Below are 72,089 nucleotides of genomic sequence, written 5' to 3'. Positions count from 1 at the left end.
TATGTTGATTTCTATTATCAGTAAATCGATCCACATATCGGGGTCTATCCTGATTACCATATATCATGGTGTTGGGATCAAATCTGCTCTGTGTCCCCAATGACTGGTAGGGACCATCATTTCTTTGATCTTGATTTTGTCTCTGGTTATTGTTCATACCTGCCATATCAGGCCGATATCCTACCCGGGGTCTGTCCCCTAAATACCTAGGGCTGATGTAGCTCTCCCTATTACTAGGATCATGTGATTGGAACATTGGTACAGGAAATGGCAATCTTTGTTGATTCTAAACAGCTCCTGGTACTGCCTTGAGGACCCTGGCAGACCATCTTTTATGGGCCCCAGATAATGTATTAGCTTTTAGATGAGGCTAGGTCAAATAGTCTTTGACAGAGGGCGGAGGAAAGTACAGGATTGAGTTCTGGGATTAGCAGAAAGCTTGCCGGATATGGCCTTTGACTGTAAAATGTACTCACAATCTTGAGGCATACCATTTGGGTGTTTGTCTCCTCTAAAATGACATTTTCTACCCTCTTCTTTCCGTAATCCTTGAACATAATCCACCCATAACTTACTTTCTCTTTGAGGACACTATTCCTCCACTGTAAACTTTGGCAACTGTAGCCGTCAGGTCTGTCTCAACATCAATTCTCTAAAAAAGTGTCTTATGGCAGTCATAATCATATGACTACCAGATAAGTAGACACATGGATTGCAGCAGACCAGGTGACAGAGATGTTTAATGGTAAAAAGCAATTCATACCTGATAATATGGATAATGCAACTAAGGAACCTTTTGTTATTTGAAAGTGTATGAACAATCAACAATCTTTAGCACCCGTTATGATCCATGATCAGTCTCCCTGTCTATGACTGTTGAAATATCTAAATATTTCTCTGATAAAAAGAAAAAAAAAGCTTAATTAGCCTACATGATATTCCAACCAGTCAAACAGGCATGTCTATAAATCAAAAATTTAGAGGCAGCTTTGATAATGTTCAGCAGAAAACACTCAAGGAAGTGAACAGTCACTTAAAATCAGCCCGATGCTCAAGAAAACCATGGAACTTTTATCTCCTAACTGACTGACTTTAATAGTGCTTGATCATTTAAATGTTTACATTTTAAGATAAAACAAACAGGTCTTTGAGCAATCTCTCCCTTAGTGTTATCATTTTAATCAAATGAAAAAGTTGAGACCCTTTTGTGCGCTCTATTATGTACTGTGCTATTACTTTATGAATAATACACCCTCCAAAGGAATACAATCAACTGGTACGACAAATATGGCACACATTTGATGACTTCACAATAATTGATTAGCTACCATCAGGATTATGTAATCCACTAGCACCTGGGGGGGGCAATGAATAAGGTTGCTCAGATCACAGGCTGAATCACATGGTCCAAGCCTGTATTCCAAGCAAACTGATGGCTGTTTCTCCCATCCTGCAACCTACCCCCACCCTCTCATCCCTTCCCCTTGCGTCTCCAGTCCCGTCCCGACCCGTCTTACCTGATTTCTTTCAGCGGCGACTGTGCAAACGCTGCAGCTCCAGCCTCCTGTGTTGTCATGGAAATGGAAGAGGGGCTCTGTAGGGAGGCCAACCTTTCAGATCCATGGTGACCATCTTGAGTAAGTATTTTGTTTCAATGAATGACAAGGCCTCCTGTTTATTGTAACAAAATTCATTGCTCTTAGCACCACGTGGGACAGATTTAAAACCTGGGTGCTAATAGCATTAGAAGATCGGGTGTTATTGCTTAATTAGTTCACAAAATAGAGAAAGGTTCTGTAGCTTGGCAAGCACTCAATGATCAATTAAAATTAATACACAATATTGAATATTAGCATATAAAAAATCACTGACTTGCTATCATAGGCTGAATTACACAGCAACAAAATCACACGCCTGTTAATAAAATACATTGGGCCTCATTACGCGGTAGGAAGTAGCCATGGTGCTATTAGCACCATGGCTACCCCCTTACCACATTCCGGGTCCGGGTTCCCAAAATAGGGACTTACCGGGTCATTCCAGCCTTGAAGGACCCAGTAAGTCCCCATTCCGGGAACCATTCCCCATTCCCATTCGAGCCCCCATAGGGCTCAATGGGAATGGGGATGGAGCAAATAACTGTACCATTATTAGCTATGAAGTCCCTTAATGGGTCCCATCCATAACGCCTGGTAAAATAGGGTGGTAAGGGATTACCGGCAACAGTGACCTTACCAGTGCCGGTAATACCTTACCACATACCGCGTAATGAGGCCCATTGTGTTTCAAAGCCCCCACAGGCCAACAGGGAGGGAACATAGGAGATACAGGCAGACCTACTAGGGATTGTGAGCATTCAGAACGTGCAAGTGCAGAGAGAGAAGGTGTGGGGGAGTGGGGAGTAAGTGGTAGGTGTATCAAGTGGGAAGTGCTAGGGAGAGAACGCTGTAAGTGCCTAGTTGGAATGGCATACCACCAATGAAAAAGTAAGTGCACACCTGTGGTGGCACAGGCAAATGGGTGCCAAGTAAAAGTGCTGGGAAGGGCAGAAGCTGTAGGTGATTGGATTTGGGAGGTCAGGGACAAGGAGGACACAGAAGGGCCCTGGTCACCAATCTCAGCAGCTGTGAGGTTTAGCAGTGGAGGGAGGAACGGAAGGAGGAGTTGAAAAGGAAAGTCTTGAGGAACTTCCGGAACATGAGGAGGTCTGACTCAAGATGAAGAGGAAGGGGGAGGATGTTTCATAGGAGAGAGCTTGCTGAGGAAAGAGACTGGTCACCAGCTCGCTGTTTAGTGAAGCGTTTAACACACAAATGGGGTAATTCCAAGTTCGGAGGTAACCGTGCCTCCTAATTCGTCCAAATTTCAACCTGGTGAATGGAGTAATTACCGGTCCATCCTGATGTCAGAAATACTTGTAATTCCCCATTCACCAGGGCCATTCCCCATTCCTATTTGAGCCCCCATAGGGCACAATGATAAGGGGGAAGGCGGCAATAACGGTACCGTAAATTACGGTACCGTTATTGACCCGGAGTCCCTTGCGGGTCCCGTCCTTAACACCTGCTAAAAGCAGGCATTAAGGAAGGACCCGCAAAGGAACTCGTAGTAGGGCGGTAAGGGGTTAATGGCACCGGTCACGTTACCGGAAACAGTTAACCCTTACTGCCCTACTCGGAATGACCCCCAAAGAGTTGGTGCCGAAGGAACATAAGGATCTGGTGGGAGAGTATTTAGTGAGAGCAAGTTGCAGATAGTGTGGTGCCCGTCCCCAGACAGCCATGTGGATGATTCAGAGGGATTTGAATTTGATCCTTGCAGCAGCCGCAAAGCAGTGGAGAGTTTTTGCACTGGAGAGATGTGGTCCCTGGGCTTGACGGCAAGGGTAAGTCTTTCAGGCTCTTTCTCGATAAGCTGGAGGTGTTGTAGAGAGAAAGAGGGTAGACTAAGGAAAAGGCTATTGTAGTAGTCTAGCCTAGAGAACCAGAGCTCTAGAGACATTGAGCTTCTAGGGGAAAGTGAGAAAATTAAGAATTCCTTTGAGGAGGTCGAGTTGAAAGCAGAACTTTCTGGCGAGGTCCTGAATGTGAGGGATGAAGGAGAGAGAGGAGTTGAAGATGACTCCAAGGTTTCTGGCTTCAGATGAAGGAGAAGGGGATGGCCCGTGGAGGATGGCCAGCATGAGGGAGGGAAAGAGGGAGCTGGAGGGTCGATATGAAGGATGTCAGTCTTGCTGGCATTGAGGCAGAGATCATTGGAACTACACCAGGAATGGATGGCAGATAGACAGTCAGGAATGATAGATGAAGTGAGAAGAGATCCTGAAGGAAGTCTGAAGAAGAGTTGTGTCATCTGCATGACACTGGAAGTTTGAGGAGAAGGTGGAAATAATGTGTGCAAGCGGGGCGAAATAGTTATTAAAAAAAGGAGAAAAGTTGGAATCCTGGGAAACGCCACAGGTGGCGATAGAGGTGGGAGAGGAGAAAGATCCCAGATTGACCTGGGATGGACAGTCAGTGAGCGAGGAGGTCAGCTAATGCAGTGCCCGCTCTTAGATACGTAGGGTATTGTGGAGCCATTTTATGAGGATGGAGTGGTTGACCATATCAAACGCAGAAGAGAGACCAAGTAAAATGAGAAAAGCTGGAGAGTTTGAGTGAAGAGATGCAAGCAGTTCCTCACAAGTGTTCAGAATAACAGTTTCCATGCCTCTGGATGCCCGGGATCCAGATTGATGGTCGTGGAGGCAACCAACAAGTTCAGTGTGCTAGGTAAGTTGGGGCAAGAACAGTTTCTCCAACAGTTTCCCAAGGAAGGGGGTGATAGATATGGGGCAGACATAACACATAACTCATACTAAATTTTATTTATTTATTTATTTATTGCATTTGTTACTCGCCCAAACCCTTAGGTACCACGGCGATGTTACAGACAGCTTAGTTAAAACATTTCTTGGAAATTGCCAGTCGGGCGCAGTGCATGTGAATACAAAATAATCATACATGACAACTTTAAATGCAGGGCTTAAATACAGTGATATTTCCTGAAGCATGGAAGAGGCTTTTAGTCTTGGTTAAATAGCCACGTTTTCAGAGATTTCTTGAAGCCTGCGAACGTTTGCTCATTTTTGATGGGGAGGGGAAGAGTGTTCCAATATGTGGGTGCGAGATATTGGAAACTACTGCCTCCTGCCTTGGTAGTCTTGTATCGGGGGATGGCTAGGAGTAGTTGACTGTTAGATCTGAGGGTTCTCTTTGATACTTTTTTGGTGATGGCGTGGTTGAGGTAGATGGGGACACATGAGTGGATGCATTTGTATGTGACGCACAGGGCTTTGAATGTGACCCTGGCTTTGATGGGGAGCCAGTGATGGTTTCTTCTAATATTTGAGATATGATCTGACTTCCTTATTCCAAGGGCCGCCCGAAGGGCTTTATTCTGAATAAGCTGTAGTTTGTTTAGATTGGCTTTTGAGGTACCCAGGTAGAGTACGTTGCAGTAGTCGAGTCTGGATAAGATTAAAGCTCTTGCCAGCGTGATATAGTTAGTGGGTGTCAAGAATTGGCGACTGTGAGCAATAAGTTTAGCGGTGTAGGAAGTAGAGGAGGAAAGGGCGTTAATGTGCTTGGTCATGGTGAGGTTGGCATCAAGGTAGACACCTAGTGTTTTGACTTGTTTGAGTACTGATATGATTGTGCTATCAATGTTGATGGATGAGTAATCAGGATGTAAGGCTTCTATTTTGGATTGGGAGCCCACAATGAGAACCTCGGTCTTCTCATCATTGAGGCAGAGGCTATTTAGTGCCATCCAATTTTGGATTATGGCATATATTTTATTGATAGTGTCGGTGTCTTGAGTGTAATCTCCCGATAAAGGGATGAGGATCTGGGTGTCATCTGAAAAGTTGGTGTAGATGACACCCATGTTGTCTAGCGCTGAGAAGAGGAGTTTAGTGTATGCATTGTATAATGTTGGTGAGAGACAGGACCCTTGGGGGACACCAATGGGTACTATGATTGGGTTGGCGGCTTCTTTACCTATGGCGACCCTGGAGGTGCGGTCAGCAAGAAAAGATTTGATCCAGGTAGTAGCTTCGGTGGAGAAGTTAAAGTCTTTCGCTAGTGTGGCACACAGTTTATTATGGTCTACTAAATCAAACGCTGCGGAGAGATCGAGTAGGAGGAGGATGCAGAGTTTTCCTGAGTCTCTGATGGTATCCATCTGGATTTTTAAGTCAAGGAGCGCCGTTTCTGTGCTATGGTTGGGGCGGAAACCTGATTGCCTCGTGCCAAGGAGGTGGTTTTGTTCGAGGTGAGTTTGGACTTGGTTGTATGCTAGTTTGTCCAATATTTTGAGGAGAAATGGGACAGTTGTTATTGGCCTGTAATTTGTGGGCACCGTAGGGTCTAGGGTAGGTTTTTTCAGGAGAGGGGTGACCCAGGCTTCTTTGATGCTAGCTGGTACTAGGTTGGCATTGAAGGAAGCGTTCACGAAGTTGGTGATAATAGGGGTGAGGGTGTGGGCACAGGATTTGACTACTGATGCGGGGACAGAATCGCCTTTGCAATTGGAGGCTTTAAGTTTGGTGATGGTGTCAAACACTACGTTTTGGGATACTGGTGTGAACTGGAATGGGGAGCTGGTGAATTCCTGGTGTGGTCGATTTAGATTAAGGAGGGCAGGTTTATAGGCTAGTGATTGTTTTTTAGATGTGATTTTTATTTGGAGTAGTTCAATTTTGGCTGTTAGTGCGTCTTGAATAGTGGTGCACCATTCCTTGCTGGGGATGGTTGGGTTTATGGCTGGGGTGGGGTTTTCCAATTCTTTTAAAATGGCAAATAATTCCTTGGTGTCTGAGGTGGCATTGTTGATCCTATTATTGTACGCATTAGATTTATAAGTAATAGTAGCTGTTTTATAGGTTTTGTTTATTTCTTGGTAGGCTTTTTCTGCCTCTGCAGTAGGATGCTTTCTGTAGGTATGTTCACGCGCGCGTTTGGTTCTTCTGAGGGCGATAAGGTCCTCATTGAACCAGAAGCTAGATCGCTTGTCTGAGCGTTTTGCCTTGGTGGTGAGCGGTGCTATGGCATAAATGGTTTCAGTGAGGCAGTTGTGATATATGTCAGCTAGGAGACAGGGGTTGTCACTAGTGATCGAGGTGGAATCTAGGATTTTTGAAAGAGGAGGTGTGAGGTTTTCTGGCGTGAGTTTGCGGGCGTTTCTAGTTTCATAGGTAATCATGGTTTTAGGTTTCTTTTGTATGGGTTCGGAGGGATTGATAGTAAATACAATATTATGGTGATCGGACCAAGTGAGGGGGAGATGGCCTGAATGGTTATGGGTGTATTAAGGGAGAGGATCCAGTCAATGGGTCCTGCCTTTGATATGTGTGGGTGCATTAACTAGTTGGCTGAAACCCATGTCCTTCAGGGCGGAATGAAGTGATTCTGCTTTGGCATCTAGGCTATCATTGAAACCTAGGTTGAGGTCACCCAGGATGATGTATTTCGAGCTAGGTTTTATTAGTGGAGCTAATAGCAATGGAATTTCAGTCTCTGGGTGGTTGTTAGGGCTAGGTGCTCTATAAATTACTATTAAATTAATAGTAGTTTTAGCATTTATGGGAAATTTTACGAGTAGTGTTTCATACCCTTCTATACTTTCGATGGGACAAGATCTAAGCTGTAATTTAGTCTTGACTATAATAGCGACACCTCCTCCTTGTGAGTGGGTCCTATCTGTTCTAAATATGGTGTAGTCGGGTGGGATTGCCAGAGTTAGTAGGGGACCTGATGCTTGATGGAGCCATGACTCTGTGATTACTAGTATGTCGAGCTGTGATTCCATAATGAGGTTGTGCACTTTTATAGCATGTGCCCCTAAGGATCGGGCATTGATGAGCGCTCCATTGAAGGTGGATAGTGATTTGTTGGGGGTGTCTGGAGCTGGTTTGGAAGTAGTGTTGGGTTTCTGGCTAGGAGTATGGTTTTGATGAGGGGGAAGAGCTCTGGGCCTAGTTTGTTTGGGAGGTGTGTGTTCATATTTGACTGGGTTGGGGTGGTTGAAGGTACGAGACCTTAATCGGAAGTGTCTTGCTACACCTATCACGGGGTTCGAGAATTTTTCAGTATGGCTGTGGTGAGGTGACTCTGAAATGGGCAGTACGTGTGAGCTTGTATTCTGATAGGTCCTAGGGGTGAGACTTGCGTTATTTGGGAATGGGGGAGTAGAGGGAAGGAATGGTGTAGGACAAGGGATAGGGTGATGCCGGGGGCATGCCGGCTTGCTGAGACCGTTATTATGGGGCCGGTAGTAGTGGCCCAAGCAGGGTGTGAGGCTGGGGAGAATGCAAAACGGGAACATGATGAGGGGCAACCAAATTTGCATATTGGATTAGTGTCAGGGCGAGCTGCGATCATAAGGTGCCGCGCTAGCTCCTCAAAGTGGTCTGTAGGCGACCAAGGTGCACAATACAGCGGTCTAATGGTCTGTGGGCGACCAAAGGGCACAATACAGCAGTCTAATATGGTCTGTAGACGACCAAAGCACAATACAGCAGTCTAGATGGTCTGTAGACGACCAAAGGGCACAATATAGCAGTCTAAATGGTCTGTAGACGACCAAAGCACAATACAGCAGTCTAGATGGTCTGTAGGCGACCAAAGGGCACAATATAGCAGTCTAAATGGTCTGTAGACGACCAAAGCACAATACAGCAGTCTAGATGGTCTGTAGACGACCAAAGGGCACAATATAGCAGTCTAAATGGTCTGTAGACGACCAAAGCACAATACAGCAGTCTAGATGGTCTGTAGGCGACCAAAGGGCACAATACATCAATCTAGAAGGTCTGTAGACGACTAGTGTTAGAGACTGGGAGCACATTTCAATAGAATCGGTTAGGATTATAAGCATACAGTAGTGTCTCCGGTGCTGGCGTGTACTTACAGTACGTTTTCATTGTCCGGGTGGTAGTCTATCGGTTGGAGAGTGGAAAAATTGTGAAAGGGGGGTGGCCACGCCGCGCTTCCATGCGCGTAACAGGCGCAGGAACAGGCCTTAGTGCTGGCCACCGGCGGTTCCGCCTACCGGCGGATGGATGCAGGTTTAAACTGCATCAAGCGAGGATCAGCCTCGCTTTTGTGCCGCGCGGCGCCAGGCATGCGGGAGTCAGGCACCTTTAGAGACAGGGTCAGGCAGGCCCTTCGGCGATGGTGCTGCATGCACTCCGTGTGCGTGGGCAGCTTCAGGGATGGGAGGGGGGGCTCCTGCCCTCTACCCTCGGCGAGGCTTACAGGAATGGGGCACAGGCGCAGGAACAGGCCTTTGTGTGGCCTTAGTGCTGGCCACCGGCGGTTCCGCCTACCGGCGGATGGATGCAGGTTTAAACTGCATCAAGCGAGGATCAGCCTCGCTTTCGTGCCGCGCGGCGCCCGGCATGCGGGAGTCAGGCACCTTTAGAGACAGGGTCAGGCAGGCCCTTCGGCGATGGTGCTGCATGCACTCCGTGTGCGTGGGCAGCTTCAGGGATGGGAGGGGGGGCTCCTGCCCTCTACCCTCGGCGAGGCTTACAGGAATGCCATATAGTATGTGGTACAATGTGGTGACCCGGCCTTTAATGATAGCTGGTAAGCTAGCTAGTCAAGGTGTGTCCCATAGTAAGGGCTAACTCAGTGCTTCATCCAATGTCCATCAATGGAGGAACATTAAGTTCATTACCACATGTTCTATGTACGCCTAAATAAACACAACTTGGCATTGGATTATCATGCTCAATCGACATTATACAATGAAATGCAAGACCAAGATACTGATGGATCAGACTAAATGTACATGGAACCATTGGAGCAAGGTACTGACAATGAATGTGAGTGGCATGAGGTAGGTGGCTTTACCATTATATCAAGAATCGGGTTTCAGTGCACCCAGAAGCAAGGAGCAGAATATGGAACAATCATGTTTTACAGCACAACGTATAACACACCATGTGGGAAATTGCGGCAATAAAAGCAGACACACAATCATCTCCAAGAAGGATGGATCAAGGGCATATGATGCAGCCACCATGTGTAGAACAGGTGGCTCAGAAAGAGACATAGAAAAAGATGGCATGCCCTGTCCGCACAGGGGAGGCCGGTGGGTGTTTGCTGAGCACACAACAATGATCAAAGGCATGGTCAAGAGTGCTCATTGTAGTTCAACAATGTAATGGCAAATTCGATCAAGGGATTGACGAGACAGAGACGATGGGCCTCATTACGACCCTGGCGGAAGACCATGGTGCTATTAGCACCATGGTCCATGCCGGTAAATTACCGACTCCGCCATGGAGAAAGGGGGAATTACCACCCCATTACAAGGTTGACGGGCGGTAATTCCCCCTTCCTCCATGGCCCTTCCCCATTCCCATTTTTGCCCCATAGGGCTCAATGGGAATGGGGAAGGCGCTAAGTACGGTGCCGCAAATTGCGGCACCGTAATTAGCACTGAGGTCCCTTTGCAGGTCCCTACTTTCACGGCTGGTCTACACCAGCCGTTAAGGTCGGGTCCCACAAAGGGACCTCGTAATTAGGCGCTAAGTGTTTAACGGCGCCGAAGTCTTTTATGGCGCTGTTAAACACTTAGCGCCTGGGTCATAATGAGGCCCGATGAGTCAGTACAGGAATACATTTGCCAATATTGGTGCTACTTTGGGAGACAGCTGACGAGGCTGAGAGTAAGGGTCGTCAGGCCAGCAGTGTTGGGCCAGTTTTGTGCCGTTTTGTCTAGGCACTATGGGCCAGATTCACATAAAAATGCGCAAATGAAAGGTGCACTGAGAATATGCTAATTTGTGCTGCTTTCAGAAATTATCATACAAAGGTGGCCTGAGCATTTTTGGAAGAGTTGGACCAGGGGAGTTGCTAGGTCTGGAAAAGACCCGGGGCTAAGCTTATGTCGGAACTGTCGGGACTGGGGGCTAGCTAGTCTTTTGGCTGTAGCTCCTGAGATTCTATCCGGGGCTACAACCAAAAGATCAGGGGCTATAGCCCCCTTAGCCCCCCCCAGCAACGCCCCTGAGTTGGACTATAGCGCAAAGATATGCTGCCCATCCCCCTTGCATACATTATTGTTGGGAGCATGCTGACGACACTGCTCTATGAGAGACGGTTGCTGGGAGTGCATTTTACTGAGGCGGGTAGTTAAAGGGAAGTGAAAAGACTGAAAAAAAGGATTTCCATCCTCGTTTTAGCGATGTAAATGCTAGTGTGGCTGCCATGGTTTAACCGGCGGCTGTCACACTTAAGCAAATAAATCATGACTGGGTCAGAAATGACTCTCACATGATTTGCGCCTATTTCAAAAAGTGCTGGGAGATGACCCGTGTTTCTGGGCATTTTAAAGCACATCGCGTCAATTCAAGCACCAGGGAAAAATTGCCCTAGTGCAAAAAAGATGCATTTTCACTAAATGTGTGCACCAGCGCAAAGTTTGCACTATTGCTAATATGGAATGGTATTAGCACTAGGGCAAACTTTGCCCTGATGCAAAAATGCATCAAAAATCTATCTTTTTAGCGCTAGGGCAATTTTAGCCCTGGTGCTTTCAATATGTCAAACTGCACTTGTCGAGGTGCAGTGTTTTTTTTATGTGTCCCAGTGTTTTTAAAAATAGGGCAAAGTTTGCCCTAGTCCTAATACTGTGCAAACTTTGCACTTGCACCAGTGCAAAGTTTCTGTAATCTGGCCCCTGAAAGACTGCATCTAAGGAGTGCCTTAGCTGCACTTTGTGAATAGGGCTGCTACATTATTTGGCACAAGTGAGGAGATGCGCTAGCACATCTCACTTGCACCAAATATTTTTTGAGAATGTGGCACTCTATGTTTTTACTGACATTGAAGAGGCATGCAAGCCATCAAAGATGATTGTTGTAGAGCTCCCCACCCCCCGATGATCTTTTCCCATTGCACGTTTCATCTATCTCTATCCTGTTAATATCTAACATACTGGCACAACCCTCTGCCTCTGACACCCTACTAAATTGCCAAAAGTCTCCTTACTGACAATGCATTCACCCATTTGCCTAAATGCCGCAGCTGTGCCCACTGCTTTAAGTGGCATATGAAATCAAGGGTGGGGCTCTGTAAAGGGGCATGGTCTAATGAGGGCTAGGCCCAACGGAAGGTAAGTGCCACCTCTACCCTCCACCAGGCATCCTTTTTCAGAGATCATCACACTCTCACTGGGGTGTGAAGCTTATGATCCCTGCTATTCTCTTACATAAAGGGATGCCTGGAAGGGGTCAGTGCCACATCTTTTCTTCCATAATGGTGGCACCTTCCCGCACATCTCTTGGTTAAAGGGATGCCTAGCAGGTGCCGGACCCACCATTAAGGAAGAAAAGTCATTTATTTATAAAGCCTGGAGCTCTAGCAAATGAGCGAAAAAGTCCTTGGCCTCTAGTGGCCTCATTGGCTGGAGCTAACAAGCTAACAAGGGACTTTAGGGAGCCCCGGCAGCACCCTGCCTTAGAACTATTTTTCGGAAACTGACGGGGTTCTCACCCTGGAGAGCCCCAGCCCAATGTAAACCCTGGATGTGTCCCTACCAGAGTTTATTGCACATGATCCTTTGCTCTGCCTCCTTCATTTCCCTGCTATTTAAGATGAGATGCAAAGGTTCCAGCACCAACCCTTGGCACTCTTTAGTCCTGCACCTCTTAAAGTCTCTGTCCCCTGGAGCAACAACACCTCTCAACTCACTCGTCTAACTGTTGGTGTTCCACAAGGCTATGTCTTGGGTCTGCTCCTCTTTACCCTATACACCTCTGCTCTTGGGCAACTAATCTCCTCCTTTGGGTTCTCGTACCAACTGTTTCGTGGATGACACATGCATCTTCTTCTCCTTTTCTGAACTCTCCTCTGACCTCTATATCAAAATGTCCAGCTGTCTCTCTGCCATTAAATATTGGATGGCTCTGCATTCTCTGATGTTAAACTCTACTAAACAGTAGTGTTCTTTTTCCCTGCCAAAAGTTCTCATGCATCTCATCGTCTGCCTATTCAGTTTCCACCTGAAACGCTTGAAACCTTGGCATCATCTATGACCCTTCTCACACCTTCTCTACTTTCATCTCCAAAACTGGAATTGCAGCTCACTTCAGCCTCCTTAATATATTAAATTATTATTATGGAAATCAGGCATCTCGTTCCTTTCAACATTCCAAAGTATCTCTTAACCACCCCTTTCTTCTCTAAACTGGGCTCCTCTTTGGTCTTCCCAACTATACTTTCTGTTCTGTCGACAAGATCATTAACTTCACTAGCAGGACTTTCTTTGAACTCCCTCAATTTACACCTTCTTCCTTGTACCGCCACCAGGCTGAATGGCTGACAATGTAAAACAGTGCCAGACTTGCATTTCTTCTCCTGGTTCACAAATCTATCCACGGTAAGGCACTACTGTATTTATCCTCCTCCTTCCAATTCTACAATTTCTTCTCATAATCTGCACTCTGCCTTCTCAGCTACTGATGTGGCTCCTCACCCTCCCTGTGCTTCCTCTTGTTTCCGGTCTTTCTCTCTTCTTGCTCCACTTCCATGGAATTCTCTTCCCCCAGATATCTGAGAAACAGTCCACATGGATTTGTTCAAAACCAAGCTAAAAGCCTACCTTCTCCTCTCTGAGGTACCCTCTTAACCTACCTCTGATCTGCCTGCTAGATAATATTTTTCCCTTGCCTATAACCTGCCTTCGCCCCTCACTTCCTCTGATTCCACTGTAGCACTTCACCCATCATGGTCAGAGCACAGCTGCCCGTACCGCCTTTCTGGTCTGAAACATGTCCAGTGCTCCTTGTCCTTCATCTATGTATGTCCACTCATGTATTTTCCCCTTTCAATTTACTCCCCTCCACAACCTGGTCAGAATGTCCCTCAAGCTCACCCCATTGTAAGAAGCTCACAGCTACCCATCAAATCGATGTGTCATATTTTGTACATGTTTATGTTATCAAAAGAGCATTACTCCTCCTTTATATAAATAATTAAATAATTAAATAAATAAATAAATAAATACATAAATAAATAACATGTCTGCTGGCATCATGCCGTCCAGTAGATCAACCATAACCTTAGAATGTATGTGCTGTTAACTTTAGGCCAAGCATAAGAATATTGTATTTGGTTGTTTACACAATCTGCTGAAGTCTACCTAATTGCACACATGCACATTGGTACTAAACTTGCAGTAAGTCGTAAGGTACGGTGGCGCTATCTGTGTCTTCAAATACGCTTAGCGAAACTACTGTTCAGGATGACAACATCATGTCATGGAAAAGGAAACTGTTGGAGTACGTTCATACATTTAGATGGGCATTGCAGATCAGCTACATGTTGATTTCCACTCCCCGGTCTGACAGTAAGCGACTGTTTTGTAGGCTCTGACACAAGCATAACCAATTCTTTTGGTGAAATGATCAGGCCAGGAGCTTATCTATGGTGTGGTGCAGAGAGTCAATTCTCCAAATCATGAGGGGAAAAGCCAGTGATGGCATTGTATTATCTCGTTAAATTCTGATTTCCTTTGGTCTGCAGGGACATTTATGGAGCTGTGCGACCACAGTATTTTAGTATATGTATGACCTGCCAGATTACCTTGCAAAGATATGTTTGTACGACACTGTCAGTATCTCCACTTACTCTGTATAGGGAAAATGGGGCATTGATTTGTAGGACATAGACTCACCTAGGACCACAAATATGGCCATGATGTTCTTGTTCTGATTGTGATAGATTGTGGTATACCTTTGGTAAGATACTTAGCTAAGGATATGTGTACGGTGAGATCCATAGTATGTCACAACCCAATACTGGTATGCATAGGCTTTCCTAAAAACGATCAAACTTTTGGTAAACAAGAGAATGGTCCCACACTTTACCACACAATGGGCCTCATTACGACCCAGGCGGTAAGTTACCGCCTGGGTCGTACCTTTACCACCATGGCGTAAACTACGTTTACTCCATGTTGGTTGGCGGACTTACCGCCCCATTCCGAGGTTGGCGGGGCGGTAAGTCCCCAATCCCCATTTACCCTTCCCCATTCCCATTTTTGCCCCATAGGGCATAATGGGAGTGGGGAAGGCGTTAATTAGGCCACCGTAAATTACGGTGGCGTAATTAACATCAAGGTCCCTTAGCGCCATGGATTTTAACACCTGCGGTGTTAAAACCTCCATGGCGCTAAGGGACCTCGGCATCAGGCGGTAAGGGTCGGCGCTGTTTACGCCGCCGTAAACCCCTTACCGCCTGAGTCATAATGAGGCCCAATGTGTGTGTCTTACGAATAATACCACCGAGCCTGATCCACTTTGGTGGTTTAGTCTCTCCACTGCAAAAGTGTATATGTCAGGTTGCCAGGACCCCCTCTGCTTGCATAAGAGGAGAATAACCCGGTGCTTGTGCCTTAACTGGTATCACAACACAGCAACCAGGGCAGCTTTTGTATATATTAAGAATGTATTGGTGCTTTGCATACATTAGTAGATGCCCTGGGCACAGGGCACATGGATAAATAGATTAATATTAGTGTTTCACATACATTAGAAAATGGCTCTGGTAGCGGATGCCTTATGGAGGAATAGCATGTTACTAATGTGTTGCATACTTTAGCAATTGGCCCTGTTAACAGATGCCTTATGGAGAATCAGATAATTATTGGTGATTTGCATCCTCTAGCCAATATCAATGTTACAATCTTAAACTGATTGAACAGTGTAAATGACAAACCCTAAATTCACAGTTTTAAATACATTTGCTTCTTATTAAAAGTTAAATAAATATTGTAGTTCATCAACCACTGCTGGCAGAAATTAAAACATCTTGGCTTTACATTAATTCTGTTTAAACAGTATACTAGTAGAGGGAGAACTTGAATCACGGGACTGCCGCGCTTGAATGTGAAATAGGAGTGTACCTTACTGTGTGTAGTTGGGGTCTAATAAGGACAGTGCCACACTGTCCTTGGCTGAAGTGTGAGAAGAGGTTCGAGAAACCCCACATTCACGCTGGGTACTTATCATTGGATACGTACTTATCATTGGATTCAAGAGTATGTTTCTCTAATGACGTTTCCTAAGACTTGGGTTGTTGATTGTAGCAAGTGTTTTTTGATTTGCCTACAATGTCATTTTCAAGGCTAATTATTAACAATGAATACAATCTACAATCTATTTTACATATGCCATCAATGCTAGTGTTATCACATCAGCGAAAGTGATTATAGGTAAGGTGCACACATTACAAACAAACAGAGGATTGGTAATGGGGAGTCAATTGTATGTGCCAGTGTCATGTGTGTTGGAAGAATAACTTAAAGACAAGTATGTAATACAGGGCATAAAGAGAAGGAGTGGGGAGGAAGGGGAGAGGATAAGAATGATCAATGATTAATGACGTTGGAAATAGAACCCCCTGGAGGAGGGCAGGGTTGTGTTCTAAATAAAATTGAAAAGGTGGACATGGGCTTACCAATTGGGTTATAAAAGACTTTAATATGTGTCTTGTGGTTAACCAGGAGGTGCTCCTACAGTTGATCTGGTGGTTAATCCACAGTTTTCAGTGAAACATGAGCCTGTGCGGCACAAAGGAAGGAAATGTGTGAGAACCAATTATGGTGTTAAGAACAGTCAGACTAGTGGGAGGAGGCCCTGACGCAGGCGGGTATGTGTGTAGCGTGGAGACCAGAGGCTAACACGAGGATGCCTCCAAGAGTACGGGTGAGTATGTAACCAATTACACAGTGGCCAGTGGTTGAGGCAAGGTGCATGGTGTAGTGTGTGCTCACAGAGGGAGGGCATGCCCCTCTGAGAAGTGTGGTGGACCCATGCCTAGGGAGGTGACATCTAGGTGGTCGAGATTGTGTATAATCTGATTTAATACAGTGCCTACATTGACCGTGAACTGGGAGCAGAGTTCCACCAATAGGGGAAGCGTGCGCCTGAGGAGGTAAACAGACCCCTACAAGATTAAGGCTGCCCTCTTTGCAAAGTGAGGTAGGTGTCCATTGCTTGGGAAGTGCGCCTCTAGGTGGTCAGAAATGTGTAAGGTGGTATTTATAATGGGTTAGATCCCTGCAGTGTCAGTGGCCTGAGTGCACTGCCCCACTGTTAGGGGAAGTGTGAACCTGAATGGGGGCAAGCACTTAATGCAAAATAGAAGCTGCCCTGTGTCGAGCCAGGTGTGGTGGGGGCTGTAAAATAACTGAAGTGCATTTCCTGCAAGGGGATGCAGTCCACATCCTCCTAGAGTTGCGAAATGCAAGGTTCAGAATGAGAACTGGCATTTCAGAATGAAGCAGTCAAAGTGCTGCATGTGTAAACATGGAACCTAATCAACGCATATGCCAAAGCCAAGTGACTCGGTGACCAGATTAAGTGGCGAAACGCATGTGGCGGGTGCGAGAGGTACAAGCAACCCGAAGGTGTCGGGAAAATCCCGGGAAACTGTGTGGAGATGTGTGAAGCAAAATAAGCGAAGAGCAGCCCGTGAGTAGGTGGCCAATGTGCGACTCGAAGTGCCGCTCTACCCATGCTTGCACGGGGCGCAGTAGCATGAGTTTTTTTTAAAAACCATGTATGACTAGAGCATGGGTGTAAAGTGGATGCCTTCTTACCTGGTCTGACTCTGTAACACATGCCGGGTGGCTGCACTGGATACAGTGTTGATCAACACTTTGTAAATTGATTTAAATATGACACCTAGGAGAACACGTGATCATTTGTTCAGCGGTAGATATACTAATTGGGGCAATTGGTTGATAGGATGTGTAGTAAAAATCACAACCCCCCTCACGGACGGGGCAGCCTCTCCAAATGGGGAAGCCTGATCACATAACGTATAATGTTGGAGGATGGTTGTCCTCCTGATGAGTATAGGGACTGAAGCTGAAGAAAAGGGTTCGGCCGGCGCATGGGTACGTCATGGGTTGGATGAAAGGAAATACCCATTTGGGGTCACAGGCGGTGGGTGGATCAACTAAGGTGGGTGAAGTACAACACAAGAGGATGGGCCTCTGATTTGGAATGAGTAGTCCAGAGGTCTGGGTTTAGCGAAGGGGGGAGTTTGTAAAAAGGAAAGGGTGGGGGGGTTAGGGGAATTAATCTAGGGGAGGGCCCAGGGCATGGGAATAATCACTTCATGATCCAAGAAAATCCTCAGAAAACACTGAGGTGAAAAGCTGGTGACTCTAATCGAGGGGTTAGCCTCTTCACAAATAATTCAAGACAATGTAATAAGGTTTCAACTTATTATTTCTCTGATTGTTCTTAATCAAATCAAATACACAAGTGATTTAGCCAACCAGGCTATTGTTCTACTTTAGCATTCCAACTTTACACATAAAGAAAAACTTTAGAGAATTATTTCATTCAAAAAGAAAAACTGTTCACAGTATTAATAGGTTTATACAGAGAAAGTTTTATGATCCCACGGACATTAATTCTGCAGGACGATCTCCTAACAGGATTTGTAAATACAGTCAGTCTATCACACTACGCGTTTCGGGGTTCACTGACCCCTTCGTCAGGTGACGATAGTTACTGGCATTCTATTACTGTCAAAAAAAGACAAAGGATAATGAGGAATAATAACTAAATAATATATTCCATAAATTGAACAACTGTGCATACAACACAGTATAGATCACCTTTAACTGACCTCATTGGACCAAATTAGTTCATCTCCTTTCAATCCCAACTGGCTAAATGTGATCACTAGATGACTCCTATATCAGAAAAGAATAACAGATGATCAGGCCGATTCATGGAATAATTAGCGCGGCGCAAGTGGCCAAAAACGTGCGAATTGCAGTGGAATAGCGAAAATCGCAGTGCAAGTGCGAAAATCGCACGAAAAGCAGCGCACATCGATTCATGGAAGTCCGTGCGCGAGAAAACCAGCGGATGTGCGATAAAAAAGAGCGCGGCGCACATTGGCGCACAGGCCATCTAACAGCGTGCGCCAGGTCACAGCGAAAATCGCACAGGCCACAGCGAAATTCGCACATAGCGCGGCGCACGCAACAAAAGTAGGTGGAACACGGGCGTAACACTCGGAATGGGGAACAACTTGCCAAAACGTGGGCGTCACGGGGGAAGTACAGGGCACAAGTGCGCGGAACGCCCACACGCTCTCCTACAACACGTATTCATGGAATAGAATAGGGCAAAAAAGCGCACGCTCAAACCAGCGCACAGGTACAAACACGACCGCCACAAGAAAGCAGGCGGTAGCGTCTCTGCAGCTGTAAGAAATGTGCGCCAAAAGGTGCGCCAACAAATAGCACCTATATACTGCCATGATGAATGTCCTATACTGTGGCCCTCCAGGACAAATGACGTGCAAAGGGGTACCCACAAACACGGACACCCGCTGACAAAAAATACGTGTGCGTGTATACGGGGGTGCGCGGGAATTTCCACACGCGATTTCAGCAGGTTACGTGTATTTCAGGGGTGCGCGGGAAGTTCCACACGCGATTACAGCAGGGTACGTATATTTCAGGTGTGCGTGGGAATTTCCACACGCGATTTCAGCAGGTTACGTGTATTTCAGGGGTGCGCGGGAAGTTCCACACGCGATTACAGCAGGGTACGTATATTTCAGGGGTGCGCGGGAAGTTCCACACGCGATTGGCCCAGTGCGAGCAGGGTACGTGTATATCAGGGGTGCGCAGGAAGTTCCACACGCGATTGGCCCAGTGCGAGCAGGGTACGTGTATTTCAGGGGTGCGCGTGAAGTTCCACACGCGATAGTCCCAGTGCGAGCAGGGTACGTGTATTTCAGGGGTGCGCGGGAAGTTACACACGCGATAGTCCCAGTGCGAGCAGGGTACGTGTATTTCAGGGGTGCGCGGGAAGTTCCACACGCGATTGGCCCAGTGCGAGCAGGGTACGTGTATTTCAGGGGTGCGCGGGAAGTTACACACGCGATAGTCCCAGTGCGAGCAGGGTACGTGTATTTCAGGGGTGCGCGGGAAGTTCCACACACGATTGGCCCAGTGCGAGCAAGGTATGTGTATTTCAGGGGTGCGCGGGAATTTCCACACGCGACTTCAGCAGGGTACGTGTATTTCAGGGGTGCGCGGGAAGTTCCACACGCGATTGGCCCAGTGCGAGCAGGGTACGTCTATTTCAGGGGTGCGCGGGAAGTTCCACACGCGATTTCAGCAGGGTACGTGTATTTCAGGGGTGCGCGGGAAGTTCCACACGTGATTGGCCCAGTGCGAGCAAGGTATGTGTATTTCAGGAGTGCGCGGGAAGTTCCACACGCGATTTCAGCAGGGTACGTGTATTTCAGGGGTGCGCGGGAAGTACCACACGCGATTGGCCCAGTGCGAGCAGGGTACGTGTATTTCAGGGGTGCGCGGGAAGTTCCACACGCGATTTCAGCAGGGTACGTGTATTTCAGGGGTGCGCGGGAAGTTCCACACGCGATTTCAGCAGGGTACATGTATTTCAGGGGTTCTGGGGAGTACCACACGTGAATTGGCCGTGTGGGCCCTCCCAGGTGTACGCTCCACAACCTCCACAGACCCTGCAGGCAGCCCACACCACGGGGGACTACCCTGCACCCATGCTCATGTCCCGCAGGCAGCCCATCCACCATGGGCATGCCCCCCAGCCAACCCACATGTCACCTTGCACTACTGATCAACAATGCATGTCTACCACCACCCCCACCCCCCTGCCACCATGGGCATCCTCCACCAGGCACCCACTCATGTCTCCCACCACCCCCACCCCCCTGCCACCAGGGTCACCCTCCACCAGGCCCCCACTCATGTCTCTCACCACCCCCACCCCCCTGCCACCAGGGTCACCCTCCACCAGGCCCCCACTCATGTCTCCCACCACCCCCACACCCCAGCAGTGCAGGGGCAGCCTCCAGCAGGCCCCCACTCATGTCTCCCACCACCCCCACCCCCCAGCAGTGCAGGGGCAGCCTCCACCAGGCCCCCACTCATGTCACCCACCACCCCCACCCCCCTGCCACCATGGGCAGACTCCACCAGGCCCCCACTCATGTCTCCCACCACCCCCACCCCCCTGCTACCATGGGCAGACTCCACCAGGCCCCCACTCATGTCTCCCACCACCCCCACCCCCCAGCCACCAGGGTCACCCTCCACCAGGCCCCCACTCATGTCTCCCACCACCCCCACCCCCCTGCCACCATGGGCATCCTCCACCAGGCCCCCATCCATGTCTCCCACCACCCCCACCCCCCTGCCACCATGGGCAGACTCCACCAGGCCCCCACTCATGTCACCCACCACCCCCACCCCCCTGCCACCATGGGCATCCTCCACCAGGCCCCCACTCATGTCTCCCACCACCCCCACCCCCCTGCCACCATGGGCAGACTCCAGCAGGCCCCCACTCATGTCTCCCACCACCCCCACCCCCCAGCCACCAGGGTCACCCTCCACCAGGCCCCCACTCATGTCTCCCACCACCCCCACCCCCCTGCCACCATGGGCATCCTCCACCAGGCCCCCACTCATGTCTCCCACCACCCCCACCCCCTGCCACCATGGGCAGACTCCAGCAGGCCCCCACTCATGTCTCCCACCACCCCCACCCCCTAGCCAACACGGTCACCCTCCACCAGGCCCCCACTCATGTCACCCCCAGCCACCAGGGTCACCCTCCACCAGGCCCCCACTCATGTCACCCACCACCCCCACCCCCCAGCCACCAGGGTCACCCTCCACCAGGCCCCCACTCATGTCTCCCACCACCCCCACCCCCCAGCAGTGCAGGGGCAGCCTCCACCAGGCCCCCACTCATGTCACCCACCCCCCCACCCCCCTGCCACCATGGGCATCCTCAACCAGGCCCCCACTCATGTCTCCCACCACCCCCACCCCCCTGCCACCAGGGTCACCCTCCACCAGGCCCCCACTCATGTCTCCCACCACCCCCACCCCCCAGCAGTGCAGGGGCAGCCTCCACCAGGCCCCCACTCATGTCTACCACCACCCCCACACCCCAGCAGTGCAGGGGCAGCCTCCACCAGGCCCCCACCCATGTCTCCCACCACCCCCACCCCCCAGCAGTGCAGGGGCTGCCTCCACCAGGCCCCCACTCATGTCACCCACCACCCCCACCCCCCTGCCACCAAGGGAAGACTACACCAGGCCCCCACTCATGTCTCCCACCACCCCCACACCCCAGCCACCAGGGTCACCCTCCACCACGCCCCCACTCATGTCACCCACCACCCCCACCCCCCAGCCACCAGGGTCACCCTCCACCAGGCCCCCACTCATGTCTCCCACCACCCCCACACCCCAGCAGTGCAGGGGCAGCCTCCACCAGGCCCCCACCCATGTCTCCCACCACCCCCACCCCCCTGCCACCATGGGCAGCCCCCACCAGGACCTCACAATCCCCAATCATGTGCGTAATGGTCAGCCTCCACAGCCAAAAAGCCCTACCAAGTAACCCATTCGCCCACATGGAAATGGAAATCACATGTTACACCCCCACTGTTCATCAAGCTAATGAACCCATGTCCGCCACACACAATGGTTGCAATTGAATGGGAAAACACACAACATGACATGCATGAAACCAATGAGATGATACCACACAGTGAAGTATGCTAACAAAATTGAATTGAAAAAAATAAAGAATGCTAAAGAAAGAAAACTAACTACAATGTGAATGTGAAAAAAAGAGCTGCATGTCCGTATAAAAACACAAAAATGCAAATCAGAATCCAAAAAAATTATGTCCAAAGTCAAATGTAAAAAAATCTCCATGCAAAAAATAACTATGTACAAAACTAACAAGGGTCCATGAGCCCAACTGAACAAAGGAAACCTACTAAAAAACCTACCTAAAAATCAACTATATACAAAAAGTGGAGCAGTGTCCGTCGACTCCAAATCATAATAAGAAAGAAAGGAAACCTAAAACTAAAGAACTATATACAAAGGCGGCGGGCAAGTCCAGCGGCTCACTCCGTGGTGTCCCCGGCCAGGGCATCATCGAACTCCTGTTCGATGTCCCGGAGGCGGTCCAGTTCCATGGCCCCGAGGGTCCGCAGGGACGACGCTGTGTCCTCCTCCAACCCCCTGCGGATTGCCTCGAGGCACTCGGCCCGCCTCAGGGCCCTCCGCATGGAGTTCTCCGCCCTGACCATTGTGAGCCGCGCCTCTTCCGCCCGCCGCCGCTCCGCACCTATGGCGTGGCCCAACCGCTGCCACACGGAAGACACTCTCTGTCCTGGGACCCCCTGCCCTCCGGCCGTTGCCTGCCCCTCCGATGTCGAAAGCCCCGAGCCTTCATGTCTCCCACCATGTTGCTGCTGCTGCTGCTCTGCCTCTGCCCGTGCACTGCCTCCTGCTGCCTGCACATCCTCCGCCGGCTGGGGTGCACTTGTTGATGTGGCCACCCCTGCTGGACCTCCGACTCCCGACTGTGGCAGGGATGCCTCCTCCACCAGCCTGGCCGCACCGTCAGAGGCAGCTCCACAGGGCACCCAGGTGACTGATGGGTGGGAAGATGGCACAGAGGACGACTGGCGCGTAGGGGGTCCAGTTGAGGAGGGGGTCGGAGCAAGCCCCATCAGACGGAGGAATCCGGCCTGGGTGACCTGTCCCAGCAGGCTGACGTGGTCAACGAGCCATTCGAGATGACATGCAGTCTCTCCATGAAAAGACTGCAGGTCACCTCGCATGGCCCGTTGATGCAACGCCACACCAGCCAGGACAGGCTCAACCCGGACCTGGATGGCCACGTCCGCAGGCAGAGGAAGGCCAGTTGACGTCAGCTCATCCCCTGCCTGAAAACGGGTCTGGACGTAGGCATCCCTGCTGGTGCAAGATGATGCAGGGACAGGATTGCACACAGGCACCTCCGCGGCCGCCTGTGCTGCCTCCTGTCCCTGGTCCTGGACTGCACCACTAGCACCAGTGGGATCCCCACCTCCAGACCCCGTCTCTGGTGCTTGCACGGCCCCCTCCTCCACCAAACCCCCCACCAACCTGGATGACTCCCTGCCATCTTCCCCTGTTGGGCCCTGTGGGGTCCCAGCTGCCCCTTCTGCTGCCGAGGAGTCCAACTGCAACCTCCGCCTCTTGGACCTCCTCCCAGCAGCTGCGGCCTGGTACGCGGCACCGGACTCCTCACTCCCCGACGAGATGACAACACGGGAGGGGAGCCGGGCCTTGCGTCTCCGGGTGGCGGTCGGATCCCCGCCGCTGTGCTCCACAGCACCTTCTCCGCCCTCTTCATCAGTTGACGCTGCAGACAGGGAGAAACAAAACACAGGCATCAGGGCACTGTACACTGGACACATACACGAATGACAGTTGCACATGAGTGGCATTGGCAAACCTCAGACATGTCATCACAATCCCCAACACACATGTCATTGCAACTCGCACACATGAGCCATACCACAGCCATATCGCAACTGCCACCACCATCCATACACATACAACAGCATCAGCAGCCAAAGGGGAGCCAGACATCACATGCAACACAGGAAGTGCACCACACATGTACACACACCACCACACTTGCATGCATGTCTACACCTCTGCCAAGTGTCGCACTGTTCAGACGGGCATCCATGTCACATCTGCCAATCAGGCTTCCACATACCGCTGTCACATGCATCCATGAAGCATCACTGTTGCACCCTTGACGAATACACACACATGCACATGTACACAGTGCACATACATGCAGCCGAATACAACATACATGCCTGACATCACGGACATGTCTACTTACATGCACATTCATCCAAACATGTGTGCACGCACAACTGCATTTGCCATGCAAGCCCACACACACAAGCACCATCCATGTCTCACACATTACAGCCCTCGCATGTGTCAGACCCACGGCCCTGTACACCCCCACCCATACTCGACCCCATACAAACAGATGTGCAACCGGCACAATGCCGAATAATCACCACACGCACTGCTCACAATCAGGATGCATGTACACTCACCGCTCGACTCCAGATGGGTCTGCTTCTCTAGGACCTGGACGTGGAGCGCTGGGGATATGCGTTTCAGGACCCCCATCTGTTCTTCCGACAAGTGGCCCCGGCGCCCCTTGGCATCCGCTGCCTTCAAGAGGCGCCGGGCCTTGTTCAGGGTCCTGGACCTGAAGTCCTCCCAGCGCTTCCTGACATGTTGTAAGTCCCGGACTGCCACCCCCTCCGCGTTGATGGCAGTCACAATGTCAGTCCAGATCCGAGTCCGTCCTTCCTTGTCGGCGCGGGAACTTCCGAAGAGGGCATCATACTGCCCCAGGACTTGCTCCACCAGGACACCAACTTCGGTGGCACTGAAGCTGGTGCCCCTCTGCCTCTCTGGCCGGGGGTTGCCAGTGGTCACAGATGGTGTTTGCCCCGACATGACAACCCCAGAGGCAGGAGTGGGTGGGCAACTGGGTCCTGGGGCTGGGCTGTGGAGCGATGGAATTCCAGTCGGGAGTCTTCGGTTCCAGCAGGGGTGGTCACAGCAACAGCACCCCTGGCTGATGTGCAGGCAGCAAATGGCAGTGCACGTGGGCAGCAGGCAGTCAGGCAGCAGCAGATGGCAGGTGGGAGCGTGCTCGGGGCTCTGGGGGGCAGTAGTTCGGCCTTCTGGGCAGGAGCGTGGTCTTCCGTGTGCTTACGCGTAGGCAGCTTGGTACGGAGTGATTTGACACGTGAAAATCCTGCACGTCAGCGTGAAAACCGAGGAAAGGCCCTTAGCGCGTAAGCGCGTCAGCACGCATACGCGATTCTATTGGACCAAAGGCCCTCAGCGCGTAAGCGCGTCTGTGACGTGACCCGCACGGGTGTTTCCCACACAGCACGTGATGACAGAGCACACGTGGAAAGACTGCACGTCAGAGTGTCATCGCGTGTAATTGGACAGCACGGCAGAGTCTCATCGCTTATAATTGGACAGCATGGCAGAGTCTCATCGCGTGTAATTGGACTGCACGTCAGGGTGTCATCGCGTGTAATTGGACTAAAGTGCGCGTACACGCGATTGGCCTATGTACGTGTATATCAGGTGTGCGCGGACACTTACACACGCAAGTACGTCAGCGCACCTGTATCCCGGTGTGCGCGGGAATTTCCACACTCTATTGGACTGGGTACTGGATTTCAGGGGTGCGCAGGTCACACGCTCGCCTACAACACGCGCAACGCATTAATTTGCGCGCTAAAAAAATAACAAGCTCAGACCCAGGATGAACATACCGTTCCTAGCAGCAGTGGGCGTGGCCTACCAATGGAGGAGGAGGAGGATAGTCAGGGCCAGAATATTCACACCCAGAACCAGCCTTTTCGGGATGCCTGATGACCAGGTGCATGGGAGGTACAGGTTTCCACCACACATCATACTGGACCTGGTGAGTGAGTGGGAGGATGACCTCACATCACCCACCCTGTGCTCCCAAGCACTCAGCCCCCTGGAGAAGGTCCTCAATGTACTGCACTTCTTAGCCACTGGATCATTTCAGCGGACAAGTGCCATTGTGGGTGGTGTATCACAGGCCACCCAGTCACGCTGCCTACACCAGGTCTTGAACATCATCACTGCACGCCCATCAGTCCGCAGGCACATATACCTGCCCAGAACACCTGCAGAAAGGCATGCTGCCGCCCTGGATTTTTACGCTGTGGCACGATTCCCCAAAGTGCTAGGTGCCATCGACTGCACTCATGTGGCTCTACGTCCCCCCAGGGCATCTGAGCACATCTATAGGAACCGCAAGCACTGGCATTCCATCAACGTGCAGGTAGTATGTAATGCCAAGGGAATCATCACCTCAGTATATGCAAACTATCCCGGGTCAACCCACGACAGCTTCATTTACCGAATGTCCACCCTAAGCCGGGACCTAGAAGCTGGGCGGCATGGCGATACATGGCTGCTTGGTGAGTATGAATGCCACTGCACATGCATGCATGTCAGATACTGAGCAAGGTCACAACCCCACCAATGATACCACAGGGGACAGTGCCTACCCTCTCAGCCCCCACATGATGACGCCAATTCGGAACCCCACCACGCCACCCCAGGTAAGATATAACGCAGCCCACATTACAACCCGGGGCATAGTGGAGCGCACATTCGGAGTGCTGAAGTCACGCTTTCGCTCCCTTGACCGTTCTGGCGGGCAGCTGTTGTACGCTCCCCCAGTAGTGTGCAGGATCATAGTGGCAGCATGTGTCCTGCACAACGTTGCAACACGCCGGGGCCTGGCCGTGGACATGGTGGTGCCCCCCATCCCCAACCACATGCACAGCCGCTGCGCATGGGAGGGGAAAGGGCACGGGGGAGGCAGCCCGTACACAGCTAGTGGCTAATTACTTCACATAGAAATCACACCCCTGTGGAGTGCACACTGCCCTGGCACATTCCATCTGACAATCAATGATGACTCAACCTGACACTGATCCTGAATGTCTGGAGAAAGAACCGTGAAAACCATATCAGCCTGAGATTGTTCACCTGGAAGTGTCACAATGTGTGCATCCCTACCCACACAGACACCACCAATGCAGTTTTGTGAAGTTACAGATTCAAGCAGCTAAAATGAACACCCACTTGCAAAATGCAACAAGAGGACAGTGCCATGTCAGCCAACCCAACCCCAGCACCGCCACACCACACACCGTGCCATGTCATGCTATTTGCAGGTAAACAAAGTAATCCACACAACATGACACTAGGGTCACAATGTACAGTGTCCCTATTAGAAACTTGCAACACCTGAAATGCTCACAGTAATGCCGGACCAACAACAAAGTAGAGCACGTACTACCATTAACATGACATCACTAATGTTAAATATTAGTAGTCTCACCACCTGGAAATGCCTGCACTCCCACCACTACCAACTGTGCAGTGTTGGCGCCATGTAGAGTTGTAGGTGCACTGCTGCCAACAGGGACCACATCTCCAGACTAGAGGTCCTTGTGTGGACATGAGGAAGGGACCTGCAAATTGGGAGGTAGACACAGAAGATGAGTTACACATCAATGCAACATGCAGTGTACAACACAACAGCAATATGCACTAGGAATGTATACACAGTATTGACTACAGACTGCCCACACAGCTCATGGGAGTCCAACGTCACTGTGTAATTCACTGTCACTTGGGCACACCCTTTGCAAGCCCATGGAAACGGGAAGCAGGAGGGGTGTGTGTGACTCAAACCCAAGCATCGGAACCAAATACATTACAAGCCTGCATGTGCCCAGCCACAATGCAGCGTATGCCCACAGGAACCACGGAAGCCAACAAATCGTCCCAAAAAAATAGGGAATAAAATAAATAAAAATAAAAATAAAAATAAAAATGAAATCAAAAATGGCCATTGAAGGGCCCGGGGGGGGGGGGTTGGGGAGGCCACCCAGGAGGTCCGAGGACAGGATGCACACCAGAACCCACCTGCGTGGATCCTGGGAAAAAAAAACACCTCCATGGGCTCATGGCCCACACGGCTACCCTATTGTGGGAGTATCACTGCTGTCGCTATTATCACCCTGTGCAGCTGCATCCGGAGGTGGTTGCACTATGGGAGGCAGCCCACGCAAGGCCCTAGTCTGCTCCTCCATGGCTGCAAGCATGCGGGTGTGGTAGGTCTGGTTCTGGAGGATGAGTGTGCGGAGGTCCCCATGCAACAACTCACGGGATGCCCAGACCTCCGCCCTCGTTGCCTGCATCTCAGCTGAGAGCGTACGGGTGAGACGCTCCAGCTGCTGTTCTGTCCTTTGGTGTGTTGAAGCCTCAAGCTCAACAAGAGTCGTCCTGAGGTGAAGGAGCTCCTGCCTCAGGGCTTCCCTGTGGCCCTGGGACTCAATGGAGATGCCCTCCTGCAGAGTCGCCAGTGCCGCCCGCCTGTCCCTGTTGGACCCCAACATGTCCTCCCTGTGTGACTGGCAGATGGAGTCGGTTGCCTGCTCTAGTCGCTCCATCAGCCTTTCAGGGGGGACAATGGAAGTGGCCACCCTATCCATGGCCTGAGCCATCATCTCGGATGATGCTGCCTGTTGGGTTGCCATACCGTAAATGGATTGCTCCCATGCGGTATTGCCAGGTGGCGTACGGCCACCACGTCGGCGGGCACCACACCTGTCTGGGCAAGGCGAACTGCGCCTTGCTGTGCCGGCACTGCCTGAGGCTGCAGGACTGCATTCCCCCTCTGATCTGCTGGCCCAGGAACAGGATCAGATGTCGCGGAGTGTTACCCTGCATCCGTAACCACCAAAGGCGTAGCTGCCAACACTGACATCCCCATTGAGGGTTCTGACCCTGGTGCAGGTGGGTGAGACAGAACAGAATCCCTCCCTGGAACACTCACCTGCGACGGCACGTAGGTCTCATCCGAATCAACACCTGAGTACAGCTCGGGGGAGGTGCAGCCAGAGACACCCCTTGAGAGCACGACCTGCAGCACTTGTGGGTTCTCACCCACCACCACACCACGTCCCTCACTGGTGGTTGGTCGGCCCTCGGACCCCTCCTGGGTCTGCACCATCTCCACAACCCCAGCAGTATCAGGTGCGTCTTCCCCTGCAAAGACATGAAAACAAAGAAATGGAAAGAGGCATTAGCACCATGGCACACAATGAGGGCTGAGAAGCAAGAGAACCAGTACTTGTTTGACACATGTCCCACATGACTAAAACCCTCCCATGCATGCACCCTCACTGCGTATGAAGGGCAGGCAAATGGCACACACTGATGACACCAAGATGGAAGATGAACACATTTTCTGCATGCTGCCTGGCAGTGGCATCACACATTGGCCTGTGATTGGCAGGTGAAACACACATGCCATCACACAGATGGCATGTACCATTGCTATTGAGTGAAGATGGAGAGAAGGGCAGCACCTATTAATTCAGTCCAGTTCCCGCATGTAATAGCTTTTCTAATTCAAACAGGTCAGATTCTTCACCTGGAGCTGCCAGTCCAAAATGGTGCAATTGCACAGGGACATGTTTGAACAAATGATATCCAGGCAACAAAGTCACTCCACTTTACCATAGCCATGTCAGACATGTGACTAGAGGACTGCGACATGCCTAGTAAAAGTGGTGGAATGCAAACTATCTGACTAAATAAACAGTGAAAAATCAGGCAACAATGTTGTGGCAGGGTGACACTTCAAGGGCAACTGGCGTGCAGTTGGGCTAGATGTCTACTGTTGGCAGAAGGGATACTGCTATGGCCAAATGCAGCTGCGCAGGACGTATTGCATGAAGCACATGGCTGACCCATACGACTCAGGTGCACACACTCTCACCTGTCACACAAACAGAAGCCCTCACACACACCATGCACATGGATGACACACACATGCATGTGCACTCACCGGACAATGCCTCGTAATCAGCCAAATCTCCCACGCCTTGGATCTGTTCCTCCGTGACGTAGGTCCCAGCGACTGACTCATGTGGAGTGAGTTCCATGTCTACTACTGGAGACCCACCTCCAGTCACTAGAGTTGCGGCATGACTTGAGGCCAGCTTACTCTTTGCCCTGCGCTTTAGGTCATTCCAGCGCTTATAGCAATCATTGGCTGTGCGCCTCACGATTCCAAGGGCACTTACGATGTCCGCAACGGTCTGCCAGTGTGCCTGGCGTTGTGCAGGTGTGGTCTTGGATCCTGCAACAATGACCATCTTGTTGTCATGTGCGGACACATACTCGACAAGTGCATTCAGTTCGTCATCCGTGAAGCTGGGCTTCCTGGATGGGCCGGACTGTGTAGCCGTGTCTGGGGCATCAGCCTGTGGCGGACGATTACTCTTCCTCTTCCGCTTGGAAGGTGGTGGTGATCCTGAGTGTCCTGCGCCGCTCTGGACACTAGGGGCAGGAGCCCTGGTGGACTCTGTATCAGGAGTGTGGGATTGCACACTCAGCATGGGAGTTGGTGCAGGCATTGGCTCTAGTGTGATGGTGTCAGGGGGAATGTCAGCAGCATGGACTAGGACCGACACTGTCCAGGCTGGGTGTGTGAGGGCTGGGGTGGATGGAGCCGCAGCTGCCCCTGCAGCCTCTCCGCCCTGCCTACTTGGTGCAGCAGATGACCTTGCTGCCACAGATGCACGTGGCATGGTGACATCAACGTGCACCAGCGCACGTGTCATAGGCCTGCTGACCTGGAAGTCAGCCATGGAGTCAGCCAGGTCTGGTGCCACAATGGGCTGGTCCAACAAGGGCTGAGCATGGATGGTGTCAGCCACATCAGCCTCAACGGGAGGGGGGGTGGGGGGGATTATGGGTGCCCTTGACTGGTCCTCCACACATGGGGGGACAGGCTCACCCTGCAAGTAACGACCATGTCCCCTACCGGATCCACCACGGCCACCACTTGTGGCTCTTCCACCTTTGCCACCCTTACGGAATCCTCGCCTCCCAGCCATGGCACTGATGTTAATGTGCGTATGGGAGTGGGTGTAAAATATTGTCCTGGGCAATTGGGGGTCAAAGGGGTTGGGTACCAGATGGTAATTGTACCCTAGTGCTCTTGCAAGGCTGATTGTAACCCCTGGGGAAAGATGACGGGTCACGCTACGCACAGGAGCCCCAAAAAAGGGAGATGACGTGCACGCAACCCCTCCTAGACCACGTGTGCAGAAAGAAAAACCTGCACTACGCTGTGGCACCCAGTAACACAAGAATGAACGTATGCGTGTCACACGCAGCCTAGAATGACCTCTGAAGGGGTAGGCTACACACGGGGCAAGCACAGATGTTAGATACGTGCGTGACTCACCGTCTGCCAGATAAAAGAGCGTGAAAAAGGAGCGCGTTTGGTTGGCAACACCCCCGCCAAAAGAAGATTTGTACGCTGTCTGAGGAGACAGGACAACAGTAGTAGGGAACACTGTTTGAGGGAACAGGCCCAGGTAAACCAGTTAAAGTGAAAAAAGAGAAAAAGCTGTCAGAGGTAACAGGGAATACGAACTTGAAACGCCGTGAAGTAAATCGCATGTGAAACGACAAGAAGTACAGAATTCACCCACTCGCTCTCCACGAAAAGCACGTACAAGGAAATGGTGTTCTACGCGTACCTTTTATACAGGCCCACACGTCCAGCGTCACTTATGCGGCGTGTACGCGCTAGGGCCATTTCCACCAATTATACGCTTTGTCACTTCTGCGTGTAGGGCCATTTCCACCAATCACACGCGATGACACACTGACGTGCAGTCCAATTACACGCGATGAGACTCTGCCGTGCTGTCCAATTACACGCGATGAGACTCTGACGTGCTGTCCAATTACACGCGATGACACTCTGACGTGCAGTCTTTCCACATGTGCTCTGTCATCACGTGCTGTGTGGGAAACACCCGTGCGGGTCACGTCACAGACGCGCTTACGCGCTGAGGGCCTTTGGTCCAATAGAATCGCGTATGCGTGCTGACGCGCTTACGCGCTAAGGGCCTTTCCTCGGTTTTCACGCTGACGTGCAGGATTTTCACGTGCCAAATCACTCCGTACCAAGCTGGCCACGCGTAAGCACACGGAAGACCACGCTCCTGCCCAGAAGGCCGAACTACTGCCCCCCAGAGCCCCGAGCACGCTCCCACCTGCCATCTGCTGCTGCCTGACTGCCTGCTGCCCACGTGCACTGCCATTTGCTGCCTGCACATCAGCCAGGGGTGCTGTTGCTGTGACCACCCCTGCTGGAACCGAAGACTCCCGACTGGAATTCCATCGCTCCACAGCCCAGCCCCAGGACCCAGTTGCCCACCCACTCCTGCCTCTGGGGTTGTCATGTCGGGGCAAACACCATCTGTGACCACTGGCAACCCCCGGCCAGAGAGGCAGAGGGGCACCAGCTTCAGTGCCACCGAAGTTGGTGTCCTGGTGGAGAAAGTCCTGGGGCAGTATGATGCCCTCTTCGGAAGTTCCCGCGCCGACAAGGAAGGACGGACTCGGATCTGGACTGACATCGTGACTGCCATCAACGCGGAAGGGGTGGCAGTCCGGGACTTACAACATGTCAGGAAGCGCTGGGAGGACTTCAGGTCCAGGACCCTGAACAAGGCCCGGCGCCTCTTGAAGGCAGCGGATGCCAAGGGGCGCCGGGGCCACTTGTCGGAAGAACAGATGGGGGTCCTGGAACGCATATCCCCAGCGCTTCACGTCCAGGTCCTAGAGAAGCAGACCCGTCTGGAGTCGAGGGGTGAGTGTACATGCATCCTGATTGTGAGCAGTGCGTGTGGTGATTATTCGGCATTGTGCCGGTTGCACATCTGTTTTTATGGGGTCGAGTATGGGTGGGGGTGTACAGGGCCGTGGGTCTGACACATGCGAGGGCTGTAATGTGTGAGACATGGATGGTGCTTGTGTGTGTGGGCTTGCATGGCAAATGCAGTTGTGCATGCACACATGTTTGGATGAATGTGCATGTAAGTAGACATGTCCGTGATGTCAGGCATGTATGTTGTTTTCGGCTGCATGTATGAGCACTGTGTACATATGCATGTGTGTGTATTTGTCAAGGGTGCAACAGTGATGCAACATGGATGCATGTGACAGCGGTATGTGGAAGCCTGATTGGCAGATGTGGCATGGATGCCCGTCTGAACAGTGCGACACTTGGCAGAGGTGTAGACATGCATGCAAGTGTGGTGGTGTGTGTACATGTGTGGTGCACTTCCTGTGTTGCATGTGATGTCTGGCTCCCCTTTGGCTGCTGATGCTGTTGTATGTGTAGGGATGGTGGTGGCAGTTGCGATATGGCTGTGGTATGGCTCATGTGTGCGAGTTGCAATGACATGTGTGTTGGGGATTGTGATGACATGTCTGAGGTTTGCCAATGCCACTCATGTGCAACTGTCATGCGTGTATGTCTCCATTGTACAGTGCCCTGATGCCTGTGTTTTGTTTCTCCCTGTCTGCAGCGTCAACTGATGAAGAGGGCGGAGAAGGTGCTGTGGAGCACAGCGGCGGGGATCCGATCGCCAGCCGGAGACGCAAGGCCCGGCTCCCCTCCCGTGTTGTCATCTCTTCGGGGAGTGAGGAGTCCGGTGCCGCGTCCCAGGCCGCAGCTGCCGGGGGGAGGTCCAAGTGGCGGAGGTTGCAGTTGGACTCCTTGGCAGCAGAAGGGGCAGCTGGGACCCCACAGGGCCCAACAGGGGAAGATGGCAGGGAGTCATCCAGGTTGGTGGGGGGTTTGGTGGAGGAGGAGGCCGTGCAAGCACCAGAGACGGGGTCTGGAGGTGGGGATCCCACTGGTGCTAGTGGTGCAGTGCAGGACCAGGGACAGGAGGCAGCACAGGCGGCCGCGGAGGTGCCTGTGTGCAATCCTGTCCCCGATCCTGTCCCTGCATCATCTTGCACCAGCAGGGATGCCTACGTCCAGACCCGTTTTCAGGCAGGGGATGAGCTGACGTCAACTGGCCTTCCTCTGCCTGCGGACGTGGCCATCCAGGTCCGGGTTGAGCCTGTCCTGGCTGGTGTGGCGTTGCGTCAACGGGCCATGCGAGGTGACCTGCAGTCTATTCATGGAGAGACTGCACGTCATCTCGAATGGCTCGTTGACCACGTCAGCCTGCTGGGACAGGTCACCCAGGCCGGATTCCGCTGTCTGATGGGGCTTGCTTCGACCCCCTCCTCAACTGGACCCCCTATGCGCCAGTCGTCCTCTGTGCCATCTTCCCACCCATCAGTCACCTGGGTGCCCTGTGGAGCTGCCTCTGACGGTGCGGCCAGGCTGGTGGAGGAGGCATCCCTGCCACAGTCGGGAGTCGGAGGTCCAGCAGGGGTGGCCACATCAACAAGTGCACCCCAGCCGGCGGAGGATGTGCAGGCAGCAGGAGGCAGTGCACGGGCAGAGGCAGAGCAGCAGCAGCAGCAACATGGTGGGAGACATGAAGGCTCGGGGCTTTCGACATCGGAGGGGCAGGCATCGGCCGGAGGGCAGGGGGACCCAGGACAGAGAGTGTCTTCCGTGTGGCAGCGGTTGGGCCACGCCATAGGTGTGGAGCGGCGGCGGGCGGAAGAGGCGCGGCTCACAATGGTCAGGGCGGAGAACTCCATGCGGCGGGCCGAGTGCCTCGAGGCAATCCGCAGGGGGTTGGAGGAGGACACGGCGTCGTCCCTGCGGACCCTCGGGGCCATGGAACTGGACCGCCTCCGGGACATCAAACAGGAGTTCGATGATGCCCTGGCCCGGGACACCACGGAGTGAGCCACTGGACTTGCCCGCCGCCTTTGTATATAGTTCTTTAGTTTTAGGTTTCCTTTCTTTCTTATTATGATTTGGAGTCGACGGACACTGCTCCACTTTTTGTATATAGTTGATTTTTAGGTAGGTTTTTTAGTAGGTTTCCTTTGTTCAGTTGGGCTCATGGACCCTTGTTAGTTTTGTACATAGTTATTTTTTGCATGGAGATTTTTTTACATTTGACTTTGGACATAATTTTTTTGGATTCTGATTTGCAGTTTTGTGTTTTTATACGGACATGCAGCTCTTTTTTTTCACATTCACATTGTAGTTAGTTTTCTTTCTTTAGCATTCTTTAATTTTTGTCAATACAATTTTGTTAGCATACTTCACTGTGTGGTATCATCTCATTGGTTTCATGCATGTCATGTTGTGTGTTTTCCCATTCAATTGCAACCATTGTGTGTGACGGACATGGGTTCATTAGCTTGATGAACATTGGGGGTGTAACATGTGATTTCCATTTCCATGTGGGTGAATGGCTTACTTGGTAGGGCTTTTTGGCTGTGGAGGCTGACCATTACGCACATGATTGGGGATTGTGAGGACCTGGTGGGGGCTGCCCATGGTGGCAGGGGGGTGGGGGTGGTGGGAGACATGGGTGGGGGCCTGGTGGAGGCTGCCCCTGCACTGCTGGGGTGTGGGGGTGGTGGGAGACATGAGTGGGGGCCTGGTGGAGGGTGACCCTGGATGCTGGGGGGTGGGGTGGTGGGAGACATGGGTGGGGGCCTGGTGGAGGGTGACCCTGGTGGCAGGGGGGTGGGGGTGGTGGGAGACATGGGTGGGGGCCTGGTGGAGGCTGCCCCTGCACTGCTGGGGTGTGGGGGTGGTGGGAGACATGAGTGGGGGCCTGGTGTAGACTGCCCATGGTGGCAGGGGGGTGGGGGTGGTGGGTGACATGAGTGGGGGCCTGGTGGAGGCTGCCCCTGCACTGCTGGGGTGTGGGGGTGGTGGGAGACATGAGTGGGGGCCTGGTGGAGGATGCCCCTGCGCTGCTGGGGTGTGCGGGTGGTGGGAGACATGGGTGGGGGCCTGGTGGAGGATGCCCCTGCACTGCTGGGGTGTGCGGGTGGTGGGAGACATGAGTGGGGGCCTGGTGGAGGGTGACCCTGGATGCTGGGGGGTGGGGGTGGTGGGAGACATGAGTCGGGGCCTGGTGGAGGATGCCCCTGCACTGCTGGGGTGTGCGGGTGGTGGGAGACATGAGTGGGGGCCTGGTGGAGGGTGACCCTGGATGCTGGGGGGTGGGGGTGGTGGGAGACATGAGTGGGGGCCTGGTGGAGGCTGCCCCTGCACTGCTGGGGTGTGGGGGTGGTGGGAGACATGAGTGGGGGCCTGGTGGAGGGTGACCCTGGGGGGTGGGGGTGGTGGGAGACATGAGTGGGGGCCTGGTGGAGGGTGACCCTGGATGCTTTGGGGTGGGGGTGGTGGGAGACATGGGTGGGGGCCTGGTGGAGGATGCCCCTGCACTGCTGGGGTGTGGGGGTGGTGGGAGACATGAGTGGGGGCCTGGTGGAGGGTGACCCTGGATGCTGGGGGGTGGGGGTGGTGGGAGACATGGGTGGGGGCCTGGTGGAGGATGCCCCTGCACTGCTGGGGTGTGCGGGTGGTGGGAGACATGAGTGGGGGCCTGGTGGAGGGTGACCCTGGATGCTGGGGGGTGGGGGTGGTGGGAGACATGAGTGGGGGCCTGGTGGAGGATGCCCCTGCACTGCTGGGGTGTGCGGGTGGTGGGAGACATGAGTGGGGGCCTGGTGGAGGGTGACCCTGGATGCTGGGGGGTGGGGGTGGTGGGAGACATGAGTGGGGGCCTGGTGGAGGCTGCCCCTGCACTGCTGGGGTGTGGGGGTGGTGGGAGACATGAGTGGGGGCCTGGTGGAGGGTGACCCTGGGGGGTGGGGGTGGTGGGAGACATGAGTGGGGGCCTGGTGGAGGGTGACCCTGGATGCTGGGGGGTGGGGGTGGTGGGAGACATGGGTGGGGGCCTGGTGGAGGATGCCCCTGCACTGCTGGGATGTGGGGGTGGTGGGAGACATGAGTGGGGGCCTGGTGGAGGGTGACCCTGGATGCTGGGGGGTGGGGGTGGTGGGAGACATGGGTGGGGGCCTGGTGGAGGATGCCCCTGCACTGCTGGGGTGTGGGGGTGGTGGGAGACATGAGTGGGGGCCTGGTGGAGGGTGACCCTGGATGCTGGGGGGTGGGGGTGGTGGGAGACATGGGTGGGGGCCTGGTGGAGGGTGACCCTGGTGGCAGGGGGGTGGGGGTGGTGGGAGACATGAGTGGGGGCCTGGTGGAGGCTGCCCCTGCACTGCTGGGGTGTGCGGGTGGTGGGAGACATGAGTGGGGGCCTGGTGGAGGGTGACCCTGGATGCTGGGGGGTGGGGGTGGTGGGAGACATGAGTGGGGGCCTGGTGGAGGCTGCCCCTGCACTGCTGGGGTGTGGGGTGGTGGGAGACATGAGTGGGGGCCTGGTGGAGGGTGACCCTGGGGGGTGGGGGTGGTGGGATACATGAGTGGGGGCCTGGTGGAGGGTGACCCTGGATGCTGGGGGGTGGGGGTGGTGGGAGACATGGGTGGGGGCCTGGTGGAGGATGCCCCTGCACTGCTGGGGTGTGGGGGTGGTGGGAGACATGAGTGGGGGCCTGGTGGAGGGTGACCCTGGATGCTGGGGGGTGGGGGTGGTGGGAGACATGGGTGGGGGCCTGGTGGAGGATGCCCCTGCACTGCTGGGGTGTGGGGGTGGTGGGAGACATGAGTGGGGGCCTGGTGGAGGGTGACCCTGGATGCTGGGGGGTGGGGGTGGTGGGAGACATGGGTGGGGGCCTGGTGGAGGGTGACCCTGGTGGCAGGGGGGTGGGGGTGGTGGGAGACATGTTTGGGGGCCTGGTGGAGGCTGCCCCTGCACTGCTGGGGTGTGGGGGTGGTGGGAGACATGAGTGGGGGCCTGGTGTAGTCTGCCCATGGTGGCAGGGGGTGGGGGTGGTGGGTGACATGAGTGGGGGCCTGGTGGAGGCTGCCCCTGCACTGCTGGGGTGTGGGGGTGGTGGGAGACATGAGTGGGGGCCTGGTGGAGGATGTCCCTGCACTGCTGGGGTGTGCGGGTGGTGGGAGACATGAGTGGGGGCCTGGTGGAGGGTGACCCTGGATGCTGGGGGGTGGGTGTGGTGGGAGACATGGGTGGGGGCCTGGTGGAGGCTGCCCCTGCACTGCTGGGGTGTGGGGGTGGTGGGAGACATGAGTGGGGGCCTGGTGGAGGGTGACACTGGATGCTGGGGGGCTGGGGGTGGTGGGAGACATGGGTGGGGGCCTGGTGGAGGATGCCCCTGCACTGCTGGGGTGTGCGGGTGGTGGGAGACATGAGTGGGGGCCTGGTGGAGGGTGACCCTGGATGCTGGGGGGTGGGGGTGGTGGGAGACATGAGTGGGGGCCTGGTGTAGTCTGCCCATGGTGGCAGGGGGGTGGGGGGAGACATGAGTGGGGGCCTGGTGGAGGGTGACCCTGGTGGCAGGGGGGTGGGGGTGGTGGGAGACATGGGTGGGGGCCTGGTGGAGGCTGCCCCTGCACTGCTGGGGCATGGGGGTGGTGGGAGACATGAGTGGGGGCCTGGTGGAGGGTGACCCTGGATGCTGGGGGGTGGGGGTGGTGGGAGACATGGGTGGGGGCCTGGTGGAGGATGCCCCTGCACTGCTGGGTGGTGGGGGTGGTGGTAGACATTCATTGTTGATCAGTAGTTCAAGGTGACATGTGGGTTGGCTGGGGGGCATGCCCATGCTGGATGGGCTGCCTGCGGGACATGAGCATGGGTGCAGGGTAGTCCCCCGTGGTGTGGGCTGCCTGCAGGGGCCGTGGAGGTTGTGGAGCGTACACCTGGGTGGACCCACACGGCCAATTCACGTGTAGTACTCCCCAGAACCCCTGAAATACACATTCCCTGCTGGTATCGCGTGTGCAACTTCCTGCGCACCCCTGAAATACACGTACCCTGCTCGCACTGGGACTATCGCGTGTGGAACTTCCCGCGCACCCCTGAAATACACGTACCCTGCTCGCACTGGGCCAATCGCGTGTGGAACTTCCTGCGCACCCCTGAAATACACGTACCCTGCCCGCACTGGGACTATCGCGTGTGTAACTTCCCGCGCACCCCTGAAATACACGTACCCTGCTCGCACTGGGCCAATCGCGTGTGTAACTTCCCGCGCACCCCTGAAATACACGTACCCTGCTCGCACTGGGACTATCGCGTGTGTAACTTCCCGCGCACCCCTGAAATACACGTACCCTGCTCGCACTGGGCCAATCGCGTGTGGAACTTCCCGCGCACCCCTGAAATACACGTACCCTGCTCGCACTGGGACTATCGCGTGTGTAACTTCCCGCGCACCCCTGAAATACACGTACCCTGCTCGCACTGGGCCAATCGCATGTGGAACTTCCCGCGCACCCCTGATATACACGTACCCTGCTCGCACTGGGACTATCGCGTGTGTAACTTCCCGCGCACCCCTGAAATACACGTACCCTGCTTGCACTGGGCCAATCGCGTGTGGAACTTCCCGCGCACCCCTGATATACACGTACCCTGCTCGCACTGGGACTATCGCGTGTGTAACTTCCCGCGCACCCCTGAAATACACGTACCCTGCTCGCACTGGGCCAATCGCGTGTGGAACTTCCTGCGCACCCCTGAAATACACGTACCCTGCTCACACTGGGACTATCGCGTGTGTAACTTCCCGCGCACCCCTGAAATACACGTACCCTGCTCGCACTGGGCCAATCGCGTGTGGAACTTCCCGCGCACCCCTGATATACACGTACCCTGCTCGCACTGGGACTATCGCGTGTGGAACTTCCCGCGCACCCCTGAAATACACGTACCCTGCTCGCACTGGGCCAATCGCGTGTGGAACTTCACGCGCACCCCTGAAATACACGTACCCTGCTCGCACTGGGACTATCGCGTGTGGAACTTCCCGCGCACCCCTGCAATACGCGTTTCCCGCTTGGCGTTTGCTGTTTGCCAGCCCGGTGAACTGGTCCAGGGTTAGCGCAGCCCTTTGCGATTATTTAGCGATTTGGATGGCTTTTCCTTGCGCGAGGGCGTTCTTGGGGGCGTTACTGGTGCTGCTGCAGGGTCGCTGCGTTCTCTGCGCCACGGCTGGTTTGGGAGCCTAAAATCCATGAATACGCTGTGCGCGGAAATCGGTTTTAGCGCACGTGCCTGGCGCAGACAATCGCACGCGGACACTCTGCGCCAGCCGCTTGCGACACTTTTCTGCGAAATTCTATGAATTACCCTGGATGTCTATATATTACTCTATATTTTCCATAATTGATGGTGAAAAGTAAGTCAAATCAAAATTCAGAGTAAACAGGCGTGCCACATGGATTCAGTAAATATATGGTCCACTTAATTGCATCCGTGAAAGGTGGTCACAGAGGCGGTGTTAAATATATCCCAGGTCTGAAAAAACATGATTGTAATTAAATAAAAAGGGAAGATTCCATAGGCGATAAGACTCACACTGATAAAACAGTGGAGTTTCCCCAAACGTTGGCTAATCAACGCATATGCCAATGCCAAGCGACCCGGCAACCAGATTAAGTGGCGAAACGCATGTGGGGGCTGCGAGAGATACAAGCAACCCGAAGGTGTTGGGAAAATCCCGGGAAACTGTGTTGAGATGCGTGAAGAAAAATAAGCGAAGCGCAGCCCATGATTAGGTCGGCAATGTGCGACTTCAAGTTCCACTCTACCCATGCTTGCACGGGTCGCAGGAGCATGAGTTTTTTAGAAAACCATGTATGGCAAGAGCATGGGTGTAGAGTGGATGCCTTCCTGGTCTGACTCTGTAACGTATGCCGGGTGGCAGCACTGCATACAGTGGTGATCAACATGTTGTAAGTTGATTTAAATACGCCACCTAGGATAACACATGATCATGTGTTCAGTGGTACATATACTAATTTGGGGCAATTGGTTGATAGGATGTATTGTAAAAATCAGAGCCCCCCAGGGACGAGGCAGGCTCTCCAAGATGGGGAAGCCTGATCACATAACGTATAATGTTGGAGGATGATTGTCTTCCTGTTGTGTATAGGCACTGAAGAAGAGGGTTCGGCCGGGGCATGGGTACGTCATGGGCTGGATGAAAGGAACTACCCATTTGGGGTCACAGGCGGTTGGTGAATCAACTAAGGTGGGTGAAGGTCAACACAAGAGGATGGGCCCCTGATTTGGTATGAGTAGTCCAGAGGTCTGGGTTTAGGGAAGGGGGGAGTTTGTAGAAAGGAAGGGGGAGTAGGGGAATGAGTCTAGGGGAGGGCCCAGGGCATGTGAATAATAACTGCATAGGCAGTCCACTGGGGAGGAATTGCATGGTGAGTAGGCTCCCTGGTGAGGAGAGATAAATAGGAATTGTTGTGCTGTTGAAAGGATGGTGCTGTACAATTGGGGTGGCTATATGTTCTACCTCAGTAAGAGGGATAATAAGCACCCCCTAACATGTTGGAACATCTCCTTTCATACATAATGGATGCTGTAAATAAGATAATTCACAAAGACCAATCTCAAAAATCACACAAATAACAAAAACACATTCAAATCATGTTCCTTTTTATGGCCATTGGTCACTAGTTGTGTTTGAAGTTAAGTTTTGCTTCTTGTTGCCGAAGTTGAAGTTCTCTGTCACCACCTCTTTTGCTGCGTAGTGTGATGTCCAATCCTGTGAAACGGATGTCCCTTTTGTCATCCATCTGATGATGGGTCTGCCAGTGATTTGCAAGGGGATGCTTGGTGTCCTGTGAGTACATTAGTTTGAGGTGCTCCCTTATTCTGGTGCGCAGCTCCCTTGTGATGCTTCCTATGTATTTGCACCCACAACACACAGATAATGACATAAACCACAAATATGGAGTGACAGTTAGCAAACTGTTTGATTTTGTGATGCTCTGTGTCACTGAATTTGATAACCTTAGTTGACTGGGCATATGGAACATGCTGTCATGAATGAGGGACTTGGAATGTTCTTAAGGGTGGATGAGTTCTTGAAAGAGAATAGTGGGAAGTCACAGAACCAGGTTTCGATGTCTGTGTCTATCTTTAGAATGTGCCAATGGTTTTTGATCGCCTCTTGAATTCTGTGGCTGTCTTCACTATATCTAGTCACAAATCAGGTTATGTATTCATCTTTTGTCCTGGTTCTAACCCTCAGTGTCAAGAGGGTCACCCTGTGATTTTTCTATTTCCATGTTCTGCCTTTGATATTGTCTCCATTGGGGAGCCTCTGGACAGGTATCTTTGCTTCAGAATTTCACATTTGTCCTTGAATGCTTGATTGTTCTTGCACTTCCATTGTGCTCGTATAAATTCCCCTTTTGGGATGTTCTGTATCACACTTCGCTTATCGCAGCTGCAGGCATGAAGGACTGAGTTAACTTCTGTTGGTTTGTGAAAGGTCATTGTGTCAAGCTGTCCCTCGATCACATTGATACGGATATCCATGAAGTCAATGGTGGTATGGCTGCATTTGGATTTGAGAAGAATGCCAACCTTGCTTGAGTTCAGATAAATGTTGAACTCAGTTAGTTCCTCTTCTGTGCAGGACCAAATTAAAATGACATTGTCGATGAAGCGGTACCATTTCACAATGTTGCTGTTGTATTTATCATTGGATAGATCACAGACTTTCTAAATGTTGTTCATGAAGAGGTTAGAAATAGAAGGGCATGGGTGGCCCTCATTGCTACCCCTTTCTTCTGGCTTTAATATATACCTTCTTAAAGAAACACATTGCTTGAAAATGAAAGGAGTAGTAGCTCCTTCATCATCACTAGGTGCGAAAAAAAGATGCAGACTCGTTTGCGTATGTAAAATCCATGGCCTCTAATGCTAGGTCATGGGCGATTGAGGTATAAAGTGCTTGAACATCCAGTGTAATAAGCATTTATTGTGATTGCCAGTCTAAATCCTGTAAGTCTTGAAAGCTGTGCATGGTGTCCCATATATAGGTGGGAATCTTGGTGGCATCTCTCTGGATGATGGTCTTGACACTCACAATTGGCTTTCCTTCTGGATATGAATGAGCTCCTTGTGCACTTTGGGCACAAAGTATATTGTGGGCATTTTAGGATGGTCTACCACCAGGATGTTGGCTTCTTCATCAGTCAGTAGTCCAATTCTGTGCCATGTATCAATGTTTATCTTTGCTGGTCTTGTTATACTCTTGATGGGATTAAATAACATTGGTTCATAGCATTCTAGTGTGTCCAAATGGTTGTGTGCCATCTTGATTTAGTCCGATTTGTTCACGATAACAATCTTACCTCCCTTGTCTGCTTCCTTTATTATAAGGTAACCCTCATTTCTTAGTTTGTTGAGGGCTTTTCTCTCCATGGTATCTTGATTCTGATGTATTTGTCTTCTACTCTTCTTCATTGCGTCCTTTTTTCTGTGTAGGTCCATAGTCAGCACTTTTTGAACGATTTCACACATTTACTTCCTTTGTCCCACGCAGGCTCTTGTTTTACTGAGGACTGCGGATTAACCACCAGATCAAATGTAGAAACACCTCCCCAAGTCACCACAAAACACATCTTAAAGTCTTTTATAATCAAATTGGTAAGCCCATGTCAACCTTTTCATTTTTATTGAGAACACCACCCTGCCCTCTAAGAGGTTCTTTTTCCAACATCATTAATCATTAATCCTTCTTCTCCTCTCCCTTTCCTCCCCACTCCTTCTCGTTATGCCCTGTATTACATGCTTGTCTTGATGTCCTTCTTCCAACACAGGTGACACTGGCACATACAACTGACTCCCCATTATCAATCCCTCTGTTTGTTTGCAAATTGTGTATCTTACCTATAATCACTTACACTGATGTGATAACACTAACTTTGTGGAATATTTAAAATTGATTGTATTCACTGTTAACTCACCTTGAAAACGACCTTTTAGGTCGAAACGTATGTCAGCAAATCAATAAACACTTGTTACAATCTATGACCCAGGTCATCAGAAACTGTATTAGAGAAACATATTCTTGAATGCAATTATGAGTACCTAGTGAACATTTGGAGGGTCTCTAACCTCTTCTCACTGTTTAAACAGTGTTCTGGATAAATGCCAATATCACTGCTTTATTCCCAGGAAATACTTTTTTCTCGAGGTTAAACATTGTAATAAACCACTGACCTAATGCTAGCTGAAGTCTGTCACATGCAGGAAAGACCTTACCACACCACCACTTCACAGACACAATAGGAGAGGTTACCTCCACAGACAAACACAAGCATTATAGTTTCACCTATCCCACAACAACCACAAGTAACCAGTAATGTTGCACCACAGTTCTCCCAACCCTTTCAGCCGAAATGGAAAATGGTCGACATGACTCTCCAGAAAGATGAAATCCACCAGACTAGCTCTCTCTCTTCCTTTCTCATGGACCACCCCCAGAAGAGGTCTCCTTATATGCCAGAGGCGGCTGAGAAACTGAATTACTTGCAGCCCAATTAACATAACATGCCCATCAGAACAGGCCCTTGAATTGTGCACACACTGGTGTCCAAGTCCCTTCTACACTAATCCATCTCACTAAGTTCCTCCAATCAATGTGCTGATGAAACCTCAAAAGGTAATTCCTAAGGCAATGGCATTCGCAATGACAAGAAAGTTACAAGCGCATTGAGAGAAAAATACTGTGGCTTCCACTAAACTTCATTGTCTCTTATTCCTTCACAGCTTAGGAACAAATGAAATCTGAATGAACCTGTAATGATCCAAGCTGGAGTGATGCAAACATTTGCTACACCCTCTCTACTGCCTACCCAGCTTCCTATGATTGAAATACCTGTGGCCCACCTGTCACCCTTCCAAAGTTTGGTTTTGAGCTATCGCTGGCTGACTGTTGGGCCAAGAAAATATATCACCACAATAACGGGAACACTGCCGTTACATTTAGGGAGGACGTGATGTCTCTTTTAATGAATGTGACAGGGTGCCTGGAGTGATGACAGTTTTTTCATTGATGAGGCAAGGAAGGATCCGCGACATCGGGGTGAGGCGTTTCAATGGTGGTTTAAAACGCCAAACAAATCCCTGTCATAACTACTCCCCCTCTTACCTCATGTACAGTTGGAAAGTCCAGGGGACATGGTAACATGAGGTGGGGTCACCTCAGCTGAACAGCAGTGCTGTGCAATAGCCGATCCAAATACAGGAGCCATCCGCTATACGGTCCCTCCTCGCCTGGCTTCACTCTCTTTCAGTCACTCTCCAGCAAGGAGAGTTGCTACACTGCAGGCCAGGAGGCCTACACCAGAAGGCAGGAGAAGGCCAGGATACCATCCCTCCTGCTGTCTCCCCCTCTGTTCTTTCTTCCACTTGTGAAAAATTCACACTCTCCCTTGGCTATACACAGTCCCCCCAAGCTAAAGTGGAGGCAGCTGTCAGAAATTAAAACTTTACGCCAGATTTCCCAATGTCACCCCCTGCCAGCTGAAGGTACCATTGCCCGCCATTACACGAAGATAAGAACCAGGGACTAAAGGACTAAGACGAAATTGGTATCAGGAACATTTATATTTCTTCCCAGTGAATAAAAGAGAAAATAAATCCCTAACCATATCAGAAACACACATAACTGAAACAAAAATACAGGTGGTCCAGCGACAAACAAATATGACACACACGTTGTCAAGTATCGGCAGAGATCATCTGTGTTGGGTCGCCGTAGTTATCCGGCTTCCACGAGAACTAATACTTGTGGCTCTCGTATTCGTCAACGAACGGTGGTTACGGTCCCTTTAAGATCTCGTCTGCCGGGATCTTGGAAGTTGGCATGGAGACGATGGCGTCCTCTCACGTCTGTCACTTTTCCCTCTACACGTTAAGTTTACGTATAGTGATCATGTGACTGTTATATAAGCCATGCCTGCTTGTTTTGCCGGCGCTTCTGAATCTTGTATTCTAGCGGCTTGCTTTCTCTTGTATTCCAGCTTCTTGTCCCCCCCTTGCCTTGTCTTCCTACTGTTCTACCTCGGATCGTCCACGGACCTGCTTTGGTTACTCCTTTGTACTTTTGCTGCCAGACCTGCTCTTCGACCTCGGATCGCCCACGGACCTGCTTTGGTTACTCCTTTGTACTTTTGCTGCCAGACCTGCTCTTCGACCTCGGATCGCCCACGGACCTGCTTTGGTTACTCATTTGTACTTTTGCTGCCAGCCCTGCTCTTTGACCTCGGATCGTCCACGGTCCTACCCTGTTAGGATTGTCCACCTTCATTGGAACTCGTCACCTTTGGTACACGGACTAGAGACTGCCTTATTGTACCTTTTAGGCGTCCTCGTGCCGTCGGGTTAGGTTTTGCTCTTCGGACAGTCAGCTTGGATTTTCTCCTGCTTCTTGTTTTGCCTTCATTTCTGGATCTTGGGTTGGCCTCTACCTTCCTTCCTATTCCTTGCTTGGGAATATTCGGAGAATCGGGATTCTGAAGAACTACACAGGTTAGTGGTGGATTCTATTCTGATTTCTGCGTTTATTTTGCATACATCGCATCTTTGTGATATCTGCTCGCAGTGCTCGCAGTGCAGCAGTCTGGGGGTCTTGCCTGTACACCTTGAGAAGACATCCCGTTCCAGTATCCTGTTTCATCGGGTTCTGGATTCTTCGTTGACATTCCATCTTTCCGCCAATCAACTGTTCTGTTTGTTTGATTGTACTGACTAGTTCGGTAGATTGGCGAGAAGAACTCCTCGGCTACACTACGAGGGCAAGAGCGCTACTGACATATTCAGAAGCCTTCTATATAAATGGATGCCAACGAGTCTTTGTCGGCCATAATGCAATTGGTGGCGGATTTACGCAGTGAAATGGCTCATGCCCATGCTGCCACCGAAAGGCGCATTGATGAGCTACAGGTCGGTTTTCAGCCCACCGGTGCTGGGGCGCCTTCACCCGCTGTGGCCTCGGGTTCTGGGCTATCTCGCGCCCGTTCTGATACGGGGCCAGTGTACATGACTGCTCAGTTTCCCTTGGCTCCACCAGAGCGGTTTCTAGGTGACCCTAAGACCTATCGAACCTTCCTTAACCAGTGTAGGTTGCATTTCCTATGTAGGCCAGCACAGTTTCCGGATCCAACCACTAAAGCAGCCTTCCTTTTTTCACACTTGGGTGGTACGGCGGCGGCATGGGCCAATCCACTATTGGAAGAGGGCAGTCACCTCTTGTACGATTGTGACGCCTTGATTGAGGCTATGAGTCGGGTTTTTGATACACGCTATGCTACGCAAGCCACCGACTTACAGTTATTGGCCTTACAGCAGGGAACTTCTACCCTTTTGGCTTACTTAGCCAAGTTTAATCAATTGGTTGCCGAAACTAACTGGCCACAGGAGAAGAAGGCCTCCTTATTTTACAAAGGGTTGTCTGACTCCCTCAAAGATACTCTATCTACGGTACCGGTAATCCCTACAGCATTCTCTGAGTTGGTTGATTTGGTACTTCAAATTGACTCTAGGCAAGCAGAGAGAAGGGGGGAACGGCGACCGCTTCCTCCTCTTACGACCGCCACGTCAAGTCCTGCCACCGGGTCCTCAGAACCAATGCAAATCGGAGCATTGCGGGGACCGTTGTCAGCAGAAACCAGGGAACACAGAAGAAAGAACGGCCTTTGTTTCTATTGTGGGTCATCAGATCATTTACTACGATCATGTACTAAGAAACCTGGCAAGAAACAGGGAAACGCGAAAGCCCGGCAATAGAAGGGGTTCAGTTGCCGGGTGGTTCTTACAGCAACCCCCTCATGTCTACACCTTATTGTTTATCCGTCACTCTCAATTCCACCTCCCTCGGTAGACGGGTGATTCCAGTTGTCTTGGATTCAGGTGCTACGGGGAACTATATTGATGGTGATTATGCTCGAGAGATGGGTATACAGATCGTTTCCAAAGACTGCCCCGAGGTCGTGAATGCGGTCGATGGCTCAACCCTGGTTTCTGGTCTAGTGACTGAACGTACTGCTACTTTGGTCATGAGGACGGAATGTGGGCATTCTGAAGAGATCACCTTTGACCTGATTGCCGCTCCACAGCTCAAAGTCATCCTGGGACTTCCTTGGTTGAGACTACACAACCCCGTGGTGGATTGGCAGTCGGGGGAAGTGAACTTCCTCTCAGAACATTGTGACCAGTTCTGTTTGACATCAGTTCAGAAAACCCCCAGCCCAAGCCGGGCTCTCATGGATGCCGCCTCTACGATAGGAGCGGTTCTTAACACTCAATTGCCCTCAGAGTATCGAGAATATCGGGATGTCTTTGACGCAGGTGGGGCAGACATCCTTCCACCCCACAGGCCTTTTGATTGTCCTATAGAATTGATTCCTGGGGCCAAGATACCATCTGGCAGGATTTATTCATTAACACCCAAGGAGGATGTCATCCTTAAGGAATACATCGATAAATCTTTAAAGTCCGGCTTCATTCGGCATTCGCGTTCTCCGGCAGCTTCCCCTCTGTTTTTTGTTCCAAAGAAGGAAGGGGACCTTCGCCCCTGTATCGACTATCGGGCCTTGAATGCTGTTACGGTCAGAAACCAATACCCGATTCCTCTGATATCAGTCTTGCTTGATCAGCTCGGCTCAGCCAAGTTCTTCTCCAAGTTAGACTTACGTGGGGCGTACAACCTTGTACGCATACGAGAAGGGGATGAATGGAAGACCGCCTTCAAAACCAAATACGGTCTATACGAATACACGGTAATGCCTTTCGGCCTGAGTAACGCCCCCGCCACTTTCCAGTTCTTCATAAATGAAGTCTTTCATGATATGTTGGATCAATTTCTGATCGTTTATCTAGACGACATTTTGATTTACTCCCCCAACCATGAAGCCCATGTTGTTCAGGTCAGTAGAGTCTTACAACGTTTGCGGGACAACCATTTATATGCCAAACTGGAAAAGTGTCTCTTCCATGTACAAGAGGTCGAGTTTCTTGGCTTTAACATCACCAATAAAGGAGTCAAAATGAGCAGATCTAAAGTCTCTGCTATTCTGGATTGGCCGGTTCCCAACAATCTGAAAGCGTTGCAATCCTTTTTAGGTTTTGCGAACTTTTATCGACGTTTCGTTCAAGACTTTTCAACCATTGTCTGTCCCATTACGGCTCTGACTAGCTCCAAGAGATCTTTCCGTTGGGATGGGGAGGCTCAACAGGCGTTTGACTCTCTGAAGTCCGCCTTCACCTCGGCACCTGTGCTCCAGCATCCGGACCCAACCCAACCATTCATTGTCGAGGCTGATGCTTCGGATGTGGCCTTGGGGGCTATCCTGTCCCAACCTTGCCCAGACGATGCGGGTTTACATCCAGTAGCATTTCATTCCAGAAAGTTAACACCTTATGAAAGGAATTATACTATCACGGAGCGCGAATTGTTGGCTATCAGGGACGCGTTCTTGGTTTGGAGGCATCATTTGCTGGGTTCTCAAGTACCTGTTCAGGTGTTCACGGATCATAGGAATCTCTTGGCCCTGCAGTCAGTGAAATGCACCACTGCACGACATGCCCGTTGGCATGAATTCTTTTCAATGTTTGATTTCACTATTTCCTATCCTCCTGGTTCTCAGAATTCTAAAGCGGATGCTCTCTCTCGTCTACATGGACCCGCCAAATCCTCTCACGCCACTGGTGTACCTCTGTTACCCACTCAGGTGGTTTGTGGTTGCTCTTTACGTCCGTCACTTAAGTCCTTTATACAGGAATGGCTTCGAAACGATCCGCCAGAAGTAACCAAATACAAACTGGAGATCATTAATTCCTTGCCCTATTACCAGGGTAAGATATTCCTGCCTACTCTAGAGACGCGACGTACTGCTATACAATGGTGTCATGACTCCTCTCTGGCTGCTCATCCAGGTATTAGGAAGACGGTTGATCTAATGAAAAGATGGTGTTGGTGGCCGTCTTTATTGCAGGATGTTACTGATTACGTAAATACTTGTTCGGTTTGCGCTCAGTGTAAGACATCACATGGCAAACCCGTGGGTTTGCTCCAACCTATGCCTCTTCCAGATCATCCTTGGTCCTCCATTTCCATGGATTTCGTTGTGGAACTACCTCCGGTGGATGGTTTTGATACTATTTGGGTGGTCATCGACTATTTCACCAAAATGGCACTATTCGTACCTTGTCAAGGGATCCCTACTGCTCCTAAACTGGCGGATCTTTTTCTGCGGAACGTGTTTAGGTTGTTTGGTCTTCCTTCTATAATCATCACCGACCGCGGTCCTCAGTTTACTTCACGCTTTTGGAGAGCTTTGTCGGCTGCATTAGGTATTGAAGCTCGATTTTCGAGTGCTTTTCATCCGCAGACGGACGGCCAGACCGAACGTCTGAATGCCACTATGGAACAATACATAAGGTGTCTCATCTTTCAGCGTCAGGACGATTGGCTTTCGGTACTGTCCATGGCCGAATTTGCCTACAATAATTCGCTCCACACTGCTACGCAGGTTTCTCCTTTCTTTGCCCTGTATGGTCAGCATCCGCGTTCCTTGCCTCTCGCACCTGACCTGCCGGCTCACAATCCTGCTGCCCTTGCCTGTGTTAGGGACATTTCCGGCACCCATGTCCAGGTTATGAGACAATTGTTGGAGGCTCAGAACAGGACCAAGTTATATGCAGACCGGCATCGTACCCCTGCTCCGGTGTATCTCCCAGGCATGAACGTCTGGTTGTCTACTCGCAATTTACGCCTGCCTGGTCAGAGGAAGTTGCTCCCACGTTTTGTTGGGCCACATGTTATATCGCATGTCATCAACCCGGCAGTGGTGCGTCTGGTTTTTCCCCAGTCGTGGAAAATACACCCAGTATTCCACGTGTCTTTGATCAAACCGTGCCGTCCTAACACCCGTCTTCCCTCCCATCCTCCGCCTCTCAGGGTTCGGGGTGCGGTGGAATATGAGGTGTCAGCCATCTTGGACACCAAGGTTCGGAACGGTAGAAGACTCTACTATGTTGACTGGAAGGGTTATTGTCCGGAGGATCGCACCTGGGAGCCATGCGAAAACGTACATGCCCCGGCTTTGTTGACCCGTTTTTGGAGATCTCGGCGTGTGGGGGCCTCTTTGGGGAAGGAAACTGTCAAGTATCGGCAGAGATCATCTGTGTTGGGTCGCCGTAGTTATCCGGCTTCCACGAGAACTAATACTTGTGGCTCTCGTATTCGTCAACGAACGGTGATTACGGTCCCTTTAAGATCTCGTCTGCCGGGATCTTGGAAGTTGGCATGGAGACGATGGCGTCCTCTCACGTCTGTCACTTTTCCCTCTACACGTTAAGTTTACGTATAGTGATCATGTGACTGTTATATAAGCCACGCCTGCTTGTTTTGCCGGCGCTTCTGAATCTTGTATTCTAGCGGCTTGCTTTCTCTTGTATTCCAGCTTCTTGTCCCCCCCTTGCCTTGTCTTCCTACTGTTCTACCTCGGATCGTCCACGGACCTGCTTTGGTTACTCCTTTGTACTTTTGCTGCCAGACCTGCTCTTCGACCTCGGATCGCCCACGGACCTGCTTTGGTTACTCCTTTGTACTTTTGCTGCCAGACCTGCTCTTCGACCTCGGATCGCCCACGGACCTGCTTTGGTTACTCATTTGTACTTTTGCTGCCAGCCCTGCTCTTTGACCTCGGATCGTCCACGGTCCTACCCTGTTAGGATTGTCCACCTTCATTGGAACTCGTCACCTTTGGTACACGGACTAGAGACTGCCTTATTGTACCTTTTAGGCGTCCTCGTGCCGTCGGGTTAGGTTTTGCTCTTCGGACAGTCAGCTTGGATTTTCTCCTGCTTCTTGTTTTGCCTTCATTTCTGGATCTTGGGTTGGCCTCTACCTTCCTTCCTATTCCTTGCTTGGGAATATTCGGAGAATCGGGATTCTGAAGAACTACACAGGTTAGTGGTGGATTCTATTCTGATTTCTGCGTTTATTTTGCATACATCGCATCTTTGTGATATCTGCTCGCAGTGCTCGCAGTGCAGCAGTCTGGGGGTCTTGCCTGTACACCTTGAGAAGACATCCCGTTCCAGTATCCTGTTTCATCGGGTTCTGGATTCTTCGTTGACATTCCATCTTTCCGCCAATCAACTGTTCTGTTTGTTTGATTGTACTGACTAGTTTGGTAGATTGGCGAGAAGAACTCCTCGGCTACACTACGAGGGCAAGAGCGCTACTGACACACGTAACCACCACATATTTTATTACATACATAGCTACATTTACAGATATCCCATATGAAAGTTTGGGATACATGTACAGGTCAAAGTAACATATGTCTGCTGAAGCGCACTACAAATATTTTGCAATCAAATTTGTTGAAGAGTAATACTATCATTTCAAATCATTCAAATAAATCATGTGATATACTTCAGGCGCTCTAGGTATAATCCTCGGTACAAGAAACAAGGTAACATGCTTAGTAATAGACGACCAAATCTCTTAATAAGATACCTAGTCAATCCTCATGGAAAACATAATTCCACATTTACTTTTGATATATTTCTTTTAATATAACAGATTAGTTACATGAAATTTATAATACAAAGAAATGATGTTTGGTAAAAATCAACAATTCAATTTCATTAACATGCAATCCAAATAATAATGACAATCCATTTCATCAAGAAACATTTTTAAATCAAGGAAGGACACACTTTTGTGTTTTAAGAAGAAAAAAAAACAACAGATAACACTGTATCAGTTATCTAGCTCTCTCAGATAACAATCTTGAATATAATTAGTCGAATTTTAATGAAGAGGGTCTCTCATTTGAATATTCTAATATCCAACACTACACGTTTCAGGACTCAAGGTCCCATCATCAGGTGTGACTGTTATCTTTTCCGAATAATCTAGGCAAACAAAAAAAAGATCAATTTTTAGAATAATGTTTATGTTCATATTTCTAGTTTAAATATACAGAGTTAACACCAAATGTAGTTAATACTTCAATCTCACACTAACCTGAGTATCAAAATTCACAACAACTGAAAGTAATTTTCTACCAGACTTTTGTGTTCAAGAATGTCGTATCCAGTAACTAACATGAATCAGAATTGATCACAATGCCTTTATCTAAAAAATTGAAGATATATATATATATATATATATATATATATATATATATATATATATATATATATATATATATATATATATATATATATATATATATATGTTCTGTAATCGTGTAGTTCAATCAAACCAGCACTTGGAAAACCAATGCACATGATCTATAGTCCACTCAGTCACTCACACTTATTTCTAATACTGCTCAGTACAGGAGAATTTGAGGTGGCTGTGAAAACAGTCTCCCACCATGTACCGGCACTTATACTGCTGTTATTTGGAACATGTATCTCTGTTGCTGTGTGAATCCAGTCACGTGATGATTTACACCCGGAACAATTGATAATAAAGTAGACTAACACTTACCTCTACTGTTGCTCGGTAGAGGAGAAGGGAGGTGGCTGTAGAAACAGCCACCTGTCCTGTACCAGTACTTATACTATTGTTGTTTTGATCACGTGACGCCATTGCTACACGCAACCAGTCATATGATGAGTTGCACCCGGAACAACTGTTAACAAAGTAGACATCTTCGAAGGGACCCTGTCCTAGTTAACCAATAAGTATTATTCAACAAAACCAAACACTTGTCACAGAAGCGGCTTGAGTGTATATACGATTCTTCGATGTGATATTATTCGCTACAAGGTTGTGTTATCGTTAAAGCCACTAGGCTTAATTTAATTCCCCAATCACAAAATGGTATTCAATTTTAACTGCATACTTCAATGTTTGAGGTACATCTAACCTAATGTAAAACCTAAATGTAATTAAAACATTTTTGTTGAAATAATTTTTTGGAAGACATCTAGGATATTAATATAATACCTTCCTCTTGTAGTCAACTTAATTGAGAGTCCATTTAGATTGATATTCACTAGTATATAAATGTCTTTGCTCAACACTCAGTAGTATTTGAGGAATTTTGATAACATGATTTTAAATCAAAAATACATACTTGGATACATGACAATACAAACACGATAATGCTCATTTTAAATCCATGATATATTAACTGTCTGTAATCATCAAATCGATCTTTGTATACAATTGAACTCACATTTAACAGGATCCATCTATAAATGCCTTTACATCATGTTATTAACCAATGATAATCAATTGTAAATACAGATAATATGTATAGAGTACTTCAAAACATATTTTACAAGAAACATGTATGGTCAAATTCCTGATTCATTCCTTTAGGGTTTAGGGCATCTAGCCTTTCAATCCAAAAATATCTTTTGGATGAAGTAAGTTTTTTAAATATCCACCTTGTTTAGGTAACTTTACTTGTTCTAGGATAATAAACCTCATTTGTGCAATTGTGTGGTGTGCTGCATCAAAATTGTGTGCTACTTGTGAATGTGTTTGATATGTCCGGACATTTGACTTGTGCTCAGTCCATCTCAATTACACTTTGCGTGTAGTTAAGCCCACATAGAATATTCCACAACTGCATCTAATTCCGTAGATAACATTAGAGTAATCACATGTAGTAGTATGTCTTAATAATATGTTCTTTCCCCTATAGGGGTGGTTGATGAAACTACCATTAATAACATTATGTCAGTGCTTACAGTTATTACAGGGCAACGTGCCTTTGAAATAGCTTTCATCCGTTTGTGGTTCAGTATGTTCACCACAAACAAGGTAATCACTTAATGACTTACTTTTTCTGTAAGCAAACTGCTCAAACAACTGAGCCAGATTTGGATCAATTTTTCAACATTCCCCAGTTATGTTTTAAGGATATTCTTGATGTTATAACTTTGCTGAGAATAGATAGTTGCATACACCAATGTATCTGTAAATGTACAGCTCACAATGGAAAATAAAATACTACCTTCAACGCGGAATTTCATGAAGGGTTACACTCACCCCACTGTCATGCAAAACTATTGCCCACAAGGGTATAGGATAGACAATTAGTAGAGATGACAACAAATACAAGTCACACTACACACCAAAGGAATATCCCACCATGGCCGACTAGTGGTACCATTAGTAATCCTATCTGAATTTGTGCATAGAGAAACCTGTGCAGGAATTCTTCTTCCAATAGTTTCACATTGTTCGCCTAGGGCATTATAACACAACATTCTAACTGTGTGACCCCCCCAATGAGATCTCCTGGGTTCACAAGGTGGGGCAGAATGAGGTTCTGACCCTGAATCCAAGCTTTCCAATTGAGCTGAAGGTCTGTCCATAATAACAGCATTGGCACTTTGAAGTGGAGGGGCATTTTCACTATTAACCGTTGCATACTCTTCTTTTCTGGGTTCAGAGTGTATTATATGATGTGAGGTCCCTGGACCCTCTGGTCTAAGTTCATGCCAATAGGCTACTTTAAGGTTTTCTGAATCATAAAAACCCTCTTCCACGACTTGGTTGCCAGCCTAACGGACAGCAGGACATCTCTTGCTTCTGAGCTCCACCATTGCCGCCATTCCCTCTGTTCTGTGTCCTTGATGCATTGTATTGTACAGTCCTTGGCTTTGTGAAATTTGAGGTATTCTCCTTCCCAGGCTCTACGGGAAGACTTCTGGTAAGCATCTTTGTGGGAGAAAGAGATATATGTCAGTGTCTTGCTTATCCATATCTACATCATTTCCTAGGGCTGGGAGGTAATTCCAGTGGAGAGTATTCACCAATCCAGGGTTACCCTCTTCTCTTAACCTAACACAGGCAGACCACGTAGCTGACGATCAATGAGGTAAGGCCCAGATTCCCAGCTTTCCACCAACTTGTTCCACCCAATTCTTCCCAAACCTCTGATGAGAACCCAATTCCCAGGATGCAAGTTCTGGAACCGACTTTGACATCATATCTCCTTTTTGTTGGCATCAGCTTTGTGTTCAGCACAGGCTTGGACCAATGTGTATGCTTACTTTAACTGCTCTTGTAGATATTTTACATATTTACTTTAATTCCCAGCTGCTGTCCCATCAGCCGAGATGCCGAAACACTGGTCTGTGGGTAATCTGGTGTCTCTTTCAAACATGAGGTGTTATGGAGTGAAACCATTAATGTAGGTCTTTGTGCAATTATAGGCATGTATGAAGGTGAACACATGCTGGCCCCATCTGGATTTTTCTCGGATGTAAGTGTACCCAGCATACTCAGGAGAATGCAGTTAAAATGCTTGGTTTGAACATCAGCCTGAGTGTGATATGGGGAGGTAATTGTCTTCCACACTCTCACCAATTACATTAACTCATTAATGAATTTTGACCAATAATTGCGTCCTTGGTCAGAATGCAGCCGCGTGGTTCACCTATAATTCACAAATAATATTCCCATAGTACTTTGACAGTGGTTGTTGCTTTCTGGTCTTAAGTGAGATATGCTTGGGCATATCTTGTAAAGTTACCAGTTACCACTAAGATGGTCTGGATGTCGCTGCCCAATAGTTCCAGGCTCAGGAAGTCAACATTGCATTGCATCCAGAGCTATGTAGGTGTGAACTGCTGTGGCTGTCCTGGCAATGCATCATGCACATGTACTGTAGTAGTTATCCACCTCTCGACCCATCAGGGCTATCAGAATCAATTCTTTTTAAATCAGTAGTGTGTTCACTGAACAGATGCTCATTCTGGTCATGAAGAGCTTGAAGTGCCAATGGACAGAGTTGGCGAGGGAGCACCAGACGGTGAATAAAACAGTCCCGAAACTGATTTTTACCTGGAACGAAACTCCACCTTTGATCACTAGAGTCTTTCATTCTTTGGAGTAAACACACTCGTCAGCCAAATCTCTTAGGTTCGGGGGGTCCTTCATCCCCACTCTATTTTGCCTTGAGGACTTCATGCATATTGGCATATTTTAGCTGTGCTTGATGCAACTCTTGTGAAGTGACTAGACCCCCCTCTTAAACTGAATTTAGTAGAGACAGACCACCTACCCCTTAAACCGGGCATAGAAAACTTGGTGTAGTGATCTATGCCTTCAAATGTGCAGAAAACTAGAATTATAGTGCTTTGCAGTAAAAGCGCTGTAAAAACCGAGTTATGTTTATAAGGTCAGAATGTTTTAAATAATGAAAGTCTTAGCAAGTAATACATGATAAGTATATGTACTAAACAAACTAGTCTCAAAATGTATTAGGTGTTAAGATATGACCACAAATAGGATATCCACCATTTTGTGATAGGTCTGCATTTTGTAATGTGGACAACCATCCTGGGATTCAGGACAAAGTCAGGCACCCTAAATGGATGCTGTGCATTTAATTAAGTGCATTACTGTTAAACCATGCTGAAATTAAGAAATAATTACCTCATGGTAGTTCAGTGAGAGTTCAGTAGCCAAGGACATGATGTTTGGGCTCCTATCTCTAATCTTGACAGTGACCAGCAGTGGGAGCGAGGTAGTAGTCAAGGGAACATAGTGGGTGATGCATTCAGCTGGTTTAATTAGCAGAGAGGATACAGCTGATGCCCAGATTTGGGCCTTTGGGACAGGAAACCATGTTGCAGTTACTAAAATTGTCTTAGGACAGACGTCAGTAAATGTTCCCATTTAAAGGTTAAGCACAGCACACACAGGGCCTCATCACGAGTTGGGCGGTAACGCCGGCGGTATTACTGTCGGTGGTATTAGCCCTATCGCCAAACCCCCCAGCGCTATTAGCCCCGGATCACAGGTTTGGTAGTAATGGAATTCCCCATCCCCCACTGAGCCCATTCGGGAATGCCCCATTCCCCATTGGGCTCAATGGGGAATTTTCGCGCTTTTACCGCTGGTGGATTTCCCACTGGCGGTAATAGCGCAAATTTTCAGCGGATTTCGCCCCAGCTCAGAGCTGGGGAGAAATCCACCAAAGCCCTGATTTGGTCGACCCTTAAATCCGGCGGTAATAGCGCAACCGCCGGATTTAAGGGTTACCGCCAAACTCGTGATAAGGCCCACAATCTTATCAGTAACAGATGTAGATATGACATGGGAGCTTTTGTAAAACGGCAGCTCATTCAGCCAACCCTAGAGGAGGAAGGGGCTTGTCTTGAAGTGTATGAACCAATGAGAGTGTTCTGCATCATAGACAGGGAGATGAGCCAACCAAAAAGAATATAAAAGGAGGGCATTTTTATAACTCGAGAGCAGAGTTCAAGAGACGTCCAAGATGTATGAAGTGTACCAGCCTGCTAGAGAAATAAAGCCTGATGTCTTCATGAACCAAGCCTGAGTGTCCTGTTTGTTCCAGAGTCTCCTTTTTTGCCCCAAGAGATGCCAGGGCCCAGCAGATGGGGGTTCTGGGACCCTCAATACACTTGTCTTGATAGGTGTGGAAGCTCAGGTGTGATCAGGCTGGCAACATAACAGTAACTTGCAGGTACGCCGTCAGCGGTCCCCCCAAGGCAGTCTATCAGTTGAGATTTGTCTGAATTTTGCCTTTGCAAGATTGCTCCCATAATGTAATTCTTTTCATAACTTGACTGGTTTCCTTCCTGGATTGCCTACTTTTTCTTAAAGCGGCAGCACGTTTTCAATATGAGGCATTTTTCTTCTGTTTTGTTTTATCTTGCTGAATGGACACTTGTTTAAACCATAACTACGTTCCAATCTGGCATTAAGTGACTGCTCCGAAGACTCTGACACGAGCATGCTCATTTTTTTTAGTAGTTGGTGCAGGGTTTGCATAGAATATTTCTTTGAAAGTTAACATAGATTTGACATACTTGTTGCATCAGCTATTCTTTGAATAGTTCCGCGGGATGCCTGGGAAAACATGGACTAGAAAAGAATCCATCACCTTGTTTCTCTTGGCCACCTTTCCGCTCTCCTGCCTTCAGCATACAATGTTTAAGAGGACATAGTTTGTACTTATCTAACGAGGTATAGATTCAGAGTTCAATACAATCGGCATCATTACGAGAATGGAGGTAACAATGCTGCTTTTTGCAGCATGGCTACCCCCATTCTGCGTACCGGGTACGGGGTCCCTGAATGGGGAAATACCAGGCCATTCCGACCTTGGAGGGCCTGGTATTTCCCCATTCGGGGAACCCAGACCCGGTACATCCCCATTCCCATTTGACCCGCCACAGGGCTCAATCGGAATGGGAGGATGCTAGCAACGGGCATGTTAATGACGGGCCTGTTTTTTGCATCCTGATCTGCTCGCTGGACCCGCTAAAGACGCCTGGATTTACCAGGCGTCCTTAGCGGGTCCCGAGATGACACTTCGTAATGAGGTGGTAGGGGATTAACTCGGCCGGCAGCTCTACCGGCCCGTTAACCCCCTATCGCCTTCCTCGTAATGAGGCTCAATGTGATCTTTGCTCCACTTTCCACTACCTTTGAATGGATTTCCAAAAATGCCTGTTAATGTTGAAAACTGCTAATTTCCATACTTGCAAATGCTGTGGAGCTGCACCTTCATTGAAGAGGCATCGACTAATAGTATTTCCCATGCATATGGAATCAGTTACGTGTTCCTGCTCTCCTGAGTGGTACAGTCTAGAATGGAGGTAAGTACACGATAGACGACCACCATGCCCATCCGTTGGGCACAATCTGGATTTAAAAAAAAAATGTTTTTGTACATTTTATTGAGGCTGACTTTGATTGCACAGGCAAGCGCAAACTCGTAGCCGAACCTCCTACAAAGCCGGGCAACCATGCTTATCATTATTCAGCTGACGATCCTCCTAATTCTGAAACAATGAAAATAAATAACATTTGTTCTGCCTGTCTAATTCATGCTCTGAGGAAGCGAACAGTACTGAATGCCTTTGTAAATTAGAAGAGGCTGTCACTGCCATAACGGAGCCTCCCCTCATTACTCAAATATTTCAATTTGCAATAGACTGAGCAGGAAATGACATTCGTAATTTGTGCACATTCAAAACTGTGTCTTGCCCATGCACACATTTCTTTGCATTTCCTAACGTCAATGAAAAAATGTGTTATTGTTTTGTTTGAAATAAGTTATTCATCATTATCCCTTGGTCTGTCACGCTGCCTAGTGCACGCCTCCATCTTTCTTCAGTTTCCTTCAGTTTTCTAACCCGTCGACTCATTTTCTAAAAGTGTTTAAGCTAGGGTTCTGCAATCAATGGCTCTCCAGATGTTTTGGACTATGACTATGACTACCATCATTACTGATCATCAACCTTGCTCTGTAGGGATTACGGGAGTGGTAGTCCAAAGCAGCTTTAGAGCCAAAGGTTGAAGTCCCCTGATTTAAGATGGCACACACCTATTCCAGTTTATTTGTCACTAGGTCCGTAGTAGTCAAACATTGTACCAGAGCAAGTGATTCTATCTCTATGGCAAAAAGGTCCCTTGTGCAAAAGGCATATTCTCTCAGTAGAGGTTTGCACAAGGGCAGTGTTTAAACGAGTCTGTGGGCCTCTTTACAAGTTTGGCAGAAAAAAATCGTAATTACCAGCATGCCGGTGCTACCGTGTCCATGTGGCACAGCAGCCGGAATCTACGGTTGATTCCGTGTCAGCATGCACGCGCATTCCGGTATGCCAGAAACGGTTGCACCATCATGCTGGTAATACTACCAAAATCCCCCCAAAAACCCCACAATGGCACCCTTGCTGCCGCTGACTCCGATTCCGGCTCAACTCTCCCAGACCTACCAGCACCATTGTTACCAGTACCGATATTACTGTGACCGAAAATAATGTGATCGCTGGAACAGGAAATAGACCGGCGGCCATTAACAAAACACAATCCATTGCAATCCTCAGTGCACAAGAGTCACAGCCACATCCAAAGCACTGACAACCAACCACAGACATGTCCTGAAGGCTACCAGAAGCATGGAGGCGCACGCCACAGTTCACCGAGGCTGAACTAAACATGCTGGCGGACATGCTAGTAGAAATTGCTGATGAAGTGTCAGCAGCGACCTACGGCGGCAACCACAACTGCGCAAAAAGGCCATCTGGGAGGAGGTGGCCCGGAAGGCCACAACGGTCGGACAACCCCCAGAACAGTCCGGGACTGCAGCAGGAGGTGGGACGATCTAAGTCTCAGGATGCGGAACCTCCTGTCAGCACAGTGTACCCAGGGCACGGCCACAGGATGCGGACCTGCATCTCTTATCCAACCCCAGCCGTGGGCGGAAACATGCAACAGCGTCATGCACCTGGATGCCCTTGAGGGAGTAGGAGCAGCTGAGGCTTGAGGTGAAACATCTGATGAGTACTCATAAGCCCAATGTTAGATCACACATCATGTACCCTGTATGCAATTGAGTATGCCTACATGTCAAGGGTGTCATACCCAATTCCAATACAGCCCTGCTTGCGGCCCACCCCCCTTCAACCTGGTTGCACACATCCAAATAGAACTTGCTCACAAACCACATCCATACACCACTCACACATCACACAGGCCCCCTGTATCTCCCTCACAAGATGCACCTTCAGGCACTCATACACACATCCCCCTGACTCAGCACAACTGCTGTTGTCACCACCATGCTAACACATGCCCAAAGTCACACCAGTGTCACGCTCCTGCACCACCAGCAAATGACAATATGTACACATCAATGATACATGTGGCCCACTCGTCCCATCCACCATGGGCCATCCTGCTAAATCATCACAAACGCAGCAACTGCCATAGACAGCAGTTACATGGGTAACATATCTGTGTCACAACCAACCACAGCACCATGTCATACAGCTTGTATAGTACACCAATAACACCCAAACCAGGAAACACCAGTACCCCAAGCAACAGCCACTGCACACACCATGTCCGCACACCACACATGCAGCCACACAGCATCCCTGACACATGTATGTGTGCACCATGGCATGGCCATACCATGTCCATGACAACGCACTTACATAGGAAAGTACTACCATTCATGTCTGTCTGATGAATCCACACCCATCGCTGATACCCTGCCGTTCTGACCCCCACAGGCACATCATCTGCCAATGAGGCTGAACAGCATACCACATCCAGGACCACCAGGTCATGCAACCGCCGGCCCACCACCAAGTCCACCCAGGACTTTACTGCATCCTCCAGCAGACGAGATCGGGCAACAACTCCTGCAACCCAGCCACCCGCAATCCAGGAGTCACTGCCACCCAGCCACCTACAAACTGGGTGGCACCTGCTGCCCAGCCACCCACAAACCAGGGGGCACCTGCCCACCACCCACCACCCGACCAGGTGGCACCTGCCCACCAGCTACCACCTGACCAGGTGCCACCTGCCACTCAGCCACCACCCGACCAGGTGGCCCCTGCCCCCCAGTCACCACCTGACCAGGTGGCACCTGCCCCCCAGCCACCACCCAGCCAGGAGGCATCTGCACCTCTGACAACATTGGGGACAACAGTGGAGTCGAAAGTGTTTATAGCGACCGCAGCTATGTGGGGGGCGAGGGCTTCAGTCCTGTGGGCCTAATGACCCCACAACCTACACAACCACCACTCCTAGGAAATGTCAGGGATATTGAGGGGCACTTGTCCAGAAAGGAGGCACAACAGGAATCCTTGGCCTCCATGGTGCAACAACACCTGCATGAGGCCCAGCTCATGTGGGAGGCACTTCAGGCCAGCTTGAGGAGGTCCGCATGGGGACCGGGCAGAGCCACAGGTGTCATTTAACATTTGGCATGGTGTGTGAGGGAGGGGAAAGGTATCATGTCATCCCTGGTGGAGTCAATATCCATTCTGGTGTAGGCACTCGTGGACCAAAGACACATGCCCATGCCACTGGCTCCCTCTACAAGTTTGACTACATGGAGTTCCCTTACATGCAGCCCAAGGCATCGATCTGAGCGGCTGACTCACCCAGCAGAAGGGGGCACCCCTCAGCCTAAAAAAAGATGGAAATAGGACACTGATTGGGTGTGTGTGGGGACGTACAGTTGGGGAGGCAGTGTGGGGATAGCTGGGGAGACGGTGTGGGGAGGGATAGTTTGTGAGAGTGTTAGTGGAGGGGGATAGTTGGGGTGGGGGTGTGGGGATAGTTGGGGAGGGGATGTGGGGAGGGATAGTTGGGTGGGATAGTAGAGGGAGTTAAGGCCTTTTACTAATGTAAATCATTATTTTTGTCACAATATATTTGGTGTTGAAAAAGAAATCATGACTGGACATTAATCTTTCTGTGTGAGTGCATTTATTCATGTACAGTGCCCAGTGTGCTCAATGTCCTGTGCCGTGTGTGTAACAGGTGCTCATAGGTAGTGGTCTTAAAGGTCCCCATGTGTGGAATGTCCATCCCTCCAGTGCAGTGCTGTGCAATAGCCTCCTCATCATCAGTGTCCTCAGCCTCTGGTGGCAGCATGTCCATTTCGGGGGGCAGTGGGACGTTACGCCTGATGCACATGTGGTGCAACATGGCACATGCAAGCACAATCTTTCCAACCTTTTCAGGGCTGTACATCAGCACTCCCCCAATCTGCTTAGGGAGCGGAACCTGGCCTTCAACAGGACGAAAGTCTGCTCAATGGTGCAGCGAGTACATACAATGGCATGGTTGTATGCCTGCTTGTGATTGTTCTGGGGTTGCCTTATGGGGGTCATTAACCATGGCATCAGGGGATACACAGCATCACCTTCACAGCAGCAACAGAAAGTGTACATGTCAATTTCCTGGTCATATCATGTTGGCATAGGCTGTATAGTGTTCATTTGAGAAAAATGACATACACATGCAAAATTGAGTTTAGCTAGCATATGTTCATTTTCGTGTACCAGAAGGGCACTTTGTCAGTATGCATGTGGGGGGCGTGTCGTGGAGTTGCATTCAAATGGACCATTCATAGACAACATGAGCTTCATCACTGCTCATACAACTGACACACATGAAATGGATGTAAATGTCAGTTATGTGTCACAAATGAAATTCAACTATATGTCCATGTACCACGTACTCTTGTGGAATCAGAAAAATACAATATGAAGGCTTTTTTTTTAACCATTTTTATTTTTCAATGGAGACATAATCAATTACAAGATATGATCGTTACACTTTGTTTTCATAATGCATAGGCCAACTTTCCATTCAGGGTTAACGTCACCCGTTGCTGCGTAAATTGTCTCCATTTTCTTCATCTGTAATTCATCATCCCTCCCTCCTCCCCACCGTCCCTTTTATAACAGTTTTGAAAAGGTAAACATATTTTGACTTTCAACAAATGTGCAATAACATAACTTTTGATATTATGAGTTCACATTATAATTTCGTTGTCTGTTACTATACACTAGGTATCTCCCAGTTTTATCGTTTCATTCTTAACTTCCTCCCTCCCTCCCTTCCCTGCTACAACTTTTGGAAGGGGTGCCAAGTGGACAGGCGTCTCTGCAGTGACTAATTCTTTCATACATAAGTTGTTAGGTGTAGATGTTACACAGTTAATTCCCTCTCCCCTTTATTTTTCCCCCTTTTGTTCCCTTTTTTTCGTTGTGCTGATTCTCTATCTCTTTTTCTGTTCTGATGTTAAGTGATCGATATATTTCTGAGGGCTTGTGGTTTATACAAGTGGGCTTCCCTGTCTCCACCAAAGTCTCTGAAGGGGGACCATATGGATAGGTATCTCTGATATGTTTCTGTTCTTATGGCAGTTACCTTCTCCATTGCCATTACTCCCCACAGTTTCATCCACCACGATGGTGTCGTCGGGCCCTCTAGTGTTTTCCACCTTTGTGCTAATGTTATTCGTGCTGTTGATAGTAAGTGTGTTATTAGCGTGGATATATGCCCCGATGCTGTATATAGTCCCTTTGCCTCTACTCCCAGCAGGACCACCTTAGGTGATAGTGGTAAGTCTCTGCCAGTAATGTCTTTGATGTGTCCCAGTATCTCCTTCCAGTAGGTAATTGCTTTGGGGCATGTCCACCACATGTGGAATAGATCTCCTCTCCCTCCACATTGTCTCCAACAGTTTGGGGGATATTCTGGGTTTATTTTGTGTAGTCTGTGGGGGGACATGTACCATCTGTAGCATAATGTATATGCTGCTTCTTTAATTGCTGTACATTTGGAGGATCTGTGAGCTCTTGTCCATATTTGGTCCCACTCTCTTTCCGTTATTGGTTCTCCTACATCTTTTTCCCAATTCTCTTTATATTTTAGGTTGTCCGTTGGTTGTGCTCCATCGAGCAGTATGTAGATTCTAGATATCCCCTTTTTTGGTTCACCTTCTTGCATTGTTAGTTCTAAGCCTGTTAGTGTTCTCGTTCCCACTCTTTTCACTGAGGGATGGGAGATCCAGTGTCGTACTTGCGTGTACCTGAAACTTTCATTTTCCCCTAGATCGAATTTCTTTTTGCATTCTAGGAATGGGATTGGGTCGCTGTTTTGGTACATGTCCTGCAGTGTCAGATTGTCCGCGCCTTTCCAGCCTTTCCAGAAAATCTTCTTCAGGCCTGGGGTGAAGTCGATGTTATGTGCTATTGGGGATAGTGGACCCAGTCCTCGTTTGATCTTTTTCATTTGCATGGCTTTGTCCCAGCTACTCAGGGCTGTTTTAGTAGCTCCTAGTAATTTTCCTTCTGCTTCCCAGGCCTTGGGGTTCAGTGCTAGGAGCGCTTTTATCGGGATCTGTGTGGGTGCTTGTTCTATGGCTCTCCATCCTTTGATATCGTCTGTTTTAGCCCACTGGAGAATGGGGGCCAGGTGCGCTGCCATGATGTATCTGCCCAGGTCTGGGGCCCCTAGGCCTCCCAGGAGCGGGGGACGGGTCAGTATGCGTCTCTGTATTCTGGGTCTCTTTTTCGCCCATATGAATTTAAATACTGCGTTTTGAAGTTCTTTGATTATCTGTGATGGGATCGTCACGGGTATTGAACTCGTCACGTATAGGAGGCGGGGGAGATATTAAGGCTTTTACACCAAACAAAGGAAAATACACCGACACAGGCTTGTAAAGATTCCCAGAATAAAGATTCCCAGAATCTTTATTACAAAACTGAACAGTACCGAACAAAGTACACAAATAGCTATTTGGCCGTCAATACATCACAGAGACCACCAGCAGTGTTCAATGTGAGCAGTGAGCAGGATTTGCTAGCTGGACATCAGCGTATTTATACAGTTTGTTATAATGATGTCTAGCCTCTTACAAGTTAATTATGTACTGGGCTAGAGTCGCGCCAGGTTCATTTCCTAATTTACATATCTCGTGCATGCGGGTTATTTTCAACATATTTACTAACACACACTATTATTCTTTAGTTTAACGTTACACTCTTTACACATTGCTTTAATACAGATCAAACAAATGTTTCGCATGTCGTATTTGGATAGCGTTATTGTTCTTGTATACTTGTAGGTTAACATCGCCGATTCAAGTAATCCCCTGATCCCGAGGTCAACAAAGGACAAGGTCTACATGACCCTAATATGTAGCCTGAAGGCAGGTTGGACATTAACTCCCCTACAGAGGTTGGAGAGGTTAAAGCAAGAACAAGAGCACACAAGGCGGCCATTTTAGACTACCTGGTGACTTTGCACGAATAACTAAAATGGTGGCTTTAACCTAAAATGGAGGCTTGATTTACTTAAGGTCACGACCTTACAATACGAATTTCCTCGCAAAGCGACTGGGTACAGGCCAACATATAGAATGAGGACGAAACAATATTATATCAGTTCTAACACTCTTAGCATGTAAATGATATGCAAGTTTGATTTTGTGGTACTAATGGTATGCAGTCTTCATAATGAATCCTCTATATAGACATGCTTTTATCTCGTAATTCATATGACAAAAACACATATTGATTATACATGTGTGTGTGGTGAAGGGATACTATCTAAAAAAGGGTGGCAGAGGATATTTAGGAATGGGAAGCAGTGGTTGGGGGACACTCTAAAATTCATATATTAGAGATGATAAATCTTTCAGTGTTTCTACATTTTGCAAGTTTCAGTATAAAAGCATTGACTTTAAAAGTATCCGTAACAGACATATGTAACCGGTACTAACAGGCAAACTATGCCAGTCACGTGTGTGCAGCAAAAATATGTTTTGGGAACGATAGCCTCTACATTCTGTGGCTGTGCATAATGAGTTGTGGGTTTGCTTGACTGTGTTTTTGCGTGTTATTGTCACTATGGTTGGTGCATTCTTGTACATGTAGATTTTAAGTTGTTGCTGTACGGAATAGATGTAGTTATGTATGCACTGTATATTTATCATACATGGAGGCACAGCTGTCAAGGCCTTGCACTCTGACATGGCACTACTGTGTTACACCTTGGCTTACACCTACACACTTGCACATGTCATGCACTCACAACGCTGAGTAGGGTCATGTCCACTTCAATGTTTGCGATTTACTGGTTTGACAATTGTGGCTAAGATTGTACCTTGCTATTATTCTTCATCTACATTTGCCTTTTAACCCCCTGTGCGGTCCCTGTGTACTTTCACAGAGGTTTGGTAATTGATTCAGAAGATTGCTGTCGGGCTAATGATGGATTAATGCATGCATTGTGCACATCCACTGGTCATGTGTGTCATACGGGGTCATGATTCAACATTGTACATGGCCTAGTAGTTGTACTCACCCGGCAGCCAGGTATGCTATGCTGGTGCCTGCCCTGCCCCAATTCAACACTGCACATGGTCTAGTAGTGGGACTCACCCAGCAGCAGGTATGCTGTGCTGGTTACTGCCCCCCGCAATTCAACACTGCACATGGCCCAGTAGTTGGACTCAACCAGCAGCTAGGTATGCTATCCTGGTTACTGCCCCTCCCCCCCAATTCAACAATGCACTTGGCCTAGTAGTTGGACTCACCCAGCAGACATGTACGCTGTCCAGCGTGTCGTGCCATGTACCGAGGCAGCATGGAGGTCTGCAGCACCATGGAGTCATGTGTTAAACCAGGAAATCCTGCACAGGAAAGGGTGATGAGGTGGCGTGCATCAATTAATTCAGAAGATTGCTGTTGGGCTAATGATGGATTAATGCATGCATTGTGCACATCCACTGGTCATGGGTGTCATACTGGGTCATGATTCAACATTGCACATGGCCTAGTAGTTGGACTCACCCAGCAGCCAGGTATGCTGTGCTGGTTACTGCCTACCCCCAATTCAACACTGCACATGGACAAGTAGTTGGACTCACCCAGCAGCCAAGTATGCTATGCTGGTTACTGCCCCCCCCCCAATTGAACACTGCACATGGCCTAGTAGTTGGACTCACTCAACAGCCAGGTATGCTATGCTGGTTATTGCCCCCCCCCCAATTCAACACTGCACATGGCATAGTAGTTGGACTCACCCAGCAGACATGTATGCTGTCCAGCATGTTGTGCTATGTACCGAGGCAGCATGGAGGTCTGCAGCACCATGGAGTCATGTGTTAAACTGGGAAATCTTGCACAGGAAAGGGTGATGAGGTGGTGTGCATCACACACCATCTGTACGTTCAGTGAATGGAACAGCCTTCTGTTGCGGTACACTACCTCCACGGTATGCCTGGCCACCAGCTCCACATGTGGGCAGTCCACCGCAATAATGATATTAGGCATGCCAGCAAGGGCATGGAAAGCATTTGTTTTCATATTCACCTTGTCAGCAGTCCCGGGTAAGCTGATGTGGTCTTGTACGTGGCAGTGGAGTGCATCAAGCACTTGGAAGAGCACACAGGAGAAACAGGGTTACAAGATCCCATGCAGATGCCCAACTGTGTGCTGGTATGTGCCTGTGGCAAGAAAGTGTAGCACAGACACTACGTTCAGCAAGGGGGGGGGGAGGGGTGGCTTTGCGGATATTAATGAGGCTCACCAGGTCATCATGTATCAGCTCCACTATTGTGGTGATGGTGTCCCTGTCTAGCTGGTACATGGTGTGGATATGAGCGGGGTGAGGTTGAATGGTGTGGCCCTTAAGCGAGGGATGGGTGGCTGCCTGCGGCTGAAACTTGCTGGACATTGGGGATTTGCTGGGCCATGATAGCCTTCCTTCTCCTCTAGCACCTCCTCTGCATCCTCCACTTCACTGCCTTTTCAAGGAATAGCTCTGCAGGCATGGCCTCCAGCTCCAGTACTGGTACAGCTACTTCTAGCATTGTGGTGTTGGAAGGAGTGTGGGGTGTGGAAGTGGTCCTTTTGTGCTGTGGCACAGCCTATTGGGTCCACCTTTGCTGATTTTGAGCACCTGTGGCATGTTTATACACACCATGTTTCCGGCATCGTTTTCATGTTGTAGTGATTGCGTGTCTATGCACCTCGGAATGTGCACTTACGGCAGGCCGGTATCTCAGGCATGGCTGACGAGTGTCTCCACGGATACCAGCAACAGTGTTTCCGGATGTGGTGGGTCAGTTGCGATGCCAGTGTTACCGGCATCGTGACTCGGACTACGCTGTTCCTGAAAAAGGCCGCAGTACGGATATACCGGCACCGATATTTCTGGACCGGCATACTTGTAATGAGGCCTGTGTCTTTGCACTGGTGTAAAAATGCATTGATAGAATATGTTTTTTGCATTAGCATAATTTCTGTTTCGCCATAATGCGAATTGCACTTGCACCTGGGCAAAGTATCTGTGATCTGGTCTCAGAAATCTGGTTGATCGCAGTTAACAAGCTTTGCGCATCTTCCCTTCTCCATTTTCAAGTCACGCTCTAACGAGGAGCTACTCATAATCAAGATATGAATCTACTTAAAGGAAGAGGGTTTGGGCTGATGCTATGAAGAAAAACCATTCACATTAATAAAGAACATAAGACAAGCATTAGTCAGTGACAAACAACTTGGAAAACAATGAGAGTTAACGGTTGGTTTCAGGGATTCTCAGGAAGAGATTTCCTGGACACAGATTTTACATATACTTTTATGAAAATAGTAAATGTAAGGAACAACTTCTTAGCTGAAAATGAAGAATATCGTGTACTTCATTGTATGGAACAGTATCAGTGAGCAAGCAATGCTAAAACTGGCAAGAAATCGAATGTCAGTGGTAATTATGCAAATCTAAATGTATTTAAGCTTTATAGATCTAGCTCCAGTGCGTAACTCCTGGTAGGTCAAGAGGGTGTGGTCTATAAAGCTATTGGGTCTCAATAGGAGTTTGCCAGTGTAGAATTAAAGTGGCAATTACTGGCATGTTTCTGCACCGGCAAACTCCAAGTTTGCCTGTGGGGTGGATGGAATTACCTACAGCCAATTCCTCCACACCACCAGCAAACATAGCCGGTATTACTGACACCAGTATTACCAGTGCCAGTTGGACTCCATGGAATGTGGATTAACTACCCTAACTGGCATTTGTCATCTGGCAGTAATTCCGCCAGACCAAGTGGCAGTAACAGTAATACAGTTTGGTGGTATCACGCAGGATTTACCGGCGGGATACCAACAAACTTGTAACGAAGGCCATTATGTCCCTACAAAATAAAAAAATAAAAAAATCTGCCTTGAACCATGTCCAAACATGATGACGAGAAAGGGGCATGGCTTAGTTAGCTGCCAAGCCGCGTCTGCCTGGTGCTGCCCAGGAAACACTGCAGGTCACCTGCTTTTCCACCCCAACAAGATAAGCTGTGTGGGTGGGGGGAAGCTGATTTCACATGCCGGACTGCATGATATGATACGATAGGTTATTTATAATGTGCTTAATACCCTGAGGTTTCTAAGCATGGACCCGAGGATCAAACCTGTGTTGCTCTGTGTTTTCTTGCTTCCAAGACGAGCACATTGCCCCTGAGCTATCCTCCCGAGACATCTGTGAGGTTTGGCCCATGCAGGATGAGAGAGGTGCTATAAGGAGTGCCTCTGCCCCCCCTTCCTAAGAAGGTAAGGAGTGGCGGGAGGGGACGGGTCATTTTTAATGCATTGGCCGCATCATTGTAATGCTGGAGAACCACGCTAACAGCACAGCTCTTAGCACAGCGCTCTGCCTTCCATAGCTATTTGCTCACAGCGCGGCACTCCCGTGCTGAGAGTCATGTGGCACTGGCAGCATGGCTGTCAGCGTGGTGCTCCCTCTCATCACAGTAGTGTCGCACTGAGAGCCATGCAGAACTGGCAGCATGGTTATCTATACAATGTTCCTGTGATGAGCGAATGCCATTCTGAGAGCCATGCAGTCAAAGCAACGATCCCGATGGAATGCCGAGGCCTTTCCCCATTGGCTAAATTCCAGGAAATGCAGAATTTCAGAGCCATACTTGCTTGTATAGCCTGGAAACTGGCCAAGGGGGGAATGCCACGCCTCTCCCCTATGACATGATTCGTTTTATGTAGTGCTTTAATATCACTTTTCAGGCACATCCAGGTATTATCTCTACATAGACCTAGCTTCTACATGAACATACACAAAAACAAACTTACATTTACTGTCAGCGGTGGTGTAGCAACACAAAGCGGGGGCACCTTCTAGGCATGCTGAGGGCCCCCCCCACCTCCTCCAAGCTCAGCAACAAAACATGGGACACTCCACACTCCATGCCAGCCTGGACCAACACAGATGCACAATGCGCATGACGATCATGCTGCTACAGGGACATGCTGCACAAGGTGAACGTTGTATGTGTTTTAATTAATTTCACCTAGCATAGAAAGAAGTGCGCTGTGCCTGGCTCCTGAGTCTTGACACCCAAATGTACCAGCCAACTCTTTGTTATACAGTAATACTACACACAGTAATGATACAATAAGAAAATATGTTCATACTGGCTCTGCCAGTATATTCCATTATCGTCATATAGGAACATTCCCTTGTGGGCTTCTCCCTTGATGCCAGTAAGACTCTACCTCAACAGGATGAAAGCATGTCATTGCTGCTGCACAAATGCTTGTCAAACTCCTCACGTCCATGTAAGAATACCCTTAATCTTCACTTTGCTCGTAAACACCAGTAAAACATCCAATGCCACAGTAGAAAAACACATACTTATTCACTGTATAAGGGCCCCCACCCCATGTAAGAACCACATCATATTGGCCCTAATATGAGAATAAAATGCCAGCCTATTCACATAATAACACTTATCATGCTTACTTTACCATATATGCCCCCCCCCCAAAAAAATGCCATCACACTTTTAGAAATAGCTACACTAGCTGCATTAAAATGACAGTCTGGCCACATAATAACAGATATCATGCTTGCTTTATCATAGATGCCCAGAATAAAATGCCATGACACGGTAAGCAATTGATACACTGGCTGTACACAAATGCCAGTCTAGCCATGTGAAAAATTCCATGTTGCATAATGAAAATGTGGAGTTTGCCTGC

The sequence above is a fragment of the Ambystoma mexicanum genome, chromosome 13, assembly GCF_040938575.1.
Source record: "Ambystoma mexicanum isolate Mex_15411 chromosome 13, UKY_AmexF1_1, whole genome shotgun sequence".
Taxonomy (NCBI): Eukaryota; Metazoa; Chordata; class Amphibia; order Caudata; family Ambystomatidae; genus Ambystoma; species Ambystoma mexicanum.
The sequence above is the reverse complement of the archived record's forward strand: the minus strand, read 5'-3'. Positions refer to the sequence as shown.